The 59,441-nt window shown below is 35.2% G+C and overlaps 1 protein-coding gene across 1 annotated transcript; it reads left to right on the top strand.

Moving 5' to 3' along the window:
* Nucleotides 1-6,361: 6,361 nt before the first annotated feature.
* LOC120183777 (GDSL esterase/lipase EXL3-like) lies at nt 6,362-7,801 on the top strand. The gene is made up of 5 exons (XM_039188410.1): nt 6,362-6,625; nt 6,710-6,840; nt 6,917-7,150; nt 7,249-7,504; nt 7,597-7,801. Exons 1-5 carry the CDS (start codon nt 6,364-6,366, stop codon nt 7,788-7,790), a joined length of 1,077 nt encoding a protein of 358 aa, XP_039044341.1. The 5' UTR covers nt 6,362-6,363; the 3' UTR covers nt 7,791-7,801.
* The last annotated feature ends 51,640 nt before the right edge of the window (nt 7,802-59,441 follow it).

The following is a 59,441-nucleotide window of genomic DNA, read 5'->3' on the forward strand; positions in this document are numbered from 1 at the left end:
GTCAGAAAGTCTTCGACTTAACAAACTCAAACGAAACTCACTTCATAAAGCTCGGACATTACCACCATAGCTACTTCAAACACTACATCCGAAGATTAACAACCTACTACTTTCAGCGGAGTGCCCCCAACATTGTTAAATTATCATTCATTAATAACACATTAATTCTTCAATTTCGAGATTTCCTAAGTTTTTCAGGAAGAATCTGTTATGGACAGCTAAGAGTATTTGGTTGTTTGTGCTTCCCTCATTTGAGACCTTATTTGAAGCATAAGTTAGAGTTCCGATCCAAACCTTGCACTTTTTTAGGTTACAGTCCATAACACAAAGGTTTTCAATGCCTTGCTACTGATAGTCGAGTATATATAACCAGACTTGTGGTCTTTGATGAAATGCAATTTCCCTTTGCAAGAGTGAATGAGTAGTTTTCTAATGCTTCTAATGTGTATAGTTTGCCTGGTCGTTACAAATTTTGGCTGATGTGCATGGATTTCAACATGGGCCTTCTGCTGAAAATGGACATGGTCCAATAGTGAGTAGCAATCATACATCATTACCTGGTGATAGTTCTAGTTCTAATTTGTCAGGAGCAATAACTAGTGCCTAGGATATAGAACAAGAAGTTACAGTTGCAGTTCCAAGTACTGTGTAAGATGATGTTGTTAGGTTTTATAAAGATACTAGTATACCACAGTCTGCTACTGGATGTGAGTCAAGTGTAGATGATGATTAGGTTGCACCAATGAACACAAATTCAATGATGACTAGGAGTAAATGTGGAATTTTTAAACCAAAGGTGTATGCTAGTTTTCTTGTTGATGAAGTGCATGTTGATGTTTATGGGGTTTTGAGTCACCAAGTTGGAGAGAAGCTATTCAGGCGGAGTTTGATGCACTGCAGTTGAATAACACCTGGACTCTTGTTAAATTATCTGCAGTACGTGAAGTTGTGGGCTGTAAATGGCTCTTTAGGATTAAAAAGAACCCTGTTCAGAGGTATAAAGCTCATCTTGTTGCCAAAGGCTATTCAAAAGTTCTAGTCTATGATTTCAAGGATACATATAGTACTATTATCAAATTTCTTACCTTAAATGTTATTCTGTCTATTGATGTTGCAAGGAATTGTTCTTTAAGACATGTAAATGTGAATAATACAATTTTAAATGGTTATTTAGCCGAGGATGTGTTTATACAATAACCACCAAGTTTTGAAGAGTATGATGCTAATGAAATCCCTCTTGTGTGCAAACTCAGCAAGACATTGTATGGTCTTTGCCAAGCACCAAGAAATTTTCATGACAAGCTGAAAGAAGGTCTGGTTCGGTTAGGTTTCTTTGAGTCTAGAGCTGATGTTTTCTTGTTTGTTAAAAACGATGAAGGATATTATACATACATACTTGTTTATATGGATGATATTATCATTACTAATGGCTCTCTTCATGGTATTGATATTGTGGTTTATGCTTTGAGTTAGGATTTTTCTTTGAAAGATCTAAGAGAATTGTCTTATTTTTTGAGTATCGAAGTTAAACACAGAGAGGATTCACTGGTGATGTCTCAACGTAAATACATACTTGAGCTTTTGGAGAAAACTAGTATGTCAAAAGCTACACCTACTGTCACTCCAATGGTTGGTGCTCCAAAGATGTCTAAGGAAGTTGGTGAGTTGTTGACTACTGCTTGAGAATACCGTAGTATTGTCGCTGCTATTTTATATGTATGTTATACAAGGTTAGATGTTGCTTTTAGTGTAAATAAGGCAACACAATTCATGCATGCTCCACGTGAGTCACATTTAGCTGCTGTGAAGAGGATACTCAAGTATTTTGCTGGTACACTAAACTATGGTTTGACATTCTTATGTACTGGTGCATCATTTGATGTTGTAGCTTTTGCTGATGCTGATTGGGGTGGCAGTTTGGATGATAGACGATATGTATCTAGTCATGCAGTATTCCTTGGTACATGCCCTGTGATTTGGTGCTCAAGGAAGCATAAAACTGTCTCCAGATCAACAATGGAAGTTGAGTATAGGAGTGTAGCTGATGCTGCTACAGAAGTCACATGTATGAGCTCATTGCTATGTGATCTTGGAGTTAAATGTCGAAGTATGCCTATTGTTTGGTGTGATAATACCAGTGCTGTTGCTTTAAGCAAAAATTCAGTCTACTATACACAGTCCAAACATGTCGATATGGATGTTCACTTTGTTCGTAAAAAGGTAGCAACCAAGCAGATTCAAATGAATTATGTGCCTGCAACTCATCAAGTAGCAGATGGTCTTACAAAACCACTAACAAAAGGAGCATTTGAGCTGTTTAGAGAGAATATGTGTGTTTTACCTTGTTAGAGTATCAGGAAGAAGACAACAAAGCGGGGAGAATATTGGAGTTTGTAGAATGATAACGTGAGCATGGAGTGTAGCTTGCTGAAGTGTGTGTGAGTTGTTAGGGTTGTTAAAAGTGATGTATGAAAAGTTGGTTATGAATGCAGTTAGAGGTTATAGTTAGTTGTGAGGTTGAGTGAGCTTAAAGTCAATAAGATTTCTATATAAGCTAGAAACAATTTATTCATTTCACAATATTCATCTCTTCAACACTCCCACTGCTCTTCATTTCAAAACAGGATCCACAATTTCAATGCCACCCTCGACGTCGACCCAACGATGCAACCTTCTTTTGCGACCAAGTTAAGGAGCATGTGTCCCGCACATAACAAGGTAAAAAACGCAGGCTCACCACTGGATTCAACCAACTTTGTATTTGACAATGCATACTACAAGTTGCTTCTCCAGGGGAAGAGTGTCTTTTCTTCGAATCAAGCGTTACTCACCGCCCCAAAAACCAAAGCATTGGTTTCGTGATTTTCAAGCTCCGAAAAGGGTTTTGAGAAGGCTTTTGTTGATTCCATGATCAAAATGAGTAGCCTCAACGGTGGCCAAGAGATCAGGCTAGACTGCAGAGTCGTTAGGTGATTTTGAAGTATGAAGATAGTTAATCCATTCATTAATTTCTATTCATTTTTTCAGAGCTATCAACATCATAAAAAATAAAAGAGTGGAGTGAATTTTCATGTATGAATTACCTGCCGTCGAAGTGGACGGGTAGGAATTTGTAATTGTCTATCATTTGATTTAACGATTAAAATGAATGCAATGTTGTGTTTGGTTCTTTGATTGACCATATATATCATTTCTTGCTTCTATAATGAGAGGAAATTAACATTTAAAAGTACTTAACCGAATAATGTTGAATAAATGAGTTGATGAGATGAAAATGGACTCATACCAACTAATCCTCAAACAGACTTCACCCCTCTCACTATTTGTATCTTTCAAGAATCTGAAAATAGAGGGAATTATTAATGAGATTACGCTTACACCAAATGAGTTATACTTGTTCTTCACAGGTTGGATGAGTAGTAATCTCACTATGATAAATCGGATAAGCCTAGTATCCTCTAATTGGAAGGAAGCTGCATCTAAATTCATAATTGGTAGGTGACATATGTTGGAAGCATAAGTGCACACTTGATACGATTTACAACTCACACAATTTATCATTATGATCCAGTATATGAGTACAAATCTTTACCATAATACACTAGATGTTAGTTTAGAAACACAACCCGAAAAGCAATGAAATGCCTGCATGTATGAATTATATACCGTCAAAGTGGACGAGTAGGAATTTGTATTTGTCCACCATTCGATTTAATGATTAAAATGAAAGTAATGTTGTGTTTGATTCTTTGATCGATTATAATAGTTTTTGTCTAAAGACTAATCATAAAATAATTATAATGACATATTTTATTTATTTTGGTACATAAAAGTTTAGGTCAAGAATGGTTTCCCAGTTCAGGATCAGGGCATACCTAAGACCTAATTGCAATTTATGGAAGAATTTATAGATTGCCCATCAAGAGTGACAGTGGTAGTATTCGAACTTAGCCTTACAAGCTCAAATTCTTGAAACTCAAGCACTTGTACTAACACTCATTGATATATTTTATCTTATTTACTAATATAAGATACTGTCACTTTTTTTCCAATTACTTTTTTTGAATATATAAATTACATACATTTTAATAAAATCATAAGAATAATACGATTATTCTTAAAAGATCTTTAGTCAATTATTAGTGTGGGCTTGAGCAACAATAATGCATTAAAAAATTAGGGTAAACTACAATTTTAGTATCTAAACTATCAACTTTGGTATATTTTAATACCTTAACTTTTAATTTTTTCAAAATCATACCTAACGTTTATTTTTTTGTTTCATTTTAGTAACCCACAGTTAAAAACTGAACATATTTAGTACCTAAACTATCAGTTTTGGCCCGTTTTAATACGTAAACTTTTTTAAAAAAAAACAAAACTTAACGTTAAGTTTTTAACGGGGTAAAAACGAAACAAAAACAAAACATTAGGTATGATTTGGAAAAAAATTAAATTTAGGTCAAGAATGGCTCCCCCAATTAAGGGCCAATGCATACCTAAGACCCAATTGCGATTTATATAAGAATTTACAGATTGCTCACCAAGAGTGACGGTGGTAGGATTCAAACTTAGTTTTACAAACTCAAATTCATGAATGACAACCACTTGTACTAACACTCATTGATATATTTTATCTTATTTATTAATATAAGATACTGTCATTTTTATTTCAATTACTTTTTTGAATATATAAATTACTTACATTTTAATAAAATCATAAGAATAATATGATTATTCTTAAAAGGTCTTTAGTCAATTATTAGAGTGGGATTAAGCAACAATAATGCATTAAAAACTAGGGTAAACTATAAATTTAGTACCTAACCTATCAGTTTTGGTCCATTATAATGCTTAAACTTTCAATTTTTTGAAAATCATACCTAACATTTAATTTTTGTTTCATTTTAGTACCCACAGTTAAAAACTTAATGTGTTTAGTACCTAAACTATAAGTTTTTGCCCGTTTTAATACCTAAACTTTTAAAAAAAATTCAAAACTTAACGTTAAGTTTTTAACGGGGTACTAAAATGAAACCAAAACAAAACATTAGGTATGATTTGAAAAAATATTAAAAGTTTAGTACTAAAACAGACCAAAACTAACAGTTTATGTACTAAACGTATAATTTATCCTAAAAATTAATGTGTAATTGATTGATGGCTAGACATTGTTATTGTCATGATGATGTCAAAATCAATACATTAGCATATACTAAAGAACATATTGAATTGATCGTCTCTTGAACCATTTAGTTGATAGTCATAACATTGCTCATACTAATAGCTACATGTATGATCTTAATATTTGATATCATTATTATCCGGACATCGTGAGTCACACATTTTGATATAGTCAAAATTTATGTCGTAACTAATTGCATTATAAAGATTGATGTAGGACATTTCATGATTTATGCATACCTTCAGCCTGTCATTGATTCTATGATGAAACCTTAAGCAGAAAGCAATAACAAATTATTTTAACAATAAATTAGTAGATAACTCCATAGATCTTGAGATTTTATAAGTTAAAAATAAAAATATATATTAGTTGGCATCTGTTAGCTACATTTATTTTCTTTAATTGTATAAGAATTAAGAAGATCCCGTTTTGTGTAAGCATGAAGGGAACAAAAGTGCAATAACACCCACATTTAGAGGTACTAAAAGGAAAAGAAACAAAAGAAAAGGCATTTTAAATTTCATTATTTTTTTACGTTTTGTATCTTATAACATGGGTGTAACTGTGATATAATTTTAGTAAGCTATCCAAGTTTGAACCCAAAAAATTAAATTTGATATGATAATAATCGAGTCAAATTTAAGTTTGAGTAACTCGAATTATTGATCAAGTCGAGTTTAAACATCACAATATCTAGTTTGAACGGCTCGTGAGATTAATAAACTTTTCAATAGATATTTTAAATATTTTATATTATTAACTATATTGGGGATGAAAGTTGTTATTAGTTGTGGATGGTGACCTTAGTTTGTCCCTTAGGCTTTAGATGATGTGGGCATAGGCTAGGCAGCAGTAGGCCCCTTAAATTCAACACGTATATTTTTTCTCTTTATAGCGTTGATGTTCCATAAACAAAAGATTATATTCATAATAATAGTTAATGTTAAAAGATTGTAAAACAGTTGTGAAAATTTATAACGAAAAAGAGTTTCCAAGTATTTTCAGCAACTAGTAACTAACTAGCTAGCTACAATCTTTCTTTTGGCATGTATGAGGATTTAATGACATTATGTGATTTGCATGTACATAAATAAGCACAAAACATGAGTGGGAATACAAACAATCCCCTTGGATTCTTCCCATTTGTTTCTTTCATAAACAATTTCTTAAAAACGATCATGTTTCCTCGTTCCTCAGCGTGTTTGCTGCCTCATGTCTTGGTTTTTTCTCTCTTCATCACTGCAAAAGCGTTAATAAAGATGCCAGAAAACGAAACCATACCTGCTGTAATTGTGTTTGGGGATTCGATTGTTGACGCAGGTAACAACAACGATATCCGGACAATTATTAAGTGCAACTTCGTCCCCTACGGAAAAGATTTTGATGGGGGTGTTCCAACAGGAAGGTTTTGCAATGGCAAAATCCCTTCCGATATAATAGGTAGTAATCCCTTTCATGCTATTCTTTGTCATTCAAATGTAAGAATTTTTTCTAAACGTGTTGGATTCTAAAATGTTGTTTCAGCTGAAGAATTGGGAATTAAAGATGTAGTGCCAGCATATCTGGATCCAACATTGAAACCCCAAGATCTCATAACTGGAGTTACCTTTGCATCTGGTGGCACTGGATATGATCCCCTCACTTCCAAATTAGCGGTACATAATTTCTTCTTTATTTGTTTTTATTTTGTAAATGTTTTAGCTGAGTTTCATTTTTGTCCAAAATTATCAGTCAGTTATATCGATGGGGGAGCAGTTAAACTACTTTAAAGAATACATAGCCAAGTTGAAAGCTGTTGTTGGGGAAGACCAAACAAACTTCATCGTAGCAAAGAGTATGATCCTTGTCGTAGCCGGCAGCGACGACATTGCCAATACATATTTTGTTCTCAGGGCCAGGAAATTGCAGTACGATATTCCTGCTTACACCGACTTAATGGTTAACTCCGCGGCTGAGTTTGTCAAGGTAGGGTCAAATTATGTATGATTTTGGTCCCTGTACTATGCTCTAATTTAGATTTTAATTTTCTTTCTGCAACACTGAGTTTGATTGGAAATTTAAAGGAACTATATGGTTTGGGAGCAAGGAGAATTGTGGTAATCAGTACACCACCAATCGGGTGCGTTCCATCACAAAGAACTTTAGGCGGAGGAATCGAAAGGGAATGTGCTGAAGATTACAACGTAGCAGCTAAACTCTTCAACAAGAAGCTAATTTCTGTGTTGAATTCCTTTCGGACAAGCATGCGTGATGGCCGATATGTGTACATAGATGTCTACAACCCTCTGCTTGATATCATTCAAAACCCTAAAATATATGGTATTTACTACTTAATCATATTTAACAAAACCAATTGATTGATTTCTCTACTTTACAGACGCTGTTAATTCATTTTGTTGCTGTCTTTTAAGGCTTTGAAGTTGCAAACAAAGGGTGCTGTGGAACCGGGAACATAGAGGTGTCAATATTGTGTAATCAACTCAGTCCATTCACGTGTACAGATGTGGACAAGTATATCTTTTGGGACAGTTATCATCCAACAGAGAAGGCCTACAGAGCCTTGGTTACGCCCGTCCTTCAGAAGGTTATCAACGAGTTCTTCTGATAAACCAAATCTCAGATTGAAAAGTGATCAAGTTAAGCTATGTGCATCTAAATTTATCAAGTTAACTAGTTTTACCCCTCCATGAAAAAGCTGCTCTTTCATTGAGGCTATATATCTTTATTCAAGTCATTGTAGTTTATTTCTATATATATTTGTCAAATACCAATTTACATATTTCTACATATTTTCTTTTATTAACAATATTTTGTTTAATTCATTCAAAATGATATAAAATTATTGATGATTATCATTACAAAATTGATAAGATATTGACAAACATTAAAACCTATCTTCAATATTTATTATCCGAAAATGAGTTAGGAATAAATGTGTTCTTATTCATAATAATATACCAGTAGACAATGAAGTGAAACAATCCACTTATATTGTCCCACTAGACAGCAACCACTAGGAGAATTTATGGGGCAAGCTATGAGGTCACACTATTGACATCCCCCCCAAACCCCCCGCCCCCCACATTTTTGGCTCTGAAATAGGACCACAATTTGTTTCTTCTCGGGGGAAAACTCCATCTTTAGTTCCCACCATTTGCTTCCACATTCAAAATTTCCCCTTAGAATCATCATTTGGGCTCAATCCTAAAAAAACCAAAACCATCATTAATAAACTAAATAAATCTTAATTGCCAAACTCTAAACTTGGGCAACTACTAAATTAATACTCTTCTGGTTTCCACGGGACTTCTTCGAAGCCATGATTCTTCTGGAACACGTTTACCAAATTTATACTCTTGTTTTGAAATTCTTTGACCTCCCAAGGTAAGATTTTCAATGGTTCTTCTTAATAAGTCAAGTCTAAACTTACCTCAATGTGCTCTATTAGAATGATGTGTGAGGGATCAGATTAGTATCTCCTAAGTATCAACACATGGAATATGTTGTGAATGTACTCCATCTATGGTGATAAAGTCAGACGATAAGCTACCGATCCAACTCTCTCTATAACTTCAAATGGTCCAATGAAATGAGGATTCAATTTATGATTATATCCAAATCATAACACTTTCTTTCAAAGGGACACTTTCATAAATATTGTCTCCTACCTTAAATTCTATATCCTTATGGTTCAGATCTGTTATGATTTTTGTTGATCAAGCGTTGCCTTCAATCTATTCTAAATCAGTTGAACTTTCTTTTCTATTTTTCTAATTAAATTTGGTCCAACTAATTTCCTCTCATTTGATTCCACCCAATATTAAGGAATCCTACACTGTCTCCTGTACAAGACTTCGTAGGGAACCATTTGAATACTTTCAAAGATTTCCCTCCTAATTTCCTAGAAAGTTAATCATGTAACATTGAAGCATATCCTCAAGAGTTTAAATCACGCGCTTTAGCTATCGATCTATTTATGGGTGGAATGTTGTGCTAAAGTCTAACTAGGTACCTAATGCTTCATGAAGTTTCTTCCGAAATCTTGACGTAAACCAAGGATCCTAGACAAGCGTAGAAATTGTCAAATAAATAAAGCCTTTTTCTCAATTAAATAAGCTAAGAATATAGTATAGATAAGAAAGGATCAATCCGTAGGGACTTAAAATTTTCCAATATCGGTTTGAATTGATCTTGATCCAAGAAAACTGCAAAAGTAAAATGAAGGGGGTTTAAGAAAAAAATTTGAATAAATTGAATTAAATAAAAAAAGAAAAGAAAAGTAGATGATTGAAAATAATTATCATGAGAGATAGCCTCTAGCTTCGCTTCGCCTCAATTTGTTTCGATCACTGAAATAGATTTTACTTTGGGATTCTTGCCAGTTAAAGTCTACAAGGCCCAACCCTTGTAACTTGTTGTTCTCTCCTATGAACTAATTTCCAAAGTCAATCTTTGGAATTTAATTTTTGTTTGTATTAACAATGACTATCGATGTTAACACCAACGTAACTTTAACTGCTGGAAAAGTCTGTGCTCATATTATGGTGTATAAATGAGAGTCGAATCTGATCTTGATTTCCTAAGTGGACTGCCACTAAGTTTGTTCTTAGAAAGTTAAAGTTGCTACAAGCTGGTTCTTCTCTCTGACGGTAAATCAAAACAACATTCAAGTCAAAGTGCACACTTTGAATTGAAAGTGTTGAGATATTTAAAGGAAAGACTGATTGTCAATCCTAGTTTGCAGAAAATCAAGAAAGATACCTGAAGGTATGAAGCGCTTTTCATTTCACACGAAACAAATTGAGTTGTTGCTCACGTTTTGGCTAATTAGAGTTTGGCCAAGTATGGATTGGATCATGCTTAGCATTGTGAAAAGAAAATAATGAAAGAAAAGTAGAACTTCAATAAATAGCCAAGGAAATATAAATTCCAATATGAGTTCAAAGGTTGAACCAAAGAGATATTTATAACCCGAAAGTTCTAAGTAAATAAATTGACTAATTCCTAATCAAACTAAAAATCCTACCAAGAGTTCTAATAAAATATCTAATTCCTAATAAAATAATAATAAAATAATCAAACTAAAAATCCTGAATAAAAAAAAGTTAATAATAAAATAATCAAACTAAAAATCCTAAATATAAAATGTTTATCACAAAAGATAAATATTTAAGTCTTGTACTTTTGGTTGAATTCTTCTTATCTTATGGATAGTCTAATGCCAGATAAATTCCAATTAAATATTCAAAATAATTCACTCATCTACTAGAAGATGCTGACTAGACCATCAAAATCTGCTACCTTTTTGGACTAATTAATCCAATAAAGTTAATGTCTAAAATAAACCCAAAATAAAGATAAATCAGTAATATCCAATCGAAAAATAAGGAGTAAATAACAATAAATATATGCAATATTAAACACTCATCAATCCCTATCAAATATAATTGAAGTCGATACACCATGAAGTCTTACTATCTCTACTATGTACAATTGAGTCAACATCTCTAACGTGAAATCCATATGCACAAATAGGAAATGTGTAGTCTTAGTCAATCGATCCACAATTATCCTCAGTGCTTCTTGTTTTTTGATATAAGCGTCTTTGAGTTATAAGCATCTTGCTTTCTTCTTTTCACTCTCATTTGGGCTGTCATTATCATCAGGGCTTGCATTCCTACTGTTTCTTTTCGATATGACATCTTCAAGTACAATAATCTCATGCTTTAGGAGGGACCCGATAGTGAACGAATTTCTGTCATCACGAGCTAAACTCTTTCCCGCCGACTCATTGTTGTAGGTCTCTTGCACCTTACTAGACGACTATCTTCGTAGTAAAGAGAGACACTATGCTCGATAAAGCAACCATCTGTATTGCTCATACTCACTTTGAAATGATTGGTTATAATGGTTTTTTTGTCCATTTGATCTAGTATCACGTCTTGCCATGGATTGTAACACTACCTTATTCTTCGTAACATCAAGCTCTATTTTGATATGAACCACTTCAGGAGGCACGGGTGGTGGAAAGAGAAGAGGTTGGAAACCTGGAGATTCCCCACATCGTTTCAGGTCCTTCAACTGATTTTTCAAGAAGCTATGTCTTGTCTGAGATATATATCTTCATTTTTTTAAAAGGTTGGTATAAAAATGATGTCAGAGCAATTGAAGCAAAGTATAAATTCACTGAATATCAAATAAAGGAATAACACAAGTTGTTTTCAAAATAGAACTTGACAAGTGTCAGGATCCATGGGTGATATAAGAAGGCAATGCGATTTGGTTTTGATTTTCATAATTTTCAAATATGATGTAAACAAAATAGCACAACTGATGCATTCCACTGTAAGGCCCTTTAGAGAGCATTTCTATTTCAGTTCTCATGAATCTTCTATTTGTTCAAGTTTCACAGACTCCTTAAGAAAAGATAGCGCCAAAATATTGATCTAAAAACAAAACCCCTGAGTGCTTTTGTGTAGTAAACTATAACAGATGTTTCCTGACTCTTTTAGTCTATATTTCATCAAAATTTAATTTCAAATCCACGTTTATTTCAGGCTTTATCTCATTTCGTTAAATTATACTTTGTTAAACTTGATGTCCTCACTTTAGATTTTGCTGTGAGATTCATCACGACACATAGAGACTAGTGGCATGATCTGAATGTACTCGTATTCATAAAGTTTGAGAACTTAACATTGTCCATTACTTTAGTGGAATATCCTTAGTTAAAGGATTCAAGTGTCAGAAAGTCTTCGACTAAACAAACTCAAACGAAACTCACTTCATAAAGCTCGGACATTACCACCATAGCTACTTCAAACACTACATCCGAAGATTAACAACCTACTACTTTCAGCGGAGTGCCCCCAACATTATTAAATTATCGTTCATTAATAACATATTAATTCTTCGATTTCGAGATTTCCTAAGTTTGTCAGGAAGAATCTGTTATGGACAGCTAAGAGTATTTGGTTGTTTGTGCTTCCCTCATTTGAGACCTTATTTGAAGCATAAGTTAGAGTTTCGATCCAAACCTTGCACTTTTTTAGGTTACAGTCCATAACACAAAGGTTTTCAATGCCTTGCTACTGATAGTCGAGTATATATAACCAGACTTGTGGTCTTTGATGAAATGCAATTTCCCTTTGCAAGAGTGAATGAGTAGTTTTCTAATGCTTCTAATGTGTATAGTTTGCTTGGTCGTTACAAATTTTGGCTGATGTGCATGGATTTCAACATGGGCCTTTTGCTGAAAATGGACATGGTCCAATAATGAGTAGCAATCATACATCATTACCTGGTGATAGTTCTAGTTCTAATTTGTCAGGAGCAATAACTAGTGCCTAGGATATAGAACAAGAAGTTACAGTTACAGTTCCAAGTACTGTGTAAGATGATGTTGTTAGGTTTTATAAAGATACTAGTATACCACATTCTGCTACTGGATGTGAGTCAAGTGTAGATGATGATTAGGTTGCACCATTGAACACAAATTCAATGATGACTAAGAGTAAATGTGGTATTTTTAAACCAAAGGTGTATGCTAGTTTTCTTGTTGATGAAGTGCATGTTGATGTTTATGGGGTTTTGAGTCACCAAGTTGGACACAAGCTGTTCAGGCGGAGTTTGATGCACTACAGTTGAATAACACCTGGACTCTTGTTAAATTGTCTACAGTATGTGAAGTTGTGGGCTGTAAATGGCTCTTTAGGGTAAAAAAGAACCCTGTTCAGAGGTATAAAGCTCGTCTTGTTGCCAAAGGCTATTCACAAGTTCCATTCTAAGATTTCAAGGACACATATAGTACTATTATCAATTTTCTTACCTTAAATGTTATTCTGTCTATTGATGTTGCAAGGAATTGTTCTTTAAGACATGTAAATGTGAATAATGCATTTTTAAATGGTGATTTAGCTGAGGATGTGTTTATACAATAACCACCTGGTTTTGAAGAGTATGATGCTAATGGAATCCCTCTTGTGTGCAAACTCAGCAAGGCATTGTATGGTCTTCGCCAAGCACCAAGAAATTTGCATGACAAGCTCAAAGAAGGTCTGGTTCGGTTAGGTTTCTTTGAGTCTAGAGCTAATGTTTCTTTGTTTGTGAAAAATGATGAAGGATATTATACATATATACTTGTTTATGTGGATGTTATTATCATTACTGATAGCTATCTTCATGGTATTGATATTGTGGTTTATGCTTTGAGTCAGGATTTTTCTTTGAAAGATCTAAGAGAATTGTCTTATGTTTTGAGTATCGAAGTTAAACACAGAGAGGATTCACTGGTGATGTCTCAACGTAAATACATACTTGAGCTTTTGGAGAAAACTAGTACGTCAAAAGCTACACCTACTGTCACTCCAATGGTTGGTGCTCCAAAGATGTCTAAGGAAGTTGGTGAGTTGTTGACTACTGCTCGAGAATACCGTAGTATTGTCGCTGCTATTTTATATGTGTGTTATACAACGCTAGATGTTGCTTTTAGTGTAAATAAGGTAACACAATTCATGCATGCTCCACGTGAGTCACATTTAGCTGCTGTGAAGAGGATACTCAATTATTTTGCTGGTACACTAAACTATGGTTTGACATTCTCATGTACTGGTGCATCACTTGATGTTGTAGCTTTTACTGATGCTGATTGGGGTGGCAGTTTGGATGATAGACGATATGTATCTAGTCATGCAGTATTCCTTGGTACATGCCCTGTGATTTGGTGCTCAAGGAAGCATAAAACTGTCTCCAGATCTACAATGGAAGTTGAGCATGGAGTGTAGCTTGCTGAAGTGTGTGTGAGTTGTTAGGGTTGTTAAGAGTGACGTATGAAAAGTTGGTTATGAATGCAGTTAGAGGTTAGAGTTAGTTGTGAGGTTGAGTGAGCTTAAAGTCAATAAGATTTCTATATAAGCTAGAAACAATTTATTCATTTCACAATATTCATCTCTTCAACACTCCCACTGCTCTTCATTTCAAAACAGGATCCACAATTTCAATGCCACCCTCGACGTCGACCCAACGATGCAACCTTCTTTTGCGACCAAGTTAAGGAGCATGTGTCCCGCACATAACAAGGTAAAAAAACGCAGGCTCACCACTGGATTCAACCAACTTTGTATTTGACAATGCATACTACAAGTTGCTTCTCCAGGGGAAGAGTGTCTTTTCTTCGGATCAAGCGTTACTCACCGCCCCAAAAACCAAAGCATTGGTTTCGTGATTTTCAAGCTCCGAAAAGGGTTTTGAGAAGGCTTTTGTTGATTCCATGATCAAAATGAGTAGCCTCAACGGTGGCCAAGAGATCAGGCTAGACTGCAGAGTCGTTAGGTGATTTTGAAGTATGAAGATAGTTAATCCATTCATTAATTTCTATTCATTTTTTCAGAGCTATCAACATCATAAAAAATAAAAGAGTGGAGTGAATTTTCATGTATGAATTACCTGCCGTCGAAGTGGACGGGTAGGAATTTGTATTTGTCTATCATTTGATTTAACGATTAAAATGAACGCAGTGTGTGTTTGGTTCTTTGATTGACCATATATATAATTTCTTGCTTCTATAATGAGAGGAAATTAACATTTAAAAGTACTTAACCGAATAATGTTGAATAAATGAGTTGATGAGATGAAAATAGACTCATACCAACTAATCCTCAAACAGACTTCACCCCTCTCACTGTTTGTATCTTTCAAGAATCTGAAATTAGAGGGAATTATTAATGAGATTACGTTTACACCAAATGAGTTATACTTGTTCTTCACAGGTTGGATGAGTAGTAATCTCACTATGATAAATCGGATAAGCCTAGTATCCTCAAATTGGAAGGAAGCTGCATCTAAATTCATAATTGGTAGGTGACATATGTTGGAAGCATAAGTGCACACTTGATACGATTTACATCTCACACAATATATCATTATGATCCAGTATATGAGTACAAATCTTTACCATAATACACTAGATGTTAGTTTACAAACACAACCTGAAAAGCAATGAAATGCCTGCATGTATGAATTATATACCGTCAAAGTGGACGAGTAGGAATTTGTATTTGTTCATCATTCGATTTAATGATTAAAATGAAAGTAATGTTGTGTTTGATTCTTTGATCGATTATAATAGTTTTTGTCTAAAGACTAATCATAAAATAATTATAATGACATATTTTATTTATTTTGGTACATAAAAGTTTAGGTCAAGAATGGCTTCCCAGTTCAGGATCAGGGCATACCTAAGACCTAATTGCAATTTATGGAAGAATTTATAGATTGCCCACCAAGAGTGACGGTGGTAGTATTCGATCTTAGCCTTACAAGCTCAAATTCTTGAATCTCAACCACTTGTACTAACACTCATTAATATTTTATCTTATTTACTAATATAAGATACTGTCACTTTTTTTCCAGTTACTTTTTTTGAATATATAATTACATACATTTAATAAAATCATAAGAATAATACCATTATTCTTAAAAGTCTTTAGTCAATTATTAGTGTGGGCTTGAGCAACAATAATGCATTAAAAAACTAGGGTAAACTACAATTTTAGTACCTAAACTATCAACTTTGGTACATTTTAATACCTTAACTTTTAATTTTTTTAAAATCATCCCTAACGTTTATTTTTTGTTTCATTTTAGTAACCCACAGTTAAAACTGAACATATTTAGTACCTAAACTATCAGTTTGGTCCGTTTTATTACGTAAACTTTTAAAAAAAGCAAAACTTAACGTTAAGTTTTAACGGGGTAAAAACGAAACAAAAACAAAACAAAAACAAAACATTAGGTATGATTGGAAAAAAATTAAATTTAGGTCAAGAATGGCTCCCCCAATTAAGGGCCAAGGCATACCAAGACCCAATTGCGATTTATTTAAGAATTTACAGATTGCCCACCAAGAGTGACGGTGGTAGGATTCAAACTTAGTCTTACAAGCTCAAATTCATGAATCACAACCACTTGTACTAACACTCATTGATATATATCTTATTATTAATATAAGATACTGTCATTTTTATTTCAATTACTTTTTGAATATATAATTACTTACATTTTAATAAAATCATAAGAATAATATGATTATTCTTAAAAGGTCTTTAGTCAATTATTAGTGTGGGCTTAAGCAACAATAATGCATTAAAAACTAGGGTAAACTACAAATTTAGTACCTAACCTATCAGTTTTGGTCCATTTTAATGCTTAAACTTTCAATTTTTTGAAAATCATACCTAACATTTAATTTTTGTTTCATTTTAGTACCCATAGTTAAAAACTTATTGTGTTTAGTACCTAAACTATCAGTTTTTGCCCGTTTTAATACCTAAACTTTCAAAAAAAATTCAAAACTTAACGTTAAGTTTTTAACGGAGTACTAAAATGAAACCAAAACAAAACATTAGGTGCGATTTGAAAAAAAATTAAAAGTTTAGTACTAAATCAGACTAAAACTAACAGTTTAGGTACTAAACGTATAATTTATCCTAAAAATTAATGTGTAATTGATTGATGGCTAGACATTGTTATTGTCATGATGATGTCAAAATCAATACATAAGTATATACTAAAGAACATATTGAATTGATCGTCTCTTGAACCATTTAGTTGATAGTCATAACATTGCTCATACTAATAGCTACATGTATGATCTTAATATTTGTGGGTGGAATGTTGTGCGAAAGTCTAACTAGGTACCTAATGCTTCATGAAGTTTCTTCCAAAATCTTGAAGTAAACTAAGGATCCCTGACAAGCGTCGAAATTGTCAAATAAATAAAGTTTTTTTTCTTAATTAAATAAGCTAAGAATGTAGTATAGATAAGAAAGGGTTGATCTATAGGGACTTAAAAATTTCCAATATCAGTTTGAATTGATCTTGATCCAAGAAAACTACAAAAGTAAAATAAAGGGGATTCAGGAAAAAATTGAATAAATTGAAATAAAAAAAAGAAAAGAAAAATAGACGATTGAAAATAATTATCACGAGAGATAGCCTCCATCTTCGCTTCGCCTCAATTTGTTTCGATTACTGAAATAAATTTTACTTTGGGATTCTTGCGAGTTAAAGTCTACAAGACCCAACCCTTGTAACTTTTTATTCTCTCCTATGAACTAATTTCCAAAGTCATTCCTTGGAATTTAATTTTTTTTTGGATTAACAACGACTATCGATGTTAACACCAACACTACTTTAAGTGCTGGAAAAGTCCGTGCTTAGATTATGGTGTCTAAATGAGAGTCGAATATGATCTTGATTTCCTAAGCGGACTGCCACTAAGTTTGTTCTTAGGAAGTTGAATTTTCTATAAGCTTCTTCTCCCCGACGGTAAATCAAAACAACATTCAAGTCAAGGTGCACTCTTTGAATTGAGAAGTGTTGAGATATATAAAGGAAAGACCGCTTGTCAATCCTAGTTTGCAGAAAATCAAGAAAGATACCTGAAGGTATGAAGTGATTTTCAATTCTCACGAAACAGATTGAGTTGTTGCTCAGATTTCGGCTAATTAGAGTTTAGCCAAGTATGGATTGGATCATTCTTAGCATTGTGAAAAGAAAATAATGAAAGAAAATTAGAACTTCAATAGCCAAGGAAATATAAGTTCCAATATGAGTTCAAAGGTTGAATCTAAGGGGTATTTATAACCTGAAAGTTCTAAGTAAATAAAATGACTAATTCCTAATCAAACAAAAATTCTACCAAGAGTTCTAATAAAATAACTAATTCCTAATAAAATAATAATCAAATAATCAAATTAAAAGTCCTAAATAAAAAAGTAATAATAAAATAATCAAACTAAAAATCATAAATCTAAAAGGTTTATAACAAAAGATAAAAATAAATATTTAAGTCTTGTACTTCTGGTTGAATTATGTTTATCTTATGGATAACCTAATGCCAGGTAATTTCCAATTAAATATTCAAGATAATTCGCTCATCTACTAGAAGATGCTGACTGGACCATCGAAATCTGCTATTTTTTGGGCTAATTAATCCAATAAAGTTCATGTCTAAAATAAATCCAAAATAAAGATATATCAATAATATACAATCAATCCCTACCAAATATAATTGAAGTCGATACACCATGAAGTCTTACTATCTCTACTATGTACAATTGAGTCAACATCTCTAACGTGAAATCCATATGCACATATAGGAAATGAGTAGTCTTAGTCAATCGATACACAATTACCCATATCACATTAGGCTTATATTGATTCATCGGTAAATCAACTACGAAGTCCATTGTGACTGTGTCCAACTTTCATTGTGGAATCTGAATCGATTAGAGAAGGCTTGAAGGCACTTGGTGATCAACTTTAACATGATGACATGCTAAACACCTTGTCACAAACTTCGACACTTCCCTCTTCATACTCGGCCACTAATAAAATTGTTGAAGATCTTGATACATCTTATTACTTCCAAGATGAATTACAAACAAATTACCATGGGCTTTTGAAGAATCTTACCATTTGATTATTCATCCCTCAAAACACACAACCAACCTCTGAAATAAAATATATTTGTTTACCTATCACGCTCTTATAGCCAATCTCTCATCCAATTCATGTGTTTCCTTCACTTCTAGAATCAAGGTAGGTCTTGGTTGGTGTTGATAATGATTGTTGGTTGAAGAAGAGATCGCGTCAAAGACCATTAAAAATGTATGTGTTACGAACTCGTAGGTTCAAATACACCGAAGTTTCAACACCATCACAGAATCACTTTGCTAAGGTGAACGATCATGTGAAACCAAAATGTAACTGCTCAATCCTAAGCGTACCCTTGTACCAAACGACTTATACCTAGTTTACTTGGGTAGTAATAATATTGTGCTTTATTTATCATGTTTTCTTACAACTTGTAATGTATCAATATAAATGCAATGATCTCAGCTCGGCATAATCGATCGTAATAATAATAAATCGAGATGGATTGCCTCAAATCTCTTACATCATGCACTATGTCATGCGATATGACAACCATTATTCATCATAAAATGTTTGTTTAATCATTTAAAAGTTTCAATAAATCAGTTACTACTCATATGGATATTATAGTAAATTTCCTTATGAGTATTTTGGTCTTTTTAGATATATGAACACTCCCTAGTCATTTTTATTCCCATGGGATTATTTTTCACCATTCCTCTTGTATCATTTATTAGATCATACTATTTTGATCATTTTAATACATTAAAGGTATTTTGATAAATTTTGCCCTTAAAAGCTTTTTATCCTTTTCTATTATAAGGGTATTTCAGACATTTTATCCAACTTATATCCTTTTATTCTTGATCACATCATTAATATTTTGATTTTCTAGCCTTTAAGGTATTTTATAACTTTACATTTTTTAATCCCTTTAACACTTAAATATTGAATATATATATAATAGAATATATTGAATATATTAATAGATTCTGTATGAAATTACGTTTATGAACTTCTCATTCAAGCTAAAGCTTTTCCCAGGTAGTTTAGTAATTTATCCCCAAAGGACATTTGAACTTTTACTCATTCGTAGGGATCTCTAGTCATTTTATCCCCTTAAGGGTATTTTAGTAATTACTCACACACAAGAGTATATATGATATCCCACAGATTATGAGAGAGTACTTAATTAATTATCAAAGTCCAAGAATATTTTCCTCGCAATTTGTGTTTTTCCTTATCAATTATACAATCAAGGGTATTCTAGTCTTTTTCTTCGGAATAAATGAGGTTACCACTTGGAGCTCGAAGATATTAAGTTGCGTTATGGAGTCCATTGATCAATAAGGTTTCCCAAAGACTGTCGGTTGAAAGGTGAATATATTGTCGTTCGGAGGTAAGATTACTTGGTAAAATCTCTCTTAGCTTGTCTTCATGTCTTTGTTTCGAATGTCAACCTTCGATTGTAATCGGCTAGGGAGTCTTGTCTCCAACTTTCTTTGGGGAGAGGGTAAAATAATATTTACTTTGCTTACCTACTCATGTTGGGGGTTTGGGAATCTCTGATTTCGACGTAATAAATAGAATTTTTTTTGACAATAAACCTAATTCTCAATTTAAATAAATAAATAAAATAAAATAAATAGAATAATATAGAGAAATAGAGTCGATTCACAAAAAATAAGGAATTTTTATTTAATTCTGATTTGATCACTAACAAAAAAAAACTACAAAATAAAATAAAAATAGAATTTATCGAATTTAATTGCATAAACTAAAATTAAATAAAAATAACAAAGCAATAAAAATAAATAATTGAAAGAGATAATGATAGGAGATAGCATCTAGCTTCGCTTTGACTCGACTCGTTTCGATCCTTGAAATAGATTTTACTTCGAAATCTTGACGATTACAATCTATAAGGCCCAACCCTTGTAACTTACTCTTCTCGTATGTGAATTAATCCCCAAAATCAATGCTTAAAAATTAATCATTGTCTAGATTTAACTTCGATTATCGATTTTAACGCCAATATCTTCTTTAATGCAAGAAAAGCCCGTGCCCGGATTATACGTCTCAATGAGAATCGAACACAATCTTGATTTCCCTTAACAGACCGCCGCTAAGTTTGTTATTAGGGATTTGAATTTGCTACAAGTCGATTCTCATTTTCTCTGTTTTGAAAATCGGACCGGCCGGTTCAACTGGGAACCGTTTCTTAGTCCGGTTCAATCTAAACCGGTTGAACCGCTATTAGTGAACTGGCCAGAACCGCTGAACCGTTCGAACCGGACCGACTGAAAATCGGAAAAAACCGAGAAAAACTTAGATTTTTGTTTTTGTTTTAAAAAAATTAAACCAAACAACGTCGTTTGTTAAACGAGCCAAGTCGAACTCGAGTATTGCTGAGCTCGACTCGAACTTGAAAACTTTAAAAGTAAGCTCAACTCAACTCAAACTCACAAGCTAAAAATTATCAAGTTCAACTCAAACTCGAAATATAATATTGAAACTTGAACTCAAAAAGACTTGAACTCAAAAAAAAATTAGAAGCTCGATTGAAGCCTAAAATTCGAACTTGATTGAAGTGAAAGAATAGTTATATAATTATACTTATATAATTTTGTTATGATTTTTTTAACCCCAAATTTATTTTTTAATTATAGTTATATAATTATATTTATTATTTAATATGTTTTACCTTAAATATTATGTTGTAGTTAATTTGAATCATTTTGTTTCACTTGATTTTATGGTTTTTAACTTATATATATTATGATTTGCTTTGAATATGACTTGTGATATAAAATATTATTTTTTATTAAATATTTTTGGTATTTTTATTAAATTTTTTAAATAATTATGACGTCGTCCGGTTCTTCCGACCGGTCGGACCGGTTCGACCGGTCGGACCGGTTCGACCGGTCGAACCAGTGAACCGATAGCATGACCGGTTCGCTAACCGATCCGGTTCTGAAAACCATGCTCATTTCCAATGGTAAATCAAAACAACATTCAAGCCAAAGTGCAATATTTGAATTGAAAGTGTAGAGAATTTAAAGATTAAGTCGATTACCTAACCTTGTTTGCCGAAAATCAAGAAAGATACCTGAAGGTATAAAGCGCTTTTCAATTCTCACGAAACAAATTGAGTCGTTGCGCAGCTATCGGCTAAAAGAGGTTTAGTCAAGCATGGATTGATCATGCTTAACATTGTAAAAAGAAAATAAAGAAAGAAAAGTAATAAGATAAAAGAAAAGTAGAACTTTAATAAATAGACAAATGAATATAAATTTCAATATGAGTTCAAAGGTTGAACCTAAGGTATTTATAACCCAAAAGTTCTAAGTAAATAAAATGACTAATTCCTAATTAAACTAAAAATCCTACCAATAGTTCTAATAAAATAACTAAGGCTTAAATATGCAAAAGATGCCCGATATATGTCATATTTTTCAGTTCAGTGCCTAACATTTTTTTGTACTAGTTTGGAGCCTAACATTTCTTTTCGTAACTCAAAATAGATTACGCAGTGACGAACCATTAAGTTTGTCCATTAACCCATTAAAAATTTCACGTGACATATTTTTTAACATTAAAAAATAATTTTGCAAATAAAAAATAAATTAAAATGGAAAAAATGTTTTAATGGGGGACCAATTACCCAGGTTGGTCAAAGGAACCATAACCCCTTTCCCCTCATCCCCCGATTTTTTGTGTGTGTATCCCCCTTCTCTGACCGCCGTGGAGGTGCCCCGTTGTCGCTAATGGCCTCAGCAATAATTAGCGACCCAACCCCGACACTCCAATCGCCTGAATTATCTTTCGTGAACTAGGCATACCTCGGCATTGCTCTCTGCATTCTTCAACAAATCTAGAATAAACTTGGCAGATTTTACAGGCCAAAAACCTTGCCTGTTATAATGTCTGTTCTTTTCCTGAGCAGTTCGACCAACACCACGGCAAAAGCGTCATGGAAAAAGAAGGAAAAATTATTTCTTTATTCCAGCCCAATGTCAAACACACAACTAAAAGGATACAAAAATTGAAAATTTAGCTTAAATTTATAAATCCAACTCCATTTGAATCCAAACTCTGAATCCAACAGAAATAAAAGAGTGGCATTGCAAGAAAACAAAAAGAAAAAAGAGAAACAAAATTTCATACCTTCGAAGCTAATTGAGAAAAGCTTCAAACAAACCCATTTTGAAATTCAAAAGCGAAACAGAAGCAAGGATGCCAAGCTAAAAATTCAAAGAGCCTTTTAGTCAATTATCAAAGAGATAAAATGAGCCCTGAGATCTCTCTTAGTCAATGCCTTTTTCTACCTTCCCCTCCCCTCCCTCATAAAGATGGATTTCAAAAATGGTTGGGGGATGATGGTGATAAATCAGGCGATTGGAGTGTCGAGTTGGGTCGCCAGTCGATGGCGATAAATCAGGCGATTGGAGTTCTAGGGTTGGGTCGCCAGTCGTTGCTGAGACCGTTAGCGCGATGGGGCACCTCCACGGCGGTCAGAGATACATGATCGGAGGGTGACCAGAAAATAGGAAAAGGGGGTTCTGGTTCCTTCGACCTGCCTTTCCCCCATTAAAACAAGAGAAAATAACCTCAGTGACCAAAAATCTCATATAATATACGATTTTAACCAACTTTTTCCGGATTTGCCAAAATGACCAACAAAATCGCAATGCGATCTCCATTATCGCAAATTCGCGTTGCATTTCGCGTTGCGATAGTTGAAAATCGCGTTGCGATGGTCTACAGTGTCGTTGCGATTTTCCCAATTCGCAATGCGAATAAGTAAATCGCAACGCGAATTGGGAAAATCGCAATGCGATACTGACTATCGCAATGCGATACTTACTATCGCAATGCGATAATACAAAATCGCAACGAGATACTGACTTTCGCAACGCGATTTTGACTTTCGCAATGCGATAATACATAATCGCAATGCGATTTTCAAAGCGCCATTAGTATCCTGGCCAAGTATTTTATTTTTAAATTCCAAACACGAATATTAATATATTGGAACACTGAACCGTCCACAGTATATCCCGTAATCGCAACTCATAACCTAAAACCTAAAATCACAACTCAGTCCCATCTCCATCTCTCACTCTCTCACCCATCTCCGACGAAATCCGTCCCCATCTCCGGCGAAATCCGTCTATCTCCATCTCTCAGAGCCATCATCACAATCAGAAATGGAAAATCAACCAAATCAACCAATGAGGGTTAGTTTTTTTAATTATTTTCTTTTTGAAATTTTTGCATTATTATTAGGTTTTTCATATTGAAATTGATGATAAGTTTACTGGTAATTTCAATAATAGATTAACCATTTCACTTAGATTGCTTATTAAATCAACCGAGAATCGCAACGCGAAATGCAAATCGCAATGCGATTTTAGTTTCGCGTTGCGATTCTCTCGTTGCGATAGTCAAATTCGCGTTGCGATAGTCATTTTCGTGTTGCGATTTTCATTTTCAGAAACTATTCTTCTTCTGCAAATTGAAACTTGAATGAATTGCATTAATTCAACCAAAAAACAAAGACAAATACGAAATTCGCAGTGTTGCAAATTTAAGTTTGAAGAATAAACTACTACTCTTTATGTTTATTATTGTTTTTGGTATATCTTCACAGTGCAGTTTTTGGTATATCTAACTTAGTATGTTTATTGTTTTTGTAGAACTTTTATTCGGCTCAATTGACCTTAAGAAATAAAGTCAGCCTGGCCAAAACAATTGCGTCGAAGCTTTCACCTGCACAAAGAAAAATGTTTGAGGATACATGCTTCGGGCCATGGCTGAAAGTACAACATCCCGGTGAGATGCGATGTTGACACACTGTTTCTTCAAACCATGACTAGCGATCTACCAGAGACTATACAACGTCGTGATGAAGAGATATGGTTTGATTTTCCACCGGCGTATAACTGTTTGGGCGGGAGGAGTTTTGCTTAATCACCGGTCTACGCTTCGGACACGATGATGTAGGTCGGTACACTAGACACATTACCCGCCCATCATGGCTATCCCGGGTTTTTCTTGAGCTGGAGAGGCCGAATCTACACGTAGAAGACCTGACAAGATTGTTGAATAAGAAAGATGGTTTTACTCGGATGGATGACGTCGACGTTGTCCGAGTATGCCTTCTAATTCTTTTGCATGCCGACTTTTTAGGCAGAGAGGCCAAACAACCTATTCCAAATGATCTAATCAAATTGGTAGAAGACCTAAATGCGTGGAACCTGTTTCCGTGGGGCTCGTATTTATGGAAAGCTACATGGAATAAGTTATCGTCTGCCTTGGATGATCGAAAAAGTTTGCATGGCGATGGTTCCAAATACACTTTGACAGGCTTTATTTGGGCCTTTAAGGTAAGAATTTTTATATAATGTTTCCAAAATTATAAGTAATTATTTAACAATTACTAATGTTTGTTATTATATTGTTTGTAGATTTGGATATTTGAGGCCTTTCCCACCATGAAGACATATGCAATAAAAACTTCAAATGATATTCCCAGGGCTATTTCCTGGAAGAGGAAACGGACCTTGCAAATGGGAAGATTTACTACGGTATACGACAATAAATAATGTAAGTTAACATAAATACTACCATATGTTTATAAACAAGTTATTACTAGTACACGTTTAACTTTGTTTGAGCTTTTATATTGTTAGGAGGCCAACACTCCTCTACAGAGGCTGACACCCACGGAAGCTGAGCTTGCCACTGATTGGTGGCAAGCTAGTAAGCGTTTTTTTTGATGGAACGGTTGATGAGCAGCCTCTACTTCGGGAGCCATCACCTCGCCCAGAGCTATCACCTCACCCAGAGCCATCATCTGATCGACCCGACTATACACCTCCACAACGACAGCCATCACCTATTCTGTCACATCATCGAACCTCTTCTCCACCATCACCGCAAGATAGGCGACCGGCAAAGATGCCACGACGTTTATCTCCATGTTCTCCACCTCCACCTCAACGGGATGAGTTAGGGGAGTTACGTGATGAGGTCAATGCCTTGCGTGAGGAGGTCGGTACTTTACGTAAAGACGATGGTGCATGGCGTGTTGAGGTGTCTACATTACGCGGTGAGGTAGCCGCTCTACGTGAGATGGTAGCATCATTGCAGAATGAGGTTCATACTCTACGCAACGAGGTAAGTTTAAGATTTTTCATACTCGTAATTCATTCGGTTGCTGCCAATACTGCTAACTGTTTTTGTTAGTATTTGTTTTTGGTTTGTTTTTGTCTTTTGGTTTAAGTAATGCAATCCATTCAAGTTTCAATTTGCAGATGAAGAATAGTTTACTTTCGCAACACGAAAATGATTATCGCAACGCGGAAATGGCTATCACAATGCGAAATGAAAATCGCAATGACAAAATCGCAATGCGAAATGAAATCGCAACGACAAAATCGCAACGCGAAATGAAAATCGCAATGCAATTTGTGTTTCGCGTTGCGATTTCATTTCGCATTGCGATTTTGTCGTTGCGATTTTCATTTCGCATTGCTATTTTGTCGTTGCGATTTTCATTTCGCATTGCGATAGCCATTTCCGCGTTGCGATAGTCATTTTCGCGTTGCGATTTTAAGTTTCGTGTTGCGAAAGTAAACTATTCTTCTTCTGGAATGTTTATATATGTTGTCCTTTTAAATGTTTATATAAGTGCTTACTTCTGGAATGTTATCTGAGCATTTTGTGAACTATGATAGAATAATGACTTGGGTGAATACAATGCTAGTTTGAAACATATTTGTCTTTGTTTAATATCATGTCTGTTTATTTACTAATTTATGTATTAATTTTTTTTAGCGGCCCGATAAGGTGGATGCTTTACGTCGGGTTTTCCTTGCTCGACGGAGTTCACACATCAGACGGCATGGACGTGCTATTACGTCTCCGTTCACCCCAATGGTGCGAAGACTCCGCAAGAAGAAGCCCGACTCACCTATCATCCCTCAAGAGTCCCCTCCAATCGTTCAAGAGGCCCCTATCCTCCCTCAAGAGTCCCCCCACCGTTCAAGAGGCCACTGTCATCGTTGAAGAGGTCCCTCCCACCATTCCAGAGTCCGATTCACATGGGTAATATATCGAAGTATTGAGAAACCCCCACCGGTTCCGGACATGATGAATGAAAGTTAGCTCTCGTATGAGTTACCGGCTAGTACCCTTCCGGTATCTGAAGTGGAGAGGGGACAACTATCGGAAACAATTGTGGATAATACCCTTTGGGCTAAGACCGCAGTTGATTTTTATCTACATGAGCGGAGCCAAGGGTGTTACACTGACATAAGCAAACTCAACGATGAAATGTTTTTGTTGCTTGATCGGTCTTGGTGGGGTGTGCTATTAGGGGTTGAAGACAGTGGCTATTTCGATGGGGAGGTAAGTCTTTTATTTGTCTTATATATGATTTTGATTAAGTTTTTTAAAAATTAATGTAATTCACTAATATATGTATTTTTTTGTAAAACATCATATCGATGCGTGGGTGTCACGTCTACTAATAATAAGGAAGCTTAGGAAAAATAAAAAAAATTCGCGATATACAATAATGCCGGCGGCTTTTCACGCAGTTCACTTGAAGAATCAACGAGATGAATCATTTTCGTTGGACAATGGACAAGCTAAACTTTATCCTGCATGGTGGGAGGTCGATAAGGTTAGTGTTTATTTTTTAAATTTTTTAAAGGTGTTCATAAATAAGTGCGCAAATAAATGAATTATTACTTATGATTGCAGGTGTTTATCCCTGTTTTAGAACGTCGTCATTGGCTTCTCGTCCAACTTTAGCTCCCATCCCTGAAGATAATAGTGTATGACAGCATGATAAATTACATATCACTGTCTGATTTGAGAGATATGATCAAGGGATGGAGCTCTCATTTGGCTAAATTCTTGGATGGGATTAATTATTGGACTCATTCTGGACACAAGAAGCCAAAGAAGTTCAATGTCACAGTTGTCAGAGATGAGACCGCGCCACAACAATCACCGGGAGCCAGAGGGGATTGTGGTCCTCTCGTATGCTTGTGCTCGGCGCGTTTGACGAAGGGAAGCACAGAGTTTCTACCTCCCACCGATAGAGATAGAGCTATAGTAGGCTTGTGGTTTCGGCATTATATGGCTAGAGCAATATATTCGAGACGCTGCCTACTTGCATCCGCTTATGAAAGTGTCCATTGTTAATTGGTAAGTCAAATGCAAGTTTTGTTAACATATATACTCCTTTTGGTTTGAAAATGTTTGGTTAAGTACCTAGAATTCAATAATTTGCTGTTTGTAGGTTTTAGATGTGTAGGAAGTATTGTTTGAGCAAATGTTTGGTTTCTACAGGTTAATCCTTAAGTGAGCTGCGTGAAATGGATGTACGGGGTCACAAAGTTGTTGATTCATTGATTCAATTATTTATGAAGAAATAAGAATTATTATTATTTTTTGATTGTTTAATTGATTTGTAAAAGATGATTTGTAAATGTTGATTTGTTTAATTGATGTGTACATAATTCTTATTTGTGCTTGTTTAATTGATTGAAATGTAATAGTTGATTTGTTGATTTTCAATCTGCATTATGTTGAAGGCAAAACAGACTATCGCAACACGAAACTGACTATCGCAACGAGAAAATCGCAATGCGAAATGAAAATCGCAATGCGAAATGAAAATCGCAACGAGAAAATCGCAATGCGATTTTCATTTCGCATTGCGATTTTCTAGTTGCGATAGCCATTTTCGCGTTGCGATTTTTCATTTCGAATTGCGATAGCCATTTTCGCGTTGCGATTTCCCCGTTGCGATAGTCAAATGAATGTCTAATAAGTGATAACAACTGAACAGATCATAGCAATGTTCAAACTCAAGTTACTAATACATGCCTAACTGAAAATGTTAAAATGCACACCTAAAATACACATAATACAACGTTTGCATTTAAAAATCACCTAAGTTAACAGTCCCAAAAGGTGAAGCCGGTTGTGATTGGGATTTTGAAGATGATTGCGATTTTCAGAATCTCGTTGCGATTTTGTATTATCTCGTTGCGATAGTCAGTATCGCATTGCGATTTTCCAAATTCGCATTGCGATTTACTTATTCGCATTGCGAATTAGGAAAATCGCAACGCGATACTTACTTTCGCAACGAGATAATACAGAATCACAATGCGATTTTCAAAGTTCGCAATAGGTTTTAGTTTCGCAACACAAATTTTTTGTGTATATATCTACGCAGAAGCAACAACTCATAACCTAAATCCCTAAATCACAACTCATTCCATCTCATCTATCACTCTCTCCGGCGACATCCGTTCCTATATCCGTTCCTACATCCTTCCCCATCTGGCAACAGGTCTTAGTTTCGCAGCTCGTTTGTTTAGTAAATTAATTTACAACCATGAAATCATCTAATGTTGATCATGTTTGGATAGATTTGTGTTTTGGAGGGTCATGGGAGAATGTTCATGGTGTTTTACAATATATGCCTTTACCCATGAATCTTCAACTAAAACTGTCATTAAAAAAGTTAACTTATGAAACTCTAATGTTACGTGTTTCAAAGAAATTGAATTTAGAGCCCCTAAGTGGATTTAGGCTATCTTATCAGAGGAATGGTAAAGTTTATTTGTTAACTGACAATGAAGATGTTGAACGATTCATTGCTTACATTAGTGTTTCAAGTGATGATGTTACATTGTATGTTGTTGAACCTAGAAGTAGTATTGTTGGGTCAGTAGCGGGTAGTAATCAACTAAGTTTTTCTCAAAACCCACAACCTTTCTCTAATCCAAATCCCAATCAACTTTCAGCACCAAATTTCGGTTTTCGTATTGACTAATTAGACGATGATGAGCCAAGAGAAAAAATTGTGAGTACTAGTCAGTATTCGAAATTTGATCTTGGTCAATACCCGAATTTTGATTTTGATGAACAACCGTGTGATTTGATATTGGTCAATACGAATTTGATGATGAGCCGAGGAAGATGTTGTTGATGATAATGAGGAGGAAGTGGAGGCTGTGAATGAACATGTTGAACATCCATTCTATAATTCATATAATCCTGAAGAAGAAAAAGAAGAAGAAAAAGAAGAAAAAGTCCCGAAGAAAAGAAAATGCCACGGGAGTATAACTGGAATATGCCAGAATTACTTTAGATACCGGAAGAAGAGTTGGTAAAGAAAGCAGTTGATTGTTACACAAAAGTTATTCGTATCAAGAAAGATGATTGTTTTGATACAAAGGAAGACTTGAAGATACTTTGTATACGAAATGTGTGGAAGATGGCTATCAACTAAAAGTTAACAAATCAAGCAAAGATCGTTTCGAAACAAGGTGTATGATTGACAAAAACTGTACGTGGCGTATGATTGCAAAGAGGATAAAAGATTGCGAAATGTTTCAAGTTAGGACTTTTATTGATAAACATACATGTTCAAGAACCCAAGTTTTTCCTAACCATAGACAGGCAAACAAAAAGGTGTTGGGTGGTTTTTTGGCTGAGTTAATGTTTTTGAATGGCAGGGTATATCGGGGACATGAAATTATGACTGACATGAATGCTCGGTTCAAGATTAGTATATCATATTCTCAAGCTTGGAGAGCCAAATGTTATGCCTTGGAATTGTTGAGGGGTCGCCAAAGCATCGTTTGCCCAACTGCCGGCTTATTAATAATTTAAAGCTGAAAAATCCTGGGTCGGTAACTCATATCAAAACAGATAGAGATGGACGCTTTGAGTTGTTGTTTATCGCCATTGGTGCTGCGGTTAGTAAATCAATATAATTCTGTTGACTCATTTCTGTTAGTTACATGCATTTCACATTTAAATGATTATATTTCTTGTGTATATTATTTTGTAGATTCGTTCATTTATTACTTGCATGCGCCCAGTTATTATAGTTGACGGAGCACATTTGAAAGGTCGATATCTTGGATTAAACTTATTAGCAGTAGCCATGGATGCTAACAATGGGATATTGCCAATAGCTTACGGGGTTGGCAAATCTGAAACCTCTGATTCATGGACATGGTTTATGGGGCATCTTAGGGATTGCATAGGTCTTATTAGCAATCTGACAATCATATCCGATAGGGCAAACTCAATTGACAACGCTGTTAGAAGGTGTTTCCCAGATGCTTTTCATGGACTTTGTGGTGTTCATTTGTATAGAAATCTAAAATCAAGGTATGCTGGTATAAAAAAGCACAAATGGACATACTGGAAGGCTGTAAAAGCTTATCGGGAAGTGGATTTCAATAAGCATATAAACTGTTTAAGACGTGTTTTGCCTCAGTGTGCTCAAACACTAGAAGATGTCGGGTTTGAAAGATGGTCAAGAGTACATCAACTTGGAGCAAGATATGGTTTCATGACGTCTAATAGTGCAGAATCAATCAACGCTCTAAGTGTCATTCCCGGAAATTACCCATTACTATGTTAATGGAGTTTTTTCGAGCCTTATTCAACAGAGGTACTACAAGAAAAGAAACCATGCAGTATTATTTCTTTGAATTCGTAACTTATCATATATTTTACTAAGTATTATTTATTTAAATTTACAGGAACATTGGAAATCGTGTTACACCATGGACTGAAAAAAAAGATAACGAAACGTGTTGTGAAGTCAACGTCATGGAGAGTTGAACCATGTTCAAACACTTTGTTTGAAGTACTGGATAATAACTTAAATGGGTTTGTCGATCTAAATGCAAGGACGTGTAGTTGTATGAAATGGCAAACATCTGGTTATCCGTGTGGCCATGTTATAAAAGTTGCTCTTCATCTAAACCAAGATGATTCAAGAACATACGCTATGGATTGCTACACTACAGAAGTATATCGACAGACTTATGCCGAGATTGTCTACCTATTCCACATCCTTCTGAGTGGGACATACCAGATGACTTACAAACAGTTTTGCCACCATCCATGGACAGAAGGCTACCTGGCCGACCAAAAAGTCACGATCGTATACCGTCTAAGGGTGAAGAGAAGAAGAGATCGACATGTAGTCGGTGCAAGGAAAGTGGTCATACAAGGTTGACATATGGATCACCAGTGCCATCACAATCATCTTTTCCTCTACCAAAATATGGATCATCATCAAAATCCAAAGCTCATATGGTGTCAAGAAAAGGTAATCAAAATCGCAATCATCTTTAAAATCCCAATCACAACTGGCTTCACCTTTTGGGACTGTTAACTTAGGTGATTTTTAAATGTAAACGTTGTATTATGTAGATTTTATGTGTGAACTTTTAACATTTTCAATTAGGCATGTATTAGTAACTTGAGTTTGAAAATTGCTATGATCTGTTCAGTTGTTATCACTTAATAGGCAATCATCTTAATGTCTATCGCAACGCGGAAATTACTATCGCAATGCGAAATGAAAATCGCAACGAGAGAATCGCAATGCGAAATGAAATCGCAACGCTAATCGCAATGCGAAATCGCAACGAGGGAATCGCAATGCGAAATGAAAATCGCGAATTTAATTTCGCGTTGCGATTCTCTCGTTGCGATTTTCATTTCGCGTTGCGATTTTCATTTCGCATTGCGATAGTACTTTTTGCCTTCAACATAATGCAGATTGAAATCAACAAAATCAACCATTACATTTCAATAATTAAACAAGCACAAATAAGAATTATGTTAACATCAATTAAACAAATAAACTTTTACAAATCACCTTTTACAAATCAATTAAACAATCAAAAATAAGCAATAATTATTAGAGAAATAACACTTCTACTATTGAATCAACTTTTGTAGCCATACATCATTTTCACGCAGCTCACTTTGAGATTAACCTGCATAAACCAAACATTTGCTCAAACAACACTTTCTACACATCTAAAACCTACAAACAGCAAATTATTGAATTCTAGGTACTTAACCAAACATTTTCAAACCACAAGCCTATAAACATACCAATTGTTTATGGACATTTTTATAACGCGGATGCAGGTAGGCAGCGTCTCGTATATATCGATCTAGCCATATAATGTCGAAACCACAAGCCTACTGCAGCTCTATCTATATCGGTGGGAGGTAGATACTTTATACTTCCTGTGATCAAACGGTCCAACGCCAAGCATACGAGAGGACCACAATCCCCTCTGGGTCCTTTCGTTTGTTGTGGTGCGGTCTGTCTCTGCTAACTAATATTGACCTTCTTTGGCTTCTTGTTTCCAGAACGAGTCCAATAATTTATCGCATCCAAGAATTTAGCCAAATAAGAGCTTCATCCCTTAATAATATCTCTTAAATCAACCAATGATATGTAATTTATCATGCTGTCATATACTATTGCCTTAAGGGATGGGATCTGAAGCTCGACGAGAAGCCAATGGTTACGTTCCAAAACAGGGATAAACACCTGCAATCATAAGTAATAATTCATTCATTTGCGCACTTATTTATGAATACCTTTAAACTCAATCTAAAATAAACACTAACCTTATCGACCTCCCACCATGCAGGATAAAGTTTAGCTTGTCCATTGCCTAACGCAAATGATTCATCTCGTTGATTCTTCAAGTGAACGGCGTTAAAAGACGTCGGCATAATTGTATATCGTGTATTTCTTTTATTTTCCTTAAGTTTCCTAATTATTAGAAGACATGACACCCACGCATCGATATGCTGTTTTACAAAAAAAGACATATATTAGTAACTTACATAAATTTACAAAAAAATAATCAAATTAAAATATAAGAAAAATATAAGACTTACCCCTCCATCGAAATAGCCATTGTCTTCGACCCCTAATAATACGCCCCACCAAGATCGATCAAGCAACAAATAGATATCATCGTTGAGCTTGCATATGTTAGTGAAACACCCCTGGCATCGCTCATGTAGATAAAAATCAACTGCGGTCTTAGCCCAAAGGGTGTTATCCAGAATTGTGTCCGGTAGTTGTTTCCTCTCCACTTCAGATACCGGTATGGTACTGGCCGATAACTCATACGAGAGCCAACTTGAATCCATCATGTCCGGCACGTCAGAGGGTTTCTCAAGAATCCTATATATGACGCCATGTGAATCGGGCTCTTGAATGGTGGGAGGGACCTCTTCAACTATGACAGTGGCCTCTTGAACGGTGGGAGGGGACTCTCGAGGAATGATAGGGGCCTCTTCAACGATAGGAGTGGACTCTTGAGGGATGACAGTGGCCTCTTGAACGGTGGGAGGGGACTCTCGAGGAATGATAGGGGCCTTTCAACGATAGGAGTGGACTCTTGAGGGATGACAGGCGAGTCGGGCTTCTTCTTGGGTGTCTTCGCACTATTGGGGTATACGGAGACTTAATAGACGTCACGCCGTCTGATACGTGAACTCTGTCGTGCAAGAAAAACCCGACGTAAAGCATCCACCTTATCGGTCCGCTAAATAATTAAATACAAATATCAGTAAATAAACAGACATGATATTTAAACAGTGAAAACAAAGACAAATATATTTCAAACTTTCAACCAAAAGACAAAACAAAGACAAATACTAACTTCACAGTGTTAAAGAATACACAGTTTAGCAGAATTGGCAGCAACCAAATAAATTTACTTCAACCAAAAGACAAAACAAAAAGACAAATACTAACTTCACAGTGTTAATAAACAGTTTAGCAGTATTGGCAGTAACCGAATAAATTTCCTAAGCAATCTAAGTGAAATGGTTAATTTAAGTGAAATTACGAGTAAATTTATCATCAAGTTAAATATGGAAAATCTTAAACTTACCTCGTTGCGTAGAGTATGAACCTCATTCTGCAACGATACTACCATCTCACGTAGAGCGGCAACCTCACCACGTAAAGTAGACACCTCCACACGCCATGCACCATCGTTATCGAGTAGAGTACCGATCTCCTCACGCAAGGCATTGACCTCATCATGTAACTCCCTTGACTCATCCCGTGGAGGTGGAGAACAGGGAGATAGAAGTCGTGGCATCTTTGCCGGTCGCCTATCATGAGGTGATGGTGGAGAAGAGGCTCGATGATGTGACGGGATAGGTGATGGCTCTCGTTGTAGAGGTGTATAGTCGGGTCGATCAGGTGATGGCTCTGGGTGAGGTGATGGCTCTCAAGTGGAGCTTCTCATCATTGACTGCTTGCCACCAATCAGTGGCAAGCTCAAGTCTCATTAATGGAATGTTGGCCTCCTAAAAATATAAAAACTCAAACAAAGTTAAACGTCTACTATTAATAACTTGTTTATATGATAGTATTTGTGTTAACTTACATTATTATTGTCGCATATGGTATTAAGTCTTCCCAATCCAACAGACGTTTCCTCTTCCAGGAAATAGCCCTGGGAATATCATTTGAAGTTTTTATTGCATATGTCTTCATGGCGGGAAAGGCCTCGAATATCCAAATCTACAAACAATATAATAACAAACATTAGTAATTGTTAAATAATTAATTATAATTTTGAAAACATTATATAGAAATTCTTATCTTAAAGGCCCAAACAAAGCCTGACAAAGTGTATTTCGACCCATCGCCCCGCAAACTTTTGCGGTCATCAAAGGCAGACCACAACTTAGTCCAGGTAGCTTTCCATATATACGAACCCCACGGAAACAGATTCCATGCATTTAGGTCCTCTACCAATAATATTAGCTCCTGAGGAATAGGTTGTCTGGCCTCTCTGCCTAAAAAGCCGGCATACAAAAGTAGTAGAAGGCATACTCGGACAACATCGACGTCATTCATCCGAGTAAAACCATCTTTCTTATTAAACAATTTCTTCATGTCGTCGACGTGTAAGTTTGGCTTCTCTATTGACTCATCAGGAAAAACCCTGGATAACCATGATGGGCGGGTGATATCACGAGTGTACCGGCCTACATCATCATGTCCGAATCGTAGACCAGTGATTAAGCAGAACTCCTTCCGCCCAAAACAAGTATACACCGGTGGAAAATGAAACCATATCTCTTCCTCACCACGTTGTATACTGTCGGGTAGATCGCTAGTCATGGTCTGAAGCCACAAATAGGTCAAATTAGCATCTCCACCTGGATGCTGTACTCTCAGCCATGGCCCGAAGCAGGTTTCTTCAAACAATTTTCTTTGTGCAGGTGAAAGCTTCGAAGCAATTGTAGTGGCTAGGCTAACTTTATTCCTTAATGTCAATGAAGCCGAAAAAAATTTCTACAAAAACAATAAACATATCAAGTTAGATATACCAAAAACTACACTGTCAAGATATACCAAAAACAATAAACATAAATAGTAGTTTATTCTTGAAACTAAAATTTGCAAAACTGTTTTGTCTTTTGGTTGAAATGAAAATCGCAACGAGATAATGAGAATCGCAACGCGGAAATGACTATCGCAACGAGAGAATCGCAATGAGAAATGACTATCGCGACGAGAGAATCGCAACGCGAAATGAAAATCGCAACGCGAAATGAAAATCGCAATGCGATTTTGGTTTCGCGTTGCGATTTTTATTTCGCGTTGCGATAGTTATTTCCGCGTTGCGATTTTCATTCTCGAAACTATTCTTCTTCTGCATTACTTCAACCAAAAGACAAAACAAAGACAAATACTAACTTCACAGGCTAAACAGTTTAGCAGTATTGACAGCAATCGAATGAATTTAATAAGAAATCTAAGTGAAATGGTTAATATATTATTGAAATTACCAGTAAACTTATCATCAATCTCAATATGAAAAACCTAAAATAATGCAAAAATTTCAAAATAAAAAAAAAAACTAACCCTCGGAGGTTGATTTTCCATTTCTGAATGATTGTGAGGGATTTTTGACTGTGAATGGTTGTGAGGGATTTCGCCGGCGATGGTGACGGAAATCTTCGGAGATGGGGACAGATTTCTCCGTAGAGAGTGAGAGATGGAGATGGGACTGAGTGTTGTGATTTTGGGTTTGAGGTTATGAGTTGCGATTACTGTGGACGGTTCAGTTTCCGATTTATTAAGAAAAAATTCATGTTTGAAATTTGAAAAAAAAAAATACGCGTTAATACGAATGGCGCTATGTAAATCGCGTTGCGAAAGTCAGAATCGCGTTGCGAAAGTCAGTATCTCGTTGCGATTTTGTATTATCGCATTGCGATAGTAAGTATCGCATTGCGATAGTCAGTATCGCATTGCGATTTTCCCAAATCGCGTTGCGATTTACTTATTCGCATTGCGAATTGGGAAAATCGCAACAACACTGTAGACCATCGCAACGCGATTTCCAACTATCGCAACGCGAATTTGCGATAATGGAGATCGCGTTGCGAATTAGCGATCGCATTGCGATTTTGTTGGTCATTTTGGCAAATCCGGAAAAGTTGGTTAAAATCGTATATTATAAGGCATTTTGGTCACTGAGGCGATTTTCTCTTAAAACAATTGTTTTTATTTTAACTTATTTTTTATTTGTAAAATTATTTTTTAATATTAAAAAATATGCCACGTGACATTTTCAATGGGCTAACAGCAAAACTTAACAGTTCATCACGGCTTGACCCATTTTGAGTTACGGAATGAAACATTAGGCACCAAACTGGAACAATAAAAATTAGGCATTGAACTGAAAAAACGAGCATACATTGGGCACCTTTTATATATTTAAGTCAATAACTAATTCCTAAATATAACAATAATAAAATAAATAAACTAAAAATCTTAAATAAAAAGGTTAATCACAAAAGTTAAAAAAAATATTTAAGTATTGTACTTTTAATTAAATTCTGCTTCATCTTATAGATAACCTTATGACATGTAAATTTCAATTAAATATTCAAGATGCTGACTGAACCATCGAAATCTGCAAATTTTTGACTAATTAATCCAATAAAGATCTAGTCCAAAATAAACCCAAGATAAAAATAAAATTGTCTAAAATAAACCAAAAATAAAAATAAATCAGTAATATCCAATCGAAAAATAAGGAGTAAATAATAATAAATATATAATATAAACACTTATCAATTTTACCGGGACAATTGATTGTGGAGGTTTTGCTCGGAAAAAGATAGCTTGTTGAGGCAAATTCTATCTTGTAAATACAAAGTGAAGGAAGATTCCTTATTTCCTCTATGCAATTATTCTAAGAATGTCTCCCGGATCTGAAAAAATATATCAAATTGTTTTTGTAGACACCCGTTTTTGTCCGGGTCTTTATTATTATTATTATTACTTTTATTATTATTAATTACATTATTTTTTATGCCTAACAAGTGACCCAGTTCAAGCCTAAATCTGGATCTAGACCCGGTCCAATCCCAATAGGAGAGCCTGACCCGATTAGGATTTTTTCTCTGCTTCAGCCATGCTCCGTAGCCCACCCGCCGTTGTATCTAGACCCAAATCAATGGTCCAAATCAGTGGCCATTTAGGGTTTTCTGAAACCCTAACCCTGGATAACTATTATCTCTACCACTGTGGTTGCTGCTGCAGTCACCGACTGCCTCTAATGCCACTGCTTCACCTATAGTGACAATATATCTACATCAACAGTGAGGATGGTAGAAAAATCAGAAAAAAGAAATATAAAGATATCAAGATAATAACAAGTCCCAAGAAAATCTGGGGGGCTGTCAATCCATTGAATCAATCACCAAACATCCACATCTCACCCCTAAATAAGCATGCAATCAGATTCAACGCAGAGACCAGTTTTAAAACAGAAAGAAAACAAGAGAAAAATGGGGAGAGGTGTTTCGATGAAAAAAAGGAAAAAAGAGAAAATTCTCTGAAAAAACCAGATTCGAAATATAAAAAAAAGATATGAAAAACAACCAAACAAAAAGAAAAAATAGCAAAAGGGATGAGGTTCTTACCTCGATTCAAAGAGTTGGAAGCCCGAAGGTCGCCGGTGTTCAAAGTGCCTGAAAGGTATAACCTAGATCTAGGTTTATAGGGGGTGGTTTTGGGCTAAAAGGGTTTAATATTCGGGTTGAGGGCGAGGAGATGAGCATTTTGGGAGTTTTTTACTCCCTCCGATCGCCGTGGAACGGAGCCGGTGAACGACGACCTCTTTCTCCCCGATGAGGGGAAGTTGAGAGAGTTCTAAGACTCTTTCTCTCTCTCTGTTTTTTGAAGCGAACAAAATGAAGAGAGTGAAAAAGGAAAGCCTGGTTTGAGGCTTATATATCACCCACGAAATGACGTAGTTTCGATGGGGATTAGTTGGTATATTAGCGCATGGGATAATCATGCAGGGAGGGTCCCTTATTTGTAACATTTGCATTTTGGCCACCAAATAAAATCATTAAAGTTATGATTTTGAGCTTTCATTTTTTGTTGTTACATTTTAGTCCTAGTTGCTTGGTTTTTTTACATTTCGATGTCTATACATTTGTTTCATTATTTTAATATTTTTTCAATCCTTAATATTATTTATGGGTTATTGTCGTTTCCAGTACCAGTATTATGTAATATTTTCGATCTTGGCTCTGGTTTGTTTTTTTAATTATTGTTCGATCCTTCAAGTTCATGTTATTCCCATTCTGGTCCTTGGAATTACCAAATACTTTCTTTTCGCCCATTGTTTTTTGGTTTGTAATATTCATTTGTTTTTGTTTCAGTCCCTTATGCATGTACATAGTTTACATATTATGTATTCATTTGTATTATATTAAATAAATATTATTGGCTTATTTATTGTAAATATTTTATTTCACATATTTCCATTCGCATTTGTTTCTATTGCAGCTCTTTATATAAATATTTTCGGATATTTTCAAGAACTATACTTGCAGAATGGGCATGGAAAGTATCACTTGATCGAAGTGGTACAATCCGATACGACGTTCGAACGAAATGGGGAACTTGAAATGAATCCAGTTTATTTTACTAATTAAATCTTTTTTAATGATTCAATGTGTTTTTATGTAGCAATTTATTTAGTAGTTTGTAAATGTCGATTTTCCATTTATATTCGAGTTGCATTTTTTGATAACATTGGTGAGGGGGAATATTTCTTGTATAAAGAAGAAATAGAATAGGTAGACTTCCCATTGGAGGATGTGCAAATCTTGTGATTTCTTTTCGAATTAAGGAATGTTCCCTAAGAAATAATTTAAAGTAAATTAATTAATGTTCAATGCATGGATCATTATTTAACTTTATATTCGATTCATAATTTCACAATTACGACAACGTATAAGCGACTAAGCATCAATTTTTTGGCGCTATGGGGGTGTTTATCCTTCCCCATGCATAATTGACTCCCGAACCTGTTGTTCGAAATTTTGGTTAATGCAGACCAATTTTTGTGTTAAAAACTATTTTTCTTAAAATTATTTAAAAGAAGTTTTCAGGTATTCGACTTACCTAATCCAAAGGTCGAGAGCGAATCCCTTTCAATTTAATACAAATTAATTCAAAACCGATAATTTTTAAAATAAAAAATCTGTTTTTCAAAATAATATTTAATTGATTTTAAAAAAAATGGTTATGACAGCTTGGCGACTCCACTGGGACTTTTTTAAAGAGTCAGGCTGTAAGTTGCTTATACATTGTCTTAATGGTGGAAATTATGAGTTTGAGTCTATAGTTAACTTATGATCCATTTATTGAAGTTTTTTAATTTCTTCATATTTAATTGTGATACTAATTTTCTAAATCTTTGTTTTCAGTTGTGTTCAAGTTTCTATTGAGAGTTTTTTGTTTTCTTTAGAGTCAAAGGTTTGTATGTTCCTCCTCACAGACATCACCTGCATTTTCATGACATAAGCTCTATACCAGAGCTTCGTTCCAAGTAAGTCGAGGTGAATGTATTACTCTCGTAAGAATTTATTCTTCGTATGAGTTATAGCAAATAACCCCTAGGATACATACCTTATACCTTCGTAGGGATTTATTCCTCGTATGAGTATAAGGAAGTGAATCCTCAAATTGAACTCGTTCTATTCGAAACCTGTAATGGGTGAGGATCGAGGGTTTGGCAGCCTAGGGAGGCACCGACATCAAGGATAATTCGAGTACCATTTCCTCATAGAGCCGAAACCATACATATAATGAACCGTAGAACGGTCACCCTAGGTATAGTCATACCGAACCTCTGTCCATCAGTAGGTACCCAAAATAATGTACACAAAGGAGGAGCGTTTCTAAACCTTTACCTTTTGCTTTAAGTTCGTAGAATAAATTTGTTCTTTTCGAATAAAAGCATGTGAACTAGATACCATAGGGTTAAGATCAATTTCTTGAAAATAATTATTTTGGGTAAAAAGCATGTCGGGTAGGATTACTATCTAATAAAAGCATGCTCGGGTAGATATCATGATTGGGTAGGTATTGTATTTATTTTTAAATAGATTCTTCTAATTTATTGATTATCTTACCCATACTAACTTATTTCTATTTCTTTTGTTTGTGTCATTTCCGTCATTCTTTGCATTGCATTTCATTAACATAACATAGTGCGACAATGTTGATCCGTAAGGGGATATTCGAGAGAAAATTTTCACAAGAAGAGGTAAAAGTTTTCAAACAAGTAGTCGCATATACAAACATGAATCGAAGGCTAAAAGAAGTTCAGAGAGTCCAAGAAAGAGACTTGCTCGAAGATCGTGCAATATTTCCATTGCTAACCAACAAAGAGTGATGCACTAACTTCAGCATCGCAGGGGTATTAACAGAGTTAGGTTACATAGCACTTGAGGAACATCATTTTCAAGGATGAAGATCCTAGATTAAGCAGTGATCCACTTCATACTCAACATCTAAATGAAAGCATGTATGTAAAATGGACTACCTTGTATTGTGAAGGCTTTTATCTCTGGTGAACATTGTTCTATGATATTCATAGTTGGGATCAACATTTTTTGCATATGCATTTGCATCATTGCATTCTTCATGGAATTCATTTAAGTATTTTACATGCATTAATAACATAATCATGGGTTTATCTCGTGGAGGACTCTGAGGAGGTGTTTCTAACTTTGCAACTTCTTTCACATAGTACGAAGAATGGAAGCAAAATTTGAGAAACTAAAGAAAGATCTGGAAGATAATTTGTGAATGATGCAAATAGATTGGGAAGCTAAAATGGAACAAGCGCAAAAGGCCACCGTGGATCGTATCTTGCAAAATCAAGACGACCTAGTTGACCAAATTGTTGCAAAACTAAATGGGCTCAACCAAGAAAGAGGCAAAGAGAAGATTGCTCGACCCGTAAAACCTCTGAATGTATGACGGTACATGCTAATCCACAAAGAATCATTTTTCCCTACAGTCTTCCAAGCCACCAAGTAGGCTTCTAAACCGCAAAATCTCAAGCAACCATGTTAGATCCTTGGGATAATCCTACTGATCACAACATGCCAAATCATGATGAGATGAAAAGATCCAACAATGAGATCCCGATTAATTTAAAAAAGTGGTTGATCGCTTGTAAATGTATATACTAAGACAAGCAAATCTGTGCAAGTATACACAGTCGAATCAAGTAATAAAGGGCAGTGAGTTATCGTCTCCTTAGGGATTGGTCGACTCATTTAAGTTTCACCACAACTAGAACTAGTTGTCACGAACTAATTCCTGAAGTCGTGTCAAACTTGAAAACTATTAATAATAACTTAAACAAAATAAAGCAAGAATATATAATAAAGTATGGTTGTGGAAACGTTTGGTTGAGGCAAAACAAATATGCAAAACTATCGATATAAAATAAACAAGGCAAAAACAAACGTTGATTCAAATATATTCAAAACAACCTCACATATTCTGACTTTTCACAGAGTACTCATGCTATTCTTTTGTTACGACAAACAATTATTCTAAGTCTAGAATGATTTGTTATGATATACTTAAGCTGCCCGACAGGATTACTGAGTATTCTTAGATGGTTGTTATGGCAATACTATGCAGCGTTAACTACAACCCTTGGTTTGTCAGACTCTTATTGTAGTAATACCTCTCAGCATAAACTATAATTGTTGTATATCCTACTCCAGTGTCTATTCCTTTTAGTCGATTGAAACCATCTCCTTATCTCTAAGGTAGGTAGGTTAGAACACCACCATCCCGGATTCATTCCATTGTTCACGTAGATCTATCTTAGTTCTCTCGAATCTAAGAATCAATATCTAGATAAACAAAAATCTCTCGAAGCTCTTACAGTGTCAAGACGTGTTTCACCTAGACCCTAGGCACTCTGTCGAAGCTCTTACAGTGTCAAGGTAAAATATTTAAACAATTAACAAAACAAACATGAGCAAAATCATAATTCATCATTCGTAAAACAGAAAATAATTATCTCGGTAAAACAAATACTAACACCAAGTAAAGCAGTTCATGGTGTCGTAAAAAAGTTAACCAAAGTATCATCGTTTCAATACAATCCCAAACAAAGTAAAAAAATTAAGAACAAAGGAAGAACGATTACCAAAATCGTGGGCTTTGTCGTGACATCTCTGATCAACACCGCGCTTGCCCTGGCGGCCAGCCTCTCTCGAGGCCTGACCGCCGCTCTGCTATAGCCTGGCTATGGAGGACACCAGGGATGGTAGGGTTGGAAAATGGTGGGAAAGGACTACAATTTCTCGCTCACGCTTCAGTTAAAGCTCTTCTTGCTTCCTTACCTTTTTTACGGCTGTGACTGTGTATTTATAAAGGGAAATCTCCTAGGGTTTCACACAAGCGAAGATTCCCTAAATACCCATTGTTTTCTTGTCTAGGCTAAAAAATGAAAGGCGACTGGTTGTTGTTAGAATCTTGAGGGCTTGATTACATGCGAGGGTAGTCATACAGCTGGCATGTGACCTAGACAATTCGTCATATCTGCTTCAGACTTGCAAGATAAACCTTGCCTTTGCGAGATAAATCTGCTCCTCACTGTATTTATCTTCTATATTTCATTGTCCCTTACTAAATACATTGTCGTGACTGAAATGTTCTTCTTTATTTAATTTCCTACACGTACACAATCCACACTAGCCCTTTCTCCTCGACAATATCAGTCAAACCAAATAAATTTTGCCTAAGCAAAACTCATCCACCACATGTAATTATAATCTAAATGCAGCTAAATGCAGCTAAATGCAACTAATATGTTGTGAACACTTTGTTTAGACGAACAATAACGTAAGTAAAAAGACTAGAAATAGAGTCTTTTTATGGATTTATCACACCCCCAAACTTAAGCTATTGCTTGTCCTCAAGCAATGAATAATTGTTAGGAAAAAATAAAGATTGTCATGGTAAAGCAGTATTAAGAAAATAATGTGGTTTTGAAATTTTAGCCCTCAGCAAAAGTTTGGCCTCAACATGATTGACTGTCATATCAGTCAAGTACCTTCCCTATTCAGGATTCCTTGCTAGTGTGTGGACGTGATTGTAATTAGGTTATGCATTAATGTAATTAGAAAACTTCAAGTAAGTGCTTCTATTTTGTCAAGGCGTTAAATTATTTGTCAGGCAAGGCGTAGTTTCCACTCCTATTTATTCATCCATTTTTTTGGGAGCCAGCTACCTACCCTTCCACACTCTAGGTAAAAGGGAACATACCTTTCACCCACGAGCTAGTCGGCTAGAGTCATCCTGTGACTACTTTTATTCACTAATATGCTTAGGAAACCATTAGTTTTTATGGATTTTTCTGGTTATGCATTACATAGAGGAGTGTCCCTTTTATTCTTCAAGTTTGAAACACTAAGGAGTTTGACTTTAACCTTAAAATTCTTCGATGTCTCGACAAGCAAAGAGGTTTTTCCTAAAAGTTTACTATCACCTTAAGCATAGACGACCTACAATCATGTTTATAATTTTTTTAAAGAATCAAGTCTAAGGTTGGTCTCTCCTTTTGATATTCTTAAAAATAATTCTAGCATAGGCAATTGATTGTGCTTTCATCCTCGGGCATCCTTAATCCATTCCCAACAATAGACTTAACATACTTATATCATGACAACCAATTTTTTTAACCAATTACCATAAAATTGCTCTTTAACAAAGTGTGAGCCAATACCTCCCCCAAACTTGAGGGATGCATTATCTTCAATGCATGAGAAATGAAACTACATGAAATTAAATGCAAATACAAATGTTGAAAAGAATAAAAATAAAAATACGAACTTACTGTGGTGGGGTAGCTTGACTGGATGTACATGTTCTGCGTTGTTTTAGAGAAGGTGGGCTCTCGGATCCCGTATCTTCTGCTATAATCTACGAGGGAGATGGTTGAAGGACACGGCCCGTCATTTTCTTAATATGTCACTTCGTGCTCGGGGCGCATGCTGGTGTTTGTTGTTCTTCAGCATGGGTGGGTTGTGCAGGAATTACTGGAGTCTGACTTTGATCTGGTTCAGTAACTGGCGTTTTGTGACGGACGGGGGACTATTCACGTGCTTGCTCGATTGTAGGTTGATCAAGGGCTGGAGTGAAATCATCGTCGGTAAAGAATTCAGGTGGAATCTCCTGAATACTTTTGGAGGTAGAGAAGGAAGAGCTTAGGAATTTATCTGTGTCGCCGTGGCCTTCCTTAGGTATGGGCGAGACATGAGTAGCCAGTGGAGGAACTTATGTGGGGAATTATGGGGGAGCATTTTGTGTCTAGGCATTGAATGTACTACCGCCAGTAGTATGTTTCAAGATTACATCAGGAAAGGGCGGCAACTCTTCATTGATGATTGGTAGCAGCTCCTTGAAAAAGGCATTGAGTTGTGCACTCCTCGCCTTGACATAGCCGAAGAAAATCTCCATGTGATTTTCCAGGTGCTCAATCTTTTCACGGGTCTCTCACATATATGTAACCACAATGACCATTCTGGCGGTGACAACAGATTTGGCTCCTCTCTCTAGGCCTTCATGCGGAGCATTATCGTCGAAGCTCATTAGCTCTGGCACTTTCTTCTTGGTTATTCCCTCATTTGACTTGATGAAGTCCTCGAATGGTTCTTCGGGGACTTTCTTCTTCCTTCACAAAGTAGTTATCAGGTTAGGAAAAGGAGATTACCTCGGTTTTTTTGCGCAGTCGTGGATTTGCTCGAAGATGATTTCTCCCACATTGATCGCTCACCCATAAATAATCGAATGTAATAGCATCAATAGTTTCACTAGAACGGTCGTGTTGTGGGAGGTCGGCATTATTTTTCCCTTTAGGAAGTGATTCCACAACTTCACCACTGATTTAAGGGCTCGACGATCTACCGTCTTTCTTGTTGGCTCATTTCCCTAAAATTTGGCCTATCCAAAGCAAAGGTCTTCAAGGACTCCACTATAGGTTTCTTGGTCTGCCTCAACCATGAACTTTTTGTGTTGGTCTTCGACATTTCCCAACTCAAAATATCGATTGAGTACTGATGATGAAAACCAAATGAGTTTTCCTCTCACATAGACGATATGTTGAGATGGGTCTTAAAGATAGACATAGAATTCACGAATCATTATTGGCGCTACAACCTCCGGATGTCGAGAAATTTTTTCCCATTTATGCTTTATAACCACATCCATCACTTCTGATCTGAAAGGCTCCTCATTTTCTGTTGGAAAAACGAAACCATCCTCCAAGTATACTTACATTTTTGGAGATTTTTAAACCGTTCTTCAGCTTCAGCCGTCTGAAAATGCTCAAATCCTACTGCTGAGGTTCAGTTTTTCTTTGATATGGCCATGATACTTGCTTTTACTGGGTTTTTTCATGGCTATGAGGAGGGGGAAATATTGAAAGAGAAAATAATTTAAAGGAAGAAATTGTAGGAACGATGGGGAGGATGAAGTATAAGTTGGTTTTTCTTAAAAGATAATGTATGGTTTACTCGGGGCAAATTGGTCAAAACGAGAGGGAAGAAGATATGACATTAATATCACAATATTCGATTTGACATAAACTGGGAAAAAATAACTTTCTCTCTTTACAATTACCACCAAAACCATCTTGTATTAGTGTTTCTCTTCATCCCATGCGTAAGTTCTCACTCCAGGCTGCCACGTTTACCTTGCATGCCAACAATAAACAAAAAGAACAAAAATAAAGTGAAATATAACTAGTGCATAAAATAACTTAATTTGTTTATGTAATGAATTCAGATTTTTATTGTCTAGGCAATGAAAATCGTTCAAGTAAGTAAAGCAAACTCTTGGGCATCGTGTACTATTGATGCCAATTTATCGTGCATGACTGATGCTCCTTTGTATTCCTTTTGTCTCTGACCATTCACCTTGAAAATAGATCCATCATTTCGGTTCTTGATTTCTATTGCTCCGTTACTATTTACTTGTTGTACTATGAACGGTCCTGACCATCTTGATTTTAACTTGCCTGGAAATATTTTGAGTCATGAATTATATAGCAACACTTGTTGGCCAAAATAAAATTACCTTGGCAAAATTTTTATATCATGCCATCATTTTGTTTTTTTCTTTGTATAGGCGGGCATTTTCATAAGCGTGATCTCTGAATTCATCCATTTCGTTTAGTTCCAAGAGTCTTCGCTCTCCAGCAAGCTGAGCATCCATGTTCAATTTCTTATTGGCCCAATATGCTTTATGTTCAAGTTCCACAGGCAGATGACACTCCTTACCGTAGACGAGTTTAAATGGGGACATTCCTATCAGTGTCTTGAATGCAGTGCGATAGGCCCATAGTGCTTCATGTAGCTTTGGCAACCAATCCTTTCGGCTTGGGTTGACTACTTTCTTAAGAATCTGTTTGATTTATTGGTTAGAGACTTTGACATGCCCATTGGTCTGGATATGATGTGTAATGGCTATTCGATTTCGCACTCCATATCTTTTCAGCGCCTTGGCAATTAATTTATTGTCAAAGTGTGTGCCTTCATCACTGGATATGTTTTTGTGCAAGAATATCAGTATAGTCTTAGAATCTTTTTAGGTGTTGCATTGGCTTCCACCCATTTGGACACATAGTCTATTGCCAAGAGAAAGTATAGATCACCAAAAGATGTGGCGAAGGGTCACATGAAAACTATTCCCCATACGTCGAAAAGTTCAACCTCCAGAATGTTTTGCCACGTCATCTCAAGTTTCTTTGATATGTTCCTTGTTCACTGGCACCTATCACACGACTTGTAGAATTCGTGTGCATCTTTGAACAAGATGGGCCAATAGAATCCGGATTGAAGACCTTCACCGCTGTTCTCATTCCACCGAAATGTCCTCTATGCGGTGACTAGTGGCAATGAAGTAGAATTTCTTTGTGTTCTTCTTCTGAGACACATCATTTGATTATTTTGTTTCTGCATAGCTTGAATAGGAACGGTTCATCCTAGTAATAGTGTCACACATCATGTCTGAACTTTTTTCGGCCTTGGCTAGATAAATCTATAGGTATAATACCACTAACAAGAAAGTTGACTATGTCAGCATACCTCGACACAACCGTGACAAATAAAATTTTCTCATAAGGGAAATCCTTCTGGATGTCTTTCATGCCATGACAACTAATTTTATTTTCTAGTCTAGACAAGTGATCTGTTCCTTGGTTTTCAGTACCCTTTCTATCATTTACCTCTATATCGAACTCTTGTAGTAATAATATCCCAACATATATTGTTATATGTTTTGATACAGTTAAACATGCTCCGTAACTGGTTGCACTATAAAGACTGTTATTGAATATATCTCGATATATGTAGTGGGGTGTATATGGTTAAGATAGGATTTGTTCTTCCAACATAATAGGAAATATATCACATGACACTTTATTAAGTGAGACTAAAAATGCATGGCCATGCTCGAATAAGTTTATATGTGATATAAAAAATTATTCATTAATTATAGTCTACTTTAGATATCAAGAAACAATATATGGGATATACAAGTGTGACTATTCTAAGACTTGTGCCTATTCTAGATATAAAGGACAAAATGATGTAATACATAAAAGAGTTAACCACGAAGATGATATGTCGAATCATAATTTCTTGTAACTTAGGTAACAATAATATATTAATAGATGTCACTCATTGTATGTAATATTAGAATTGTTCTAATAATTACTACTAACGTTACAAGAACCTATAGGGTCACACCTTAGGATTGAAATGAGCAAAGATGTACAATTTTTTGTATGTTACTAAAATATATCTATAGTTAAGATATGTATATTTGATATACATATGATTTTAATTATCCCGAATATATTAAGTAAGAATTAAAAGAATGTAATTTAGATTACAATTCTTTTAATTGATATATATAATTAAGAATAATTAAATAATTTTCTAAATAAAAATTAAAGATTGTAATTTAGATTATAAGTCTTTAATGTATATTTAATTTGAATTAATTAAATAATATTTTATTTATTAATTTGAAATAACTTTAAAAACCCTAAGATGTTAGGGTAATTGATATATTTAAAAGGAGACAAGGTCTAGCAGCCGTTTTACACTTCATCCATTCTCTCAAAACAGATTTTGGGAAAAAGAAAACTTTGCACTCAATCGAGTGAACTAAGTAGAGGCCGAGACGTGTTTTCGTGGAGGCTTTCGATTCGTACATTTTGTGATCGCCACTTCTCGTTGATGTCCTTGTTGTTATTCAAGGAACCCGCAGTAAGTATTCGCATCCCTTCCTCCCTATTTTGGTTTTACGTAATTGGATCGCTGGTGAGACCGTCGGGTTTTATTTTCGCTGCGCCGACGGTCCCAACAGTGGTATCAGAGCCACTTGTACGATACGAATTCGGGTTAAATTCTTGGTTGATACGATATGTATGAGATGCATGTTTTAGTTTTATTGTTTTCGGTAAATATGCATGATACATTGTTCGAATCGATAATCCCAACAATTAATATTTTAATTTGTTAATCTATTTTTCAATCGATTTGTTACTGCAAGGATTTTACGAAATCCATATGTCAATCGTTGACATGATGATCCGTGGGAATACGATAGTAGATCATGTTTGGCAGTGGAATAATGGTTGTTCCGATACAGAAAACCTTCGGGATTAAAAATCTCAAAAGCACGATTCTGTTGATAAGTGTTATCAAATCGTGAAGTTTTTCCATAGAAACAGAAGTACTTTTTTTTTCAAAAAAATCCCACCGACTATCGGCGGTACAAATCGAAGGCCCATATTAATATTTTTTAACAAAGGCGTAATAACGTCTATATATATATGATATGTTTGTTTTGCAACGTGTTTGACATGCATGATTATAGCCCTTGTTCAACTTACAATGGTTTAATTTGAAATACGGTATGTGAGTCGTGCCTTTGTATATCTCTGTTGTATTTCTCTTCTCATCTTACTCCCTCGTATGTAAAACGATTTTCTTTAAAATTGTAAACCTATGAAGATTCACAAGGAGCAGAAGAATGGCGAGAAGATACCTAGAGAGCAGTAATAGGCTTTAGGGTTTTTTGGTTCTCTCATTGGCTTGAGATGAGCCACCTTAGTCATTGTTTTGGGCTATAACTGTTGTATCTTATTTATTGCTATATTTGTTATGTATGCAACGCATCAAATGATAAAATAAGAATGAATATTGATGAGATCAATAAGGTTCTAATATTAAAACGAACAATGATGAGATAATTACGTAAATCCCTCTTTATAATCTAAGTTAACTTAACCGTCCAATATTTACCCTCATTAAGGCTTCGATCAATATTGTGTGGGCTTTGAAAAAGCATTGACACATAAATCTATCTTGGTTAAACGCGAAGAATAAGCAAGTGATATTCACTGGTTGAGATATTGGTTATAACTTAGCTAGGTTATTCTAATAGGATTAGAAACCTAGAGGTTAAATATTTGGATAAGTCATGAGATGACTTGAACAAAAATTGTTCACTAAAATGAGGAGTTACATGAGATGTAACTAGTAAAGTGTTACTTACCTAAATAATCACATCCTAAAAGAAAAGCCAAATCTGATTTAGGAAATTGATGTATTATAGATCCTCACCCACTAGAAAAATTTTCGTTGATTTTTTCCTAAAGTAAAACAGAGAGGGTTTTTAATTTTGAATAAAATAGTGGGAATATTTTGTAAATAAAGTCCTATTTATAAATTTTAATTTAGTAAATTTACTTACTTTAATATTTCCATTATTGTAGATTTAATGGCAAACAACACTTTATCACTGTGATCACTCCTTGAGAAAGATAAACTTAATTGCATAAACTTCCTTGACTGGTTTCGTAATTGAGAATTGTTCTCAAACAGGAAATGAAGGAATATGTTATTGAGGAACCTGTTCCTGATGAACCGACAACTAATGCTTCAAGAGCTGAGAAAGACAAATTCAAGAAATATATGGATGATATGTTAGATGTTGGATGCCTAATGCTTGGCACCATGACTCCTGAGCTTCAGAAGCAACATGAGGACATGGTTGCATATGAGATGATTCAAAATATCAAAGAAATATATGAAGGGCAAGCACGTCAAGAGAGATATGAGACCTCTAAAGCTCTATTTCAATGCAAAATGGCAGAGGGAACTCATGTCATCAAGATGATGGGTTACATCCAAACGTTGGAAAAGATGGGATTTCCTCTAAAAAAATGAATTGGCTACCAATGTTATCCTGCAATCATTGCCAGATAGCTTTAGCCAATTTGTCCTTAATTTCAATATGAATGAAATTAACAAGACTTTGCCATAGTTACTTGGCATGTTACGAACTGCTAAAAGTAACATGAAAAGGGTTGGACCTAAGCCCATTCTGATGGTCCACAAGGACAAAGGAAAGAGAGAAAAAAGGCAGTGGCAAAGTCTAAGGGCAATGGTAAGGCCAAACCAAAAGGGAAAAATGCATTGAAACCTAAAGGGGGAGTTAGCAAGGAAGGAAAATGTTTCTATTCACTTGAAGAGAAACTGCCATGTTTACCTTGAAGAGGTCAAGAAGGTAAAAGCAAACAGAACGTTTGTTTCAGGTATTTATGTTATTGATGTTGATTTGTCAACATCTACTTCTTGGGTATTAGATACCAGTTGTGGTTCTTATATTTGTACTTATATACAGGGACTGTAAAAGAGAATGAATATAGCTAAATGAGACTTAGACATACGAGTGGGAAATGGAGTAAGAGTTGATGCATTAGCTATAGGGACATATGTTTTATCTTTGCCTAGTGGACTTGATTTAAATTTAGAGGATTGTTATTTTGTGTCTAGTTTGACTAAGAACATTATTTCTATTTCTTGTTTGGACAAGATTGGTTTTGAGATTATTATTAAGAATTATTTTTTGTTCTTTTTATCTCGATAGTGTTTTTTATGGTTCAACACAATTGGTTAATGGTCTCTATATTTTGGATCAAGAAAACACCAATTATAACATAAATACTAAGAGATCAAAAACAAATGACTTGAATCAAACTTATCTTTGGCATTGTCGTTTAGGCCATATAAGTGAGAAACGTATATCAAAACTCCATAAATATGAATTCTTAGATTTATTTGTTTTCGAACAATATGATGTATGTGAATCTTGCTTGTTGGGAAAAACGACTAAAGCTCATTTTAATAGTAAATGTGAGCGAGAAAGTGATTTATTGGGGTTAATACATAGTGATGTATGTGGACCAATGAATACACAAGCCAGAGGTGGATTCCATTACTTCATAACTTTCACCGATGACTTCAATCGGTATGGGTATATTTATCTTATGCGCCATAAATCTGAAGTCCTTGAAAAGTTTAAGGAATTTAAAAATGAAGTACAAAATAAACTAGACAAGACTATTAAGACACTTCGATTAGATCGAGGTGGAGAATACTTAAGCATAAAGTTTGATGAACTCCTAAAAGAATGTGGGATTGTCTCACAACTTACACCAGCTGGTACACCATAGTGGAATGGAGTTTCTAAAAGAAGGAATCGAACACTGTTAGACGCGGTTCGATCAATGATGAGTCATAGTGATCTTTCGACTTCTTTTTGGGGACATGCACTTGAAACAACCGCTTTCATACTAAATCGTGTTCCATCTAAATCGGTTCAAAAAACACCCTACGAGATATAGACTGGGAGGCGTCATAGTATGTATTTTATGAAGATTTGGGGTTGTGAAGCTTATATAAAACATTAGATGTCTACAAAAATTGAACCTAAATCTCATAAGTGTATAATTTTTGGATATCCTAAAGAAACTAAGGGATACTATTTCTTCAACCCTAATGAGAACAAAGTGTTTATTGCTCGAACAAGAGTTTTTCTCGAAAGAGAATTTCTCTCAAAGAAATGGAAGAGTAGAAATATTAAACTTGGAGAAGTTCAAGAACAACAGATCAATGAACTAAAGTTGAACATGTTTCACAAGTTGTTGAGGAACAATTAATAGATTTAAAAACACAACCACTGCAGAGATCCACAAGAGAATGTCGTGCACCTGAGAGATTTGTATTTCTCGTTACGACACATGGAGATGTTCTTCTTATGGATCAAGATGAGTCTAGGAATTATCAAGAGGCAGTGTCTAGCCTATACTATGAGAAATGGCTTGAAGCCATGAGATCTTAGATGAATTCTATGTCAGTAAACCAAGTGTGGACTTTGGTTGAACCACTTGAAAGGGTCAAATCTATAGGGTATAAATGGGTTTTCAAGAAGATAACCGACATGGATGGTAATGTACAAACATACAAGGGGCGATTAGCCACTAAAGGTTTACGACAAGTTCATGATGTAGACTATGATGAAACATTCTCCCATGTAGCTATGTTTAAGTCCATCTGGATCTTACTTGCAATAGCTGCATTTCATGATTATGAAATTTGGCAAATGGACGTCAAAACCACTTTTCTTAATGGAAAACTTGAAGAGGATGTGTATATGACACAACCAGAAGGTTTTGTCATTCCATGAATTACTGGAAAGGTTTGTAAGCTACAGAGGTCTATTTATAGACTAAATCAAGCTATCGAAGCTGGAATCTTCATTTCAATGATACAATCAAAGAGTTTGGTTTTATCATAAATTAAGATGAACCTTTTGTTTATAATAAGGCTAGTGGGAGCATTATTTCTTTCCTAATCTTGTATGTAGACGACATACTCATCATAGGAAATGATATTCCTACTTTACAATCTGTTAAGACATTGTTAGGTAGTTGTTTTTCTATGAAAGATTTGGGTGAAACATCGTATATCTTAGGAGTTAAGATCTATTGAGATAGACCAAGATGACTTCTAGGTCTGAGTCAAAGTACCTATATAGACAAAGTGCTGAAAAGGTTCAGTGTGGAAGAATCCAAGAAAGGATTTTTGCCTATGAGACACAGCATTTCTTTTTAGAAGGAAATGTGTCCTTCAACTCCACAAGAAAGAGAACGGATGAATAAATTACATATACTTCAGTTGGTTCTATCTGTATGCCAGATATGTACTCGACCAGATGTATCGTATGCTTTAAGCATGACGAGTCGGTATCAAGCAAACCTTGGTGAAAATCACTGGTTTAAGGTTAAAAATATACTTACGTACTTTAGAATAACTAAGGATAAATTTCTTGTCTATGGAGGGGAGGAAGAGCTTAGTGTAAAAGGTTATATTGATGCCAGCTTCCAAACTGACAAGGATGACTCACGATCACAATCGGGTTTTGTGTTTTGTCTTAATGAAGGTGATGTGAGCTGGAAAAGTTCGAAGCAAGACACAATAGCTGATCTACAGTAGAAGCTGAATACATTACAGCCAGTGAAGTAGCAAAAGAGGTTGTTTGGATCAAGAATTTATATTGGAATTAGGGGTTGTTCCTAGCATATCATATGTTGTAGAACTCGTTGTGATAATAATGGGGCCATTACACAAGAAAAGGAACCCATATCTCATTAACGATCCAAACATATTCTTAGGCGTTTTTATCTCATTCGAGAGATCATAGATCGAGGAGATGTGGAAATGCAGAGTACACGGATGAAAATATTGTTGATCCCTTGATGAGCCTCTTACACAGCAGAGGCATAATCGTCACACTAAGTCACTCGATATTAGATACGTGAGTGTTTGGTCTTAGTGCTAGTGGGAGATTATTAGAGTATGCCCAAATACCAATCATATGATGATTGTAATAATATATTTATTTACCGATTTCATTGAATAAAGGCATTGCCAATATATTTTCAGTTATATGTATGTGTTTAACATAAAATGAAAGATAATAAAGTCCATAATAACATTATTAAAAGATCCATAGTCAAGAATTATTATGGGCATGGACAATAATAATACGATTAAGACTAACATTGATTGATGACAAGGAGTTGTCATTGACATAGAGATGTCAGAATTGATACATGATATATTGATAGAGAACAATGTATTAGATTGACCCATCATGAGCATTTGTCTTGGATTATTATGTAACGGTCATAACATCGCTCATGGTGAGACTATATGTATTGATCCTCAGACTTGAGATCATATCATCTAACATATATTGTTTTATGTTTTGATACAATTAAAAATGCTCCGTAACTGGTTGCACTATAAAGACTGTTATTGAATATATCTTGATATATGTAGTGGGGTATATATGGTTAAGATAGGGTTGTCTTTCCTATATAGGAAATATATAACAGTCCACTTAATTGAGTGAGACTAGAAATGCATGGCCATGCTCGAATAAGTTGATATGTGATATCACAAATTATTCGTTAATTAGTCTACTCTAGATATCAAGAAATAATAGATGGGCTATACAAGTAACTATTCTAAGACTTGTGCTATTCTAGGTATAAAGGACAAAAGGATGTAATACATAAAAGAGTTAATCACGAAGAACAATGATATATTGCTAGATGTCACTCATTGTATGTAATATTAGAATTGTTCTAATAATTTCTACTAACGTTACAAGAACCTATAGGGTCACAAGGATTGAAATGAGCAAAGATGTACAATTTGTTGTATTACTAAAATATATATAGTTAATATGTATATTTTATATGATTTTAATATCCCGAATAGTAAGTAAGCATTAAAAGAATGTAATTTAGATTACAATTCTTTAATTGATTATATATATATATATAATTGGAAAATATAAATAAGTTTTTAAATAAACATTAAGATTGTAATTTAGATTACATGTATTTAATGTACATTTAATTTGATTAATTAAATAATATTTTATTTATTAATTCAAAATAACTTTAAAAATTCCTAAGATGTTAGGGTAATTGATATATTAAAAGGAGGAAAGGTCTAGCATTTTACACTTCAGCCGTTTTCTCATGTATTTAATGTACATTTAATTTGAATTAATTAAATAATATTTTATTTATTAATTCAAAATAACTTTAAAATTCCTAAGATGTTAGGGTAATTGATATATTTAAAAGGAGGAAAGGTCTAGCAGCCATTTTACACTTCAGCCGTTTTCTCAAAACAAATTTTGGGAAAAAGACAACTTTGCTCTCAATTGGGTGAACTAAGTAGAGGCTGAGACGTGTTTTCGTGGAGGCTTTCGATTCGAACAGTTCGTGATCACCACTTCTCATTGATGTCCTTGCTGTTATTCAAGGAACCCACTATAAGTATTCACATCCCTCTCTTCCGATTTCAGTTTTACGTGAGACCGTCGAATTTTGTTTCCACTACGCCGTGGGGGTTCGCCGACAGTCCGAACATATGTACAATCACTTTAGTTCCTTTGAGATATGGCCTAAATTTATCGAATGCAAATACTACTGCAAGAAGTTCTTTTTCAGTTGTGGTATAGTTTATTTGTGCATAATTAAGAGTACGACTAGCATAGTATATAACATGAAAGAGTTTACTTTTTCGTTGTCCAAGCACTGCCCCAGCTGCATAGTAACTAGCATCACACATGAGTTCGAAAGGTTCGCTCCAGTCTGGTGGAACAACGATTGGTGCTGATGAAAGTTTTTTCTTTAAATGTTAAAATCATTTAAACAATCATCATTAAATACAAATGATTGATTCTGTTGAAGCAAATGAGACAAAGGTTTTAAGATTTTAGAAAAAAACTTTTATGAACCACCTGTAGAAGCCTGCATGTCCAAGGAAACTATGTATGCCTTTCACGTTGGTGGGTGGATTTAGCTTTTAAATTACTTCCACCTTGGCTCTATCGACTTCAATGCCTTGACAAAAAATCTTGTGTTCCAACACTATTCCCTCGTCTATAAAATGGTATTTCTCCCAATTCTACTAGGTTAGCTTCTTCACATCGTCTCCGCACTTTAGATAAGTTGCCGAGCCATCGGTTGAAATTGCCACGGAGATATTTCCATGCAATCTTCCACCATATCTGAAATAATGGCCATCATCTCTGAAAAGTTGTTGGAGCGTTACATAGCCCAAACGACATTCGTTAATAAAAGAAAGATGAAAGTGGTATTTCTTTGTGGCTTTATTGAGCTTCCTATAGTCCATACATATTCGTCAGCTCGTAACTGTTCTAGTAGTTAAAAGCTCATCATGTCATTTTTTACCACAGTCACACCACATTTCTTTAGCACGTACTGCACCGGTCTGACCCATGAGTTATCGGATATTGGATAAATTACTCCAGCATTCAGCCATTTTATGATTTCCTTTATGACTACTTTCTTCATGATTGGGTTGAGTCTTTTTTATGGTTCTGCCAAATTACTATGATTGTCTTCTAGTTTGATCTTGTGCATGCATATAGTAGGGCTGATTCCCTTCAAGTCTTCTATGGTCAACCGAGAGTTTTTTTTTGTGCTGTGATAAAACATTTAACAAACTATTCTCATGCTCGGAGGTTATACTGGAAATAATTATCACTGGTAAAGTCTTATTACTACCTAGGTAGAGGTATTTCAAATGTGATGACAAGGTTTTGAGTTCCAATGTGAGTGCATGTTGTAATGATGATTTTGGGGGACTCACTTTATTGAAATCTAAGGGTTCGAATTTTATACCTAGTCTAGCATGAAGGAAACTAGATTGTTCCTCTGATTCACCTTCATAATCTGCTTTGGTGTCATTGGTAGGGAATCCATTTAGTGTTTTATTCAAACAACTGTTGCTAAGGCAATAGTTATCAAAATCCTCTTCTGAAATTTTTCGCCTGGGCCATGATTTTTGTGTTCATGCCTCATAGACATCAATTCTTGGAACAAAGTGTTGTATTCATTGATTTGTAAAAATTCATCTTTGCCAAGAATTGTTATCTCCTATTCCTCCATTGATTCCATGTCTATAATACATTAGCATTCTTCTGAATCATCCACATTTCTCATGGAGTTGAAGTCATTGATTGTGACGCTTTGCTCTCCCACTCGCATCGTGAACTCCCTTTCTCAATCTATTAAGATCGTTCCAACGATAAAAAAGGGTCGTTCAAGGATGAGGGTACATTTTATCGGCTTCGTAATCTAATATTAGGAAATCAACTAGAAATACAAATTTGTCTACCTTTACAATGACTTCTATTCTGCCCTCTGGACGCACATAAGACCGGCAGTTAACTGTAGGATAATTGTTGTTGGGCAGGCATTATACATTTCTAGTTTTAAAAATATGAACTTTGGTATCAAATTTACGCTCGACTCTAGGTCAACAAGATCTCGTCCTACAAAGTTGTCACCAATTGAGCATGGTATCACAAAACTTCTAGGACCTTTTTGCTTCGGTTGGAGTTGCTTATTGCAGAGTAGATTTCTGTTGCCGTGGTAATATTTTCTACCTTCCTCTTCTTTGTGACAATGTCTTTAAGAAACTTAGCATAAGAAGGCATATGCTCGATAACTTCAAGTAGATATACATTGATATACAACTGATCTAGAACATCAACAAATTTCCTGAATGGATTTCATCATTGTGTTTCTTCAATCGTTGAGGAATGATGGTGGAGGTCTCACATCATCGACTATTGGTGCTAAGGAAATGTTGGCATTGGCCATAAATTTCCCATTATCTGTTTAACGAGTTTCTGAACCTTCATTTTTTTCCTTCTTTTCAGGCAATTCCTCCCGCTCAATAATTTCAGCTCGATCCTCAGGTTGTATACTGTCGTGGAATCTTCAAGCTGTTTTCCCCCAAACTCATTATTTTGGTTAATTTGTATTCCACTCCTCAATATAAGTACATTGCACTGTTTCTTTCAATGATATTTAATGATTTCGGTATCACTAGGAAGACTTCCTTGTGGGTGAGAATGTAATGCTGTGGCGATTGACCACTTGGTTTTCTAATTCTCAAGGATGAATGGCTTGCAAAGAGTAGCTTGACTTGCAACAAATTACCTTGGTTTTTTATTGTTGATGAATGCTCGTGCATCAAAGTCTTTGTTGAAGCCGTGAAATCTTTTGTCGAGGCCTTAAATCATGCAGTGAAGTTTCCAAGGTGTTATAATTAGAGTTTGTATTAGATGAAAGAGCCGTACCTTTAGTATGTTTTCATGGCATCTGATGTTGATTCTGAAATTTTTTATGCTCTGAATTACTCTACTGTGGCCTGTTATAGTTTGTTGCCTGATTGTTGTTGGTGGTCCCATGATTACCCCATGAAAAATTCGGGTGTTGTAGCCATCCAGGATTATATGTATTCGAGTAGGTGTTGTTGTTGTTGTGACAAAAAATGCATGCATTACTGGTTGCTTTGACTTCTCTCACCTCGTTAAGACGCTAAACATTTTTCAACATATTAGTTATGGCAGAGAGTTGAGCAGCTACTGAATCCTTACCCTCAATTTCATAGGCTCCAGATACTTTTCTATCGGTTCCCAGCCTTGTAGTCAGGAATTGATAGTCATTATTTATTATCCTGTTGAGGATATCAAAGGCTTCTTCGGGAAGTAAAGTACCATTTGCTGAGGCATCCAACATCATTCAAATAGGTGCATTAACTCCATTGTAAAACATCATGGCTTAAGTCCAGTCATGAAATCCGTGGTTCG

This window comes from Hibiscus syriacus, unplaced genomic scaffold, assembly GCF_006381635.1.
Source record: "Hibiscus syriacus cultivar Baekdansim isolate YM2019G1 unplaced genomic scaffold, ASM638163v2 tig00003725_pilon, whole genome shotgun sequence".
Taxonomy (NCBI): domain Eukaryota; kingdom Viridiplantae; phylum Streptophyta; class Magnoliopsida; order Malvales; family Malvaceae; genus Hibiscus; species Hibiscus syriacus.

Bases quoted from the DNA above. Each gene is read 5' to 3' on its own strand.
- LOC120183777 (XM_039188410.1), top strand. From the start codon at position 6,364: ATGTTTCCTCGTTCCTCAGCGTGTTTGCTGCCTCATGTCTTGGTTTTT. The intron at 6,841-6,916 runs GTACATAATTTC...CAAAATTATCAG, and splicing joins CCCTCACTTCCAAATTAGCG to TCAGTTATATCGATGGGGGA. The intron at 7,151-7,248 runs GTAGGGTCAAAT...GGAAATTTAAAG, and splicing joins CCGCGGCTGAGTTTGTCAAG to GAACTATATGGTTTGGGAGC.